Source organism: Lepus europaeus, chromosome 5 (genome assembly GCF_033115175.1).
Source record: "Lepus europaeus isolate LE1 chromosome 5, mLepTim1.pri, whole genome shotgun sequence".
In the NCBI taxonomy this organism is placed as follows: Eukaryota; Metazoa; Chordata; class Mammalia; order Lagomorpha; family Leporidae; genus Lepus; species Lepus europaeus.
This window is the reverse complement of record NC_084831.1, coordinates 96,550,911-96,622,999: the sequence shown is the minus strand read 5'-3', so window position 1 is coordinate 96,622,999 and position 72,089 is coordinate 96,550,911.

The following is a 72,089-nucleotide window of genomic DNA, read 5'->3' as shown; positions in this document are numbered from 1 at the left end:
TTATAAATAGATGCTACAGACCATGAGATCAGATGGCTTAAATGCATATGCAGATTTAAAATCTATCTAAGTAGAAGTAATATTTTCACAAATGTGGTTAAAATTTTTTTCTTTTTTTTATTTTTTGACAGGCAGAGTGGACAGTGAGAGAGAAAAGGTCTTCCTTTTCCATCGGCTCACCCCTCAGTGGCCACTGCGGCCAGCGTGCTGCGGCTGGCACACCGCACTGATCCGAAGCCAGGAGCCAAGTGCCTCTCCTGGTCTCCCATGCAGGTGCAGGGCCCAAGGACTTGGGCCATCTTCCACTGCACTCCCGGGCCATCGCAAAGAGCTAGACAGGAAGAGAAGCAACCGGGACAGAATCTGGCGCCCTGACTGGGACTAGAACCCGGTGTGCTGGCGCCGCAGGCAGAGGATTAGCCTATTGAGCTGTGGCACCGGCCAATATTTTCTTTTCAGAAGAAATTCAAGAGTACTCTAAAAATTGTGGGAAATGGAATGAAAAAAAGTGTATTTTCAATGAATTTTTGAAGTTTCCTAATAGATATATAGTCTAGAACTTAGTGATTTTAGTTATTCTTATCATTATTGCTTTTCAGTTCAGAAAACATGATCTATGATATCTTGCATACATATAATCGTATTCACTAAGCAAGGAAGAGATATAAGGATGTTGATTGATGACGATTGTTCACACATTCTCTACTCAATTCTCTAAAATGGAAGGGTTGCATGCTTAGCTAAGCTTTTATTTGTAACAAAAATAATGAAAACATTTATGTTTCAAAATACATTGTCTTTATTTGAAGCACATCAATATACTAGTGATCCTACTACACCTCACATACTTGAAATTCTCCCATAAAAGTTATTATAAATAATTAGTCCTGAAACATATTTAAACGTATTGTGGGTGATATTTCATTTCAAAAGATAATATATACATGCCTTAATTTAAATATTAAGTGGTATATGAATATATAACATAATTTTTGTTTTCAGTTATAATTTGGCTACTAAATAAATTTTGATTGCAATTAAATGTGAACTTAAAGTACTAAATTACAAGAATAATTTGTCTAGTCTACATTAGAATAGGAGCAAAAATTACTCCTATTCATTATTGCTTTAATTTCAAAGAGAAAAATCAAGATTCTGTGATACATTGTAGTATAACCATTTACTGACGAGAAACAAAAAATGATACCCATTTGAAGATACTGCTTACAGGGACAACCAACTTACATAAAATAACAGGAGCATTGAGATATAAAGTCTTCAATAATAATATTTACTTCTTAATTGGACATTGTAATATCTTCAAGATTAAAAACAAAATACCCATTCAGAAAACATATTGTTTAAAGGGAAAATTATCATTCTATTTCCTAGAAAAAATATTTTCAATGTTTTCACTTTTTGAATAGCATAAGATACTTATTTAGCAACTAAATAAAATATAATAAATAGGAGCACGCATTTGGCCTAGAAATGAAGAGACCTGTTAGGACATTTGTGTCTAGCTTCATGCTAATGTGACTCTGGGAGGCAGGGGTTAAGGCTCAAGTAATTGAGGTGTTGTCACCCAGGTGGAAGCCCTGGATTGAGTTCCTGACCCTGACTTTAGTCTGGTCCATCCCCAGTCTTTGCAGGCATTTGGAAAGTGAACCAGAAGCTGGAAGCCTGCTCTTTGACTCTATGTCTCAAATGAAAATAAATGAGTATAAATAATAATATGTGAATTATGGAAAATATGATTTAACCTGACAATTTATTACATTTTACAGAGTTATGATTATTATTACCAGATATTTATGAGTTTAGTATTCATATTAGTTCTTCATTTTGAAGAACTATGTCAGCATATGTATGGATATTTATTCCTAAAGTAATTTAGTGACAATATGTTTACTCGAACCCATCTTCTGAGGAATTTTATATTACAGAATTTATGATCGACTATTTAAGAAAGAGACTTTGTGACTGGAGCTGCGCCCTTGCTGGTAAAGTGGCTGCCTGTGATGACAGCACTCCCTATCCATGCTGGTTCATGCCCCACTGGCTCCACTTCTGATCCAGCTCCCTGCTAATGGCCTGGGAAAAGTAGCAGAAGATTGCCCAAGTATTTGGGCAACTGCCACCAACATGAGAGATCTGGATAAAGCTCCTGGTCCCTGGCTTTAGCCTGGCCCTAGGATAGATCTCTTGTACAAACTTGTCATTCAATTTAGCTTTTATTCCAGTACTATCATTTAATAGTGTAGAAGTAGTGGTAATAGTAGCCGCAGTAAAATAAAACAAAAAAATTAGTAAACTTCTGATTGGTGCTTTCAGTTTTGGCTATGGTTTCATCTCTCTCTGTGTGTGATATATACACATAAAATTCAACTCTCTCTTTAACATGAGCCTGAACTATAACCAACAAGAAATTATTTGTCTTTTTTTCATCCTTTCCTGATTTCAGCTGATTTATATTACCCTTCAAGGACAAGCAAGTAGGATGTCGATGAAGTTCCCAGGACCCAAGCAGCTGGGGAGAGGACAGGGCTTTCAGGCTTCTGACATGGTAAGTAGAGTAGGATTCAGTGTTGTTGCTCCTGCCATCCTCTTGGTATAGTAATACCGTGCCAAGCCTTTACCTCAGGGATGCACTAAGCTGCTAGGACCCCAGGAGGCAGAGCTGCCGAGATCAGTGCATGTGTGTCAGGCGGGCCAGGTAAAGGCAAGCTAAGCAATCCTGCCTCAGAGAGATGGGCCAGGATATTCATGTGACACAGAGTTATGCTACTTGATGTACAGAATAAATGTGCAATTATTTAAATTTTATCTTATGTCACTAGGTTTTTAATAAACCCTTTTTTCAACAAACCTTTTTTCAATAAATCTTTCAACAGGGGCCAGTGTTGTGACATATTAAGCTGCTGCCTGCAATACTGGCATCTCATAAGGGCGCCGGTTCATGTACTGGCTGCTCCGCTTCTGATCATTACCTGCTAATACTCCTGGGTAAGCAGCAGAAGATGGCCCAAATACTCAGTCCTCGGCACCCATGTAGGAGAGGCAGATGTAGGAGAGGCAGATGAAGGTCCTTGGTGGCAGTTTGTGGAGTGAATGGACAGATGGAAGATACAAATCTATCTGTTCCTCCCTCTCTCTCTCTAACTCTGCCTTTCAAATGAAGTAAAACAATAAAATAAAATAATAAAATAAAACAAACAAAATAAAATAAAATGACTTTTCAACAATGAGCTAAAAATATGAGGTGATAAAATTAAATTTTAGATTATGAGTGTGGGCATTGTGTTGTGGCGGATTAAGCCCCCACTGGTGATGCTGGGATCCCGTATGGTCACTCATTCATGTCCCAGCAGCTGAACTTCTGATGCACCTCCCTGCTAGTGTGCCTGGGATAGCAATGGAGGATGGCCCAGGAGCTTGGGCCCCTTCTATCCATATGGGAGACCTGGATGAGGATCCTGGATCCTGACTTTGGCCTGGTCCAGCCTGGCAGGTGTGGCCATTTGAGGAGTGAACCAGCAGATGGAATATTTCTCTCCCTTTTTCTCTCACTTTCTTCTTTCTCTCTGTATCTCTACCTTTCAAATAATTAAAATAAACCTTGAGAACAGTTTTAGGTTATGATAAATCTGTACCTTATATAAATATTAGTGATATTTATTGTCAGAGATACAGTTTTATCACTGACCATGTGAAGAATGATAGACACAAAACTACCAAGGACATAATCGTATCTGCTTCAAAGGTTGGCACTTTTAAAAAACCTGTGCCTAAATATGCTGATGGGGTAGCAAAAGGTAAATTTACATACCACTGTGTGAAATATAATTATTCATTTGTATCGAAGCTCTCTTCTACATTATTACACTGACTTTTCTTAGGCATGAATAGAAGGTGAAGTATTAGTGTTAAAATATTGGTCTTGTTAATAGTTGAAGAATTTCATAAGCAGTTAAACTATTTGAGTTTTACATCAGTGTTACAAAATGATTGAAATAGAAAATCAGTAATTTCAAGAATATGATTATCTTTCATAAAGTTCATAGAATAAACTAAAATGTAGTCACGTCCATTGCAGATCAATGGCTCTAAGATTGCAAATTTACTGCAAGAAGAAATGACTTGGGAAGGTGGAATTTATTTCAGAAACATAATTTTTTTTGCATTTATATACACTCAACATTTTATTGTCCTCATTCCTTCTACTTTCCCTGCATTTTCACGCTGTTCTCATACCCTTCCACCAGCAGTGTAATCAATTTTTTCACAAATTTATTATATTATTGGTAGCTATAATTATACCATTGTCTTGAATAACATATAAATTTTCTATAACACTTCCTGGATGGCTGATGTTGAAACTTGGCTGTTCCACTTCTGATCCAAGTCCCTGTTAACTTCTCTGGGAAGTCAACAGATGATGGCCCAAGTAATTGGGCCCCTAACACCCATGTAGGAGATCCCTGTGGAGCTGACTTCAGCCTGGATCATCACCAGTTGGTCATTGTGGCCATTTGGGGAATAAACCAGTGGACAGAATCTCTCTCTTTCTGTCTCTCTCTGTCAAACATATACATAAATAAATCTTTAAAAATATGAACACTTCCTGGATTGTAGCAGTGAATGGTTCAACAGTGTAAATATATTTATCCAGTTCTCCTAAATCTGCACATTTTAGATAATAGATTACCATATTTGTCAACAGCTTAATTTAACAAAGATTTCTCATATTCACTTTTTGCCAAGCATAAATAAATAAATATTGTCCATGTCCCTAAGGAGTTACGGTTTAATTATAGTCTACAACTCATATGAAATAATTACAATATATTAAGTGTTCACATGGAAACGGACTGAGGATGGTATGTAAGAACAAATAAGGGTTATGTAATTTGACTTCCTGTTTTCAGGAAGGTATTTTTCATCCAAGTGATTTGAAAGAAAGTATGAATTTCAGATATTTAAATAACGGTGGTTGGGGTGTTCTGGATGTTGGTGTTTGGCCCAGAAGGTTAAGCTGCCACTAATGACCAGAATGTCAGTTTCAGTTGAGGCTGCTCCATTTTCCAATCCAGCTCCCTGTTAATGTACCTGGAAAAGCAGAAGAAAGCGACCCAAGTCTTTGGACCGCTGCACCATTGTGGGAAACCCAGATGGAGTTCCAGGTTCCTGGCTTTAGCCTGGCCCAGCCCCAGCCATTGTGGTTGCTTGGGGAGTAAACTAGCAGATGGAAGATCTATGTCCTTTCTCTCTGTCACTTGTTCTTTATATCATTCTGTATTTCAAATAAATAAAATATATTTTAAAAAATAAGTAAAGTCAAAAGGAAAATGAGTTCAAGGAAATAGCATCAGGTATAAATATCATTCTATATTACAAGCAACCTGATATCTCTCAAAAATAAACTAATTACTATATTGGGCAATGGGATTAGAAAACAAAATAGAAAGCAAATAACTGAGTCTTCATTTCACATTAAAAATGTAGACATTGGGGATGGTGCTGTGGTACAGTGGGTTAAAGCCCTGGCCTGAAGCACCGGCATCTCATATGGGCGCCGGTTCTAGTCCCGGCTGTTCCACTTTCGATCCAGCTCTCTGCTGTGGACTGGGAAAGCAGTGGAAGATGGCCCAAGTACTTGGACCCTTTTACACATGTGGGAGACCCAGAAGAAGCTTCTGGCTCCTGGCTTCGGATCGGTGCAGTCCTGGCCATTGCGGCCATTTGAGGAGTGAACCAGCAGATGGAAGACCTCTCTCTCTCTGTCTTTATCTCTCTATGTGTAACTCTCTTTCAGATAAATAAAAAAAAAGTAGACATTTATCACTTTATGATGGCAAACCCAAATAGCTTTAAGTGGTTTAACAATTGTTATTTAATAAATGCTATTAACAAAGGATCCCAAAGCATAATTCTTTAAAACAACAATTTGTTTTCTGTTAGCTCAGATTCTGAGGCAGAAATTTTGAGTTCAGTTTTGTGGGTTTTTGTGCTGGTTGTGGAGGAGCTTAGTTATGTTTGCATAATCTGCTGCTCTACCAAGCAGCCATACTTCTGTTGGTTGGTTGGCTGTGATGATGGGGGCATTCAGCCAATGACCTAGCATGCCAAGATGACTGGTTTTCATGCTCTGGCATTTTTGCATGAACAGGCGAGGCGGGCATTGTATGGCCTCTTGAATCCTAGCTTCATAATTAGCACACTGTCATCTATTCGTCTAAGCAAGTCCGGGTGGAAATAAGATACGATTTGAGGAGAGGAGAGAAGGTTGAATTTCTTAAAGGGGAAGATACTTGGGTTGTGAGTGATAGCCTCAGTCATACATTGAAACATTGTCTCACCCCTCACTTACTGAATCCGATTATCTGAAGCAGAATCAAGGAAAATGTACTTTACAAAAATGCATCCAAATATATCTAAATTTCAATCTTGTCTAAGAAATGTTACCTTCAATAGATCCCTCTAATGGCAATATCAGGAGACTACTCTTGAGTCAAAGGTTTTACTTTATTTTTTACTATATTTCATTTTTTGTGTCGAACAAGTCAGTTCCTTCTAGATCAAACAAAATACACACTGACTCTATATTGGAATATTTTATATAATCCAAAGATGATTTGAAACTCTATGCCTTGATGAGTATATGAAGAAGACATTTTAAAGAATACAACTGTTAGAATTAATGATTATACATTTCTGATACGTTGTCATTAAACTGATTTAGTTACCAAGTCTTTACTCATAAAATTCAAGTTGATGGGGAAGGAGAATCTGATAGACCAAATCTCCAGTCACATGTCCACTTCTAGACCAGTCATGTGCAGGACCATTAAACAGAAACATGGCAATTTAGAATCCTGTGCAATGGATGAGAGAGAGAGTTGTCTGAGAGAAAAAAAATCTGATTTACCAAGGCTATAACTTTCTATTGCAAATTCCAAAGAGGTAATTAAGAAGATATTGTGGGAGATTACTACAAGAATCCAGTTATATGATGATGAACTAAACTGTGATATGGAGAGAGGAACAACAAAGTCTGCAAACAAAATGTAACTTTTAGAACTATGGATTTTTTTTTTATTCTTCTGAAGTATAAACCATAACCTAGAAAGTCAGATAATTAACTGATATTCATATAATTGGCTTTACGCATTAGGATACTTATCGCATAGATAACATAATCATGCATTGATCTCTTGCCATTGGGAAAAAAAAACTATTCAACCAAGCAGTTTTGTCATTCCAAGGTAATTTTAGTGTTTTTAATCCTTTAATTAATTATATGATGGACACATGAGCAAAATGACTTTATGACTTTAAATACAGGTGTTATAGTAAAAATGTACAACCTTTCATGAAGTGATATGTTACATTAACTTAAATCGATTTTTGATTGATGTAGAAGTTTGAGATTTCTCAGATTCAAGAAAAGAATTCCAATAAAATTTATATTCCTGCTAATATACAATAAAAAGGAAAACCCTTGAACTGTGGTAGATGTTACAGAAACAAATCAGGATGAGACTTCAAGAACATTGCTAACTGTGAATGTATTTTGAAGCATGGAAATTGCAGTTTATTAACCCCCCCCACAGGTCCACATTGAGGCACTAACTATGGAGCTCCTTGGGAGAGTTGTGAAACTTAAGACATGAATATTTTATTTTGACTTTTTTCAGATTTGCATATTTGATGGCTGTACATGATTGGGAGAAATAAAAGCAGACAATGCGGTATTTCAGAATTGTCCAGTACAAAGATATAAAGAGGTCCATAAAAAGCAAAAGGAAAAGTACATTGCCTTGATGTACTGACTTTCATTTTGAAAGATCACATAGCTTTTTACAGATTTAACAACCTGACATACAGAGATCGCTTCAACCTCTGCTGAAATACAATCAGCCTAGGGGTGAAACTCACCTGTTATTAAACTGCCTCTGGCGGCACTACAAAATAGTTTAGTACAAAAGATAAAAAGAGAAGGTCAAACCTCATTAAAACTTCCAGGAGAAGTTACCACAGGGCTTGTGAATCTTGGGGAGAAAGTCGGTTCCAACCAAAGTGAAAGTGCATTCTTTGATAGACGGGATGGTACCGACAAAACGAAATCACTCCGTTTTCTCTGCAATGAGGAAGTGGATGAATAGGAACCAGGTCAGTAAAATGTAAACATACACTCCTGTGTAAATGTGTCCCCCCCTCTCCTTCCCCTTTCAAGTGTTAGTATTTGGTAGAGAGGAGAGGTTGGGAAAAAGGACTCTTCTATCAGAAAAGAATAGATCACAAAGAAGCTGAACAATACTAACAGGTTGAGGGAAGGTAAGATTCCCCCTTTGTGAATCCATGTGCCTCCTCAAGTTTGTCCTGACTTAAATCCTCAAACACGCAAGCCATCCGTGAGAATTTTCTTGAGTGCTGTTTTGCTGACACAATTTCATGTGCTACATTTATCTAAGAGAAAACTGCTCTTTTTGGGAAAAGGAAAATGTATGCACCGCAGGATTCTAGCAATCCACCAGGACCACAAGAAATGGAGACTTGAAGCCAAAGCAGCCTGTGGCGGCAGTGCTTATAAGCAGTCAGTTTGGAAACAGATCCCCTCGCTTGTGGAAAGATTGAGTGAGACACTCTAATGAGGAGTTCGTGATGGCTGCTTGCCAAGAAATCAGTCAAGTGGTCTTTTCAGAGTCTATCACTCACCTCATTAGGCTAGTGAAAAATGGAGCCGAGTCTCTCAACTTCATTCCCCCACAGACTTCTGACCCATTGAACGGCTAATCGGCAAGAACGGTCACTCTGGGTTGACACTGGGTACTTTCAGGCTAGCTTGCAGCCCGCAGCTTTGTTTTCTCTCCAGAGTGAAGTCAACACACAAAAATGTAAACCTAAGAAGTAAAACACTTTCCAGAAAAGCTCCAAGTTGAGACTCTTGTATTGATTTATTTTTCAGACATCTGTTGCATGCCAGTTTAGCTACTGGTGCTCAGATGAACTTCAAAGTAGTTTCTTCTCAAAGATCTGTCTTTGAACACAGCCCCCTCTGTCTGGATTCTCATCCCTTTCTCCGTTTCACTACTGGAGCGCTTCTACTTGACATTCACTCATACTTCTAACCAGATAGCTATGATTCATCTCAAATTGTCTTCATCTCTCTATGTAAATATCACTGTTATATTTTAGATATTTTATTACTGATTACCCTATGTACAGAAAAAGCAATCTATAATTATTGCATCATGAAAACATCTGTATAAATCTGTCCAAATAAATATAATGTTGTCAGCAGTGCAAAAGCATTCGTTTGACCTGTTTCAGTCACTATTGTTTTCTCCATTAGAGTAAAAAATCCTGAAGTTCAACACTGTAGATTAGTTTTCTCTGTACTATGAAATGGAATCATGGATTATAGAGTTCTCTATTTCTAAATTCTTTCATTCCATATTGTTTGTTTGATACATATACTATTACCTACCTTTTTGCTTGATCTTTCTCTTGCTGCACATTTTAATGAAAGGGATACATTCCAATTTATTTCCTATCCTGAACTTTGCAGATTTTTGGTTTCTCTAAATTTTCCCTATTACAACAATGCTCCTATAAATATTCTTTTAAAATATTTACTTACTTGAAAGATAGAGTGACAGGGAGAGAGAAAGAAAGAGAGAGAGAGAGAGAGAGAGAGAGAGAGAGAGAGAGAGAGAGAATTTTCCATCTTGTGATTCAGTCCCCAAATGGGTGCAACAGCAGGGTCTGGACCAGGCCAAAGCTAACAGCGAGGAGCTTTATCCTGACCCCTCATATGTTTGGCAGGGGCCCAATTAATTGGGTCATATTCTGTTGCCTTCCCAGGCACATTAGCAAGAAGTTGGAACAGAAGCAGAGCAGCTGGGACTTGAAGTAGCACTCCCTAATGGGATGCTTGCATGATAAAGAGCTGCCTTAACCTGCTGTGCAACAATGCCAGCCCTACCTATAAATATCATTGCCCATGTTCTATAACTACTTCTGCTGCATTCCATATCAATGAGTGAATTTTTGGGAAATACATTTTATGTATATTCAGTTTTGTAAAAACTAACCAAGCTTTTCCCAAAGTGGTTGATTCATTTTACATTTCCATAGAATTCTATATTTCAGTAGATTCTGAGAATTTCATTTGTTCCATTTCCTTGTCAATTACAAAAATGCATTTTTAGTTTATGTTAATATAAAATGTACATCCAAACATAAAGTGAAATGGCAAAAAGGAGTTTCTAATGAAAGAAAAAGCACTCTATGTCAGTCCTCACTTGTTTTGTTCTTCACCACATGGAACAATTTGTTTTCAGTTTTCTGATTGCCTCTTAAATTTCCTCCAGGAATAACATTTTTTTTTTTCACTTTCAATTCTCTTTATATACAGAAGATCAGTTTAGTATATATTAAGTAAAGATTTCAACAGTTTGCCCCCACATAGCAACACAAAGTGAAAAAATACTGTTGGAGTACTAGTTATAGCATTAAATAACAGTGTACAGCACATTAAAGACAGAGATCCTACATGATATATTGCAAAAAATTAATTAATTTTCTATGCAATTTCCAATTTAACACCAGGGTTTTTTTTTTTCATTTTCAATTATCTTTATATACAGAAGATCGATTCAGAATATGCTAAGTAAAGATCTCATCAGTTTGCACCCACACAGAAACACAAGGTGTAAAAATATTGTTTCAGTACTAGTTATAGCATTACTTCACATTGGACAACCCATTAAGGACAGTTCCCACATGAGACATAAGTACACAGTGACTCCTGTTATTGATTCAACAATTTGACACTCTTGTTTATGGTGTCAGTAATCTCCCTAGGCTCTAGTCATGAGTTGCCAAGGCTATGGAAGCTTTTAGGGTTCGCCAACTTTGATCTTATCAGGAATAACATTTTTAACAAGTCCTGTTGTAAACTCTCCTATTTCTCTAGCTAATTTATCTAGTTAATTTGTAATATAAATGTCAATTACATATTGTCTAAAGTTGTACATAATTGAGAATTAAATACAGTGCCAGCTGGATGGCACAGTGTGGGGCAAACTTATTTATAACTGCCCTTGGTGACTTCACTGATTATCTTAGCAATTCCAAATCACAGGCTGAAGTTGTTTCATGTTCCATGAGGCATAGACAGCATCAATTATCTTCTAATTCTATAGGATGAACACATTAGATTCCTTCATGTCTTCTCCATCTCCCTTCATTAGCTGTCTCTCAGTCTCTGTAACTTTCCCCTGCAGCTTCTATTTTGCCAATATTGGCCATATCGACATTTTGTTATTACCATTGTTAAAATCATGGCTAGTATATAAATAGATTCAGTCTACATGTGTTTCCAATGAAGAAATATATATCACTGTCATAATTCCTTCTCTAGAGAGAAAATATCAGAACCACTCAGAATATTAGAATAGTCACAGCTGAAGGAATTTTACTGTGCTTATTTTACCACTTTTCTTTACCAAAGCCTCACGTTTTATTAAGGAATTATTTGTCCTATTTACTTTTGATAATTGAATAAGAAGTCCTTTCTGAATGTCCTTGGTTTTCATTTTACAATTTGGAACAATTGCACCTTTAGTCACACAAAAACATCATTCTTGGATGTAATGTTACTACTCCTCAGCTAGGTAGATTCATGGATAAAATGGAGATTTCTCTAGATGTCACATCATTTTCTGCCTTTTATTTTATTTTTTGGTGGTTTATATATTCAAGTGACTTTATTTATTTATGTATTTATTCACTTACTTATTCCAGAGACAGAAAGAAGAGAGATAAAGAGAGAGCTCCCATCTGCTGGTTTGCTTTCAACTGTCTGCAACACATAGGGTGTGAGCAAAGCCAGGCACCAACAATACTGTCCAAATCTCCCACATGGTAGGAACCCAATTAATTAAAGGAATACTGTTGCCTCCCAAGTTCTGCATCAGCAGGAACCTGTAGTCAGGAGACAGAAATTAGAATAGACCCAGAAATTACAATGTGGGAAATGGGCATCTTAACCACTAGGTAAAAGTCCACTCATTCAAATGACTTTAAAAGAACTATTATAAATGGATTAAAATTTTAGAATTTATATTACCTAGAATGCATTCATTTGACTCTCAGGAAAATCTGATTTTGTAGCCTTGCTAGGAGTGAAGCTAGGAAATTATTTTGTAATGTCTTGATCATTCATCTTTGTTCCTCACTAATCACTAATGATAAAACTGATTCTTTTTGTGTCTGATCTGTTTCTTCTACGCTTCAGAAAGCTTCAGGGCATTCTCTTATATTTGGTGTTATGAAAGTATGCTAATTATGTTTTTAACCAAGTAATCACTTGGTAAGCATGATTATGCATAGCAGTTTTTCTTGTATCTTTACTGTTTCTTCTCTATATTTCCCTCTTGTCTATATTTCTCTCACATGTATAGTTCTACATGGTGTTTTATTTTGAGTATTGATATTGTCCCTATCATTATTTTCTATCACATTTTCATATTCTTGTGCTTTGTTCAACTCTCTGAAAGACATCTTTAGCTTCCCCGCCCTCCAAACTGTGTTGACATTTCCCTTTACATTGTCAATGATTATCTAATTTATGAGAACTCTTTATTATATTATATCTACTACATAGAATATTATTATTATCTAGGATATTATTTGTAATATTTATATATTTAGCTCAGCTCTCTACTATGTCTTAACTTTTTCAGATTTACATTTGTATTGTTTTTGAGTTTGGAGAAGGCATAGGGAGTCACTTTTCAAAATTGGGAATGGAAAGAAGACTACATGATGAACATTTACAGAAAAATTTAAGAGGTAATTGTTAAATCAGATTCGGATATTTGGAAAGATAAATTTTACTCATTGGTAAATCTATTGGAGAAAATTGAAAGGTTAACAATTGATATACTAAGCCTACGAATCAGATATAACTAATATTTCCATAATAATAGTAAGAATTCTGTGTGATAAATTTAACAGTCTAGTAGCAGAATTGCAGTGTTTTCCTTTTCTACCCAAAATTCTGTAGAAATATTTTATCCTGTGATGCTTTCCCATCATTTGCCTCAGAATATAGAATTTATTTTTTCATCAGTTTTATTGTCATATGATTTATATTCTGTATACATTTATGTACTCTGTGCATAAAGTGTGCAATCTGAAGACATTTACTAGTAATACATGCCTGGGAAAACATGGCCACAGAAAAGGTTTAAAAATTTACTTTTTAAAAAAAGTTTTTTATGTATATAAGGTAAACAAATTTCATACATTTCATATATACAGATTTAAGAGCATAATGATATTTCCCACTCTACCTTCCCTTGTTCCCACATTCCCACTCTCCCACCCTCCCTCGTCCTTCCTTTCTTATTTTTTTAAAAATTTTTACAATGACATACTTTCAGTTCATTTCAATTTATTCACAAGCTTAATCTTCCACTAAATAAAGAAAACTACAGGTAGTAAGTAGAAAATCTGTTCCTCAGGAGGATAGACAAGGGCTATAAAATAATTAAACATCAAAATGTCAATTTTGTTCATATACATTACATTTTTTTCATATTCCCACTCCTGGGAATTTATACAATCAGAAAAAAATTCAGCATGTAAAAGAGTTATCTCAACCTGCATGCTTATTGTAACTCAATTCACAATAGCTAAGATATGGAATCAGCCCATCTTGTACCAGAAGTCTAACATTGAAATTTGATTATCTGTTCACATTGTTTTCTCTTCTGGTGGATTGAATTCTGAAAGATTGCAAATCAAATTTATCTTCATATTATTGAATTTTGATTGTTTACTGAATCTGCTTTGTACTAGCTGTTGAAAGGTATGACTTCTACCACTTTATCTTTTACACCTTGTTTTCCTTCTTAAGTAATTAATAACATTTTATTATCATTACGCACATAAACAAAAAATTTTAAACAAAATTCCTCTCTGAGTGTATATATATATATATATATATATATGATAACCATTCGAAATAGTCTATTTCTTTAAGTCACTATGTAATAGAAACATAAAATAAAGTTTTAATATGAAAGCAACAATGCAAATGATCACATTTCAAATATTTTCCACAAACTTGTGAAATAAACTTATACATATAATTAAAAGCTAAATTGCTTTACAATGATCTACCACTTGATGCACTTGACTTAATTTTGGACATACTCAGAAAAATAATGTTATTTGAAGATTTTTTGTGGCTCTAGTTTTAGTAGATAAACTTTTTTCATAGTGGATCTGAAATTATGGTCTATAGTAATAGACTGGTATTGATAATCATGGTAGTATTGTAAAAGGATATCTCTAATGATAAAATGGAGATATTTTAACTGGAATTTCATTTTAGAACCACAGCTGATGGTTGGAGGTAATTCTGATTTATATCCTAGGAAAGTAGAAAATGTATCAGAAGACAATAGTAAACTTTGAGTACTAGGAAATCTTATGTAACATTATCAGGTAAGAATGAAAACTAACAATATTCTAGGCGATATGTTGTAACCCTCATTACCAGTTTCAGTGACATATTAATGTCCAGATCATGAGATTTTTATTAGTTTGAAAGGCTTAATTTTTATCTAGGTATTATCAGTAAAGGGCTAGACATAATCCAAAGATCATTTTTTATTTTGGCAAGCAAAGGCTTCAGATGAGACTCCTGTGAGTCTTACCAACTTAATGTCAATGTAAATGACACAGTCTAAACTCTATTTCATTCTATGTGCTAGAACCCATTAAGTTTAAGTGGGCAATAAAAGTCTACTTTCAAACTCATCTATTCTGGTGAGTAACGACTATAAAAGACTCCTTTAAAAAAATGCATAGCTGGACATTAAGAAGGATGAATTTCAAAACAATATGTTTTTGGGGAAAAAAAGAAGTTTGAATTCTCTAAGAACCACAATTTTCAAATACTTTTACTTTAACAAAAAATAAGCTGCAGATCTATCTTAAGTATATAATTTTACATCTATAGAATATCTGATAGCTAGTAATTCTACGAATAATACAAAATATTTTAAATTCTTAAATTTTCACCTTGTTTCATTTCTTTATACATACTACTCTGCTTGCTATGCCTCCACCTGTGGTGTGTCATCCCATTTGGGCACAGGTTAGTCCTGGCTGATGCACTTCAGATCCAGCTTTGTTCTATGGCCTGGGAAAGCAGTGGAGGATGGCCCAAGTGCTTGGGCCCCTGTGCCCGTGTCAGAGACTTGAAGGAAGCTCCTGGCTTCTGGCATCTGACTGGCCCAACTCTAGCCATTGCATTCATTTGGAGAGTGGACCAGTAGATGGAAGACCTCACTCTCTCTTTCTTTCTCTGTGCCTCTGCCTCTTTGTAACTCTGTCTTCAAATAAATACTCTTCAAAAAATTGTGTCTCTCTGTGTGTGTATGTACGGGAAGTGATGCTTCAGTTCACCTGTGTCTGTTCATTTCTTACATAAGAATAAGTAGAAGTAACAATTAGAATTTAACAGACATCAAGAGAACATAATAGATTACTTTAACACATTGCTCTAACAGTGCATCAGAGTTTAATTCTATGTCAAAGAGAAATTGAGCTTCCTGTGATCTTTTGCTGTGAGGTTTCCTTCCTTTACCTTCTTTCATATTGGTGACCATGTGTCTGTGTTTCTGTGTGTAACACATCTTTAAGCATCTTTTGCAGGGCAGGATGAGTGGCAACATATTCTTTCAGTTTCTGTTTGCTATGAAAAGTCTTAATTTCACCTTCATTCACAAATGAGAGCTTTGCAGGATATAATATTCTGGGCTGGCAGTTTTTCTCTCTTAGTACCTGGGCTATGTCTCGCCATTCCCTTCTAGCTTGTAGGGTTTCTGATAAGAAGTCTGCTGTGAGTCTAATTGGAGATCCTCTGAGAGTAATCTGACGTTTCTCTCTTGCACCTTTTAGAATCTTTTCTTTATGTTTCACTGTGGTGAGTTTGATTATGACGTGTCGTGGTGAGGATCTCTTTTGGTCATGTTTATTAGGGGTTCTATAAGCTTCCTGTACTAAGATGCCTCTGTCCTTCTCCAAACCTGGGAAATTTTCTGCTAGTATCTCACTGAAAATGCCTTCTAATCCTTTCTCCCTCTCCATGCCTTCAGGAACTCCTAGAACCCGAATGTTAGATTTTTTAATAGTATCCTGTAGATTCCCGACAATATTTTTTAGATTTCTAATTTCTTCTTCTTTTCTTTGGTTTGCCTGTTTCCTTTCCTGTTCTCTGTCTTCTAAGTCTGATATTCTCTCTTCTGCTTCGCCCATTCTGTTTTTAAGGCTCTCTAATGTGTTTGTCATTTGATCTATTGAATTCTTCATTTCATTATGATTTCTCGTCACAATCACCATTTCTTGTTCCACTAGTTGTTTCATTTCATTTTGATTCCTCCTTAATATTTCACTTTCACGAGAGAGATTTTCTATCTTGTCCTTTAAGGATTTCTGTAGTTCAAGAATTTGTTTTTGAGAACTTCTTAATGTTCTTATCAATATTTTGAGATCCGCTTCTTGCATTTCTTCGATCACCTCATCTTCATAATCTTGAGTTGGGGTGTCTTTTCCATTTGGGGGCGTCATAGTGTCTTCCTTGTTCTTGTTAGCTTGGTTTTTGCGTTTGTTGTATGGCATGTTGGAGATATTTGGTTTCTTCACTGTGGTGTTTTTTTATTAAGAGTGGTGAATTTTTATTAAGAGCTATGGGTTATTTAACTATGTGCTTATTTTCAAAGACTTGAATAATCACCTTGTAACAATGATCAAATTTGGACTATGTTATGTCATGATTTTAAGGAATCTTAGTTCAACTAGATATTTTGGATTTTGATATTGGTCTATTATGCTATGTTATATGTGCGTACATATTGTATGTCCACATGGGGAAATTTTATTAAGTTTTATTTTAAATGGCTTTTAGATAAGATTGTCCATAAATTTAAGCTGCTAAAATCAATCAAAGATACATTTTAATTTGTGGGACCTGAATCTGTGTATCATATGTTTTAAACTTGTTGGTAGAAAGAAACTAAAAACATTTTAGATGGTTGTGCTTAAGTTTACTGGCTAAACAAACTACACCATGTTAGATATTTAAGAGGTGTTTTCAAATACATGATTCTTAAAATTTATAGAAGGCATTGGACCTTCTGGTAAATGTTTTATTAAGTGCTTATCTAAGGGTTGAAACGGTTTGCTAAGTATTCATGTAATATTGCTATTTTCAGCAAGTGATCTAGGACTTGCTCCCTCATTTCTCTATTCTAAGCCCAACTTGTTCTTTCATTTCTCTATTCTCTTCAAGGTAGGGAATTAATTCTATTATGAAGGAATCTGTAGGACGCACAATTTAATCTTTAGACCTTATAAGAGATGGCTAACATTTTTCTGTAATAGCATAGCCAAAATAAGAGCTTAAATAATAATCTCATAGCTAGATTCACATCGCCATCAGCGAAGTATACAGTAAGTAGAAAAAAAAAAAAACCTCCCTTTCAGACCAAAGGGAAAGAAAGTTTTAAAGTGAGAATATAATTTTCCTCATGGGCATTGTCTACCTTAGAAAAACTACTACAGAACATGCCTGTGACTATAGACTTGTAGTTCAGGCCACCGAAGATTAGAGATGGGACATGGGCACTCCCTTGACTTGCATCCTCTGGTCTGCTTTAACACAAACCAGGAGGAAAAGAAAGCTAGGCATCAGAAGCAATGGGTGGCAGGCCTATTAATGGCTGATCTGTACGGTGATCTGCCCTCAAGGAGACCCAACAGGCCAGTCCACTGCAGTGGCTTTCAATGTGGTAAGTCTGGGCTTCAGCAGAAGTCAGCTTGTGAAGAGCCCTGGCAACTCTGCCAAGAGTTGGGTCACTGGAAATGGACCTGCCCTGGACTCGAAGGATGCCCAGGTCAGAGCCACAGATCTTATTGGCTCCAAGCTGAAAAGCCCTTCACTCAGCCCAACTTCCAAAGTGACCACTGCAGCTGAGGGGATGGTCAAGTAGGGTCAGCAACATTGCAGGCAGAACTGTAAATTTCTTGTTAGAGATGCCCCCTGCCTTTACCTGGCCAGCTCTCCTCCCAGGCCAGCCAAGTAATGAAAGTCAACAGAGTGCCTTCCCCTAGGAGGTTCACACCTCCCTTAGGATATACCCCATGTGAAGAGATAGATAGGTCTGGGCCTCTTAACTTACAAGGCCTAAAGCCCACCAGATTATTATCAAGCCCCTTCTATCAGGTTCTATTTGCCTCTCAATCAGAAAACTTAATTGTAGCTTAGACAACACCTTTCTTAGCTCCTCTAATAATGACTCTGTCCTTTGTTCTAGACCCTGTCTAGCGCACTTGGGCCTCATTCCTTTGTAATCATAACCTCTACTCTACCACCAATGGCTCTACTCCCAACCTATGTGTACTGATGGTCCTCTTCCCCACTTAATGCTGTATAATTGTTCAGACCTGGTAAATGCCACTCTTAGGATCATTGGTTACTATCCTCACCCTGTCTTTTATGACCTTGTCTAAATATGATCAGAGTCGGGGAACTTGGAAGGCTTCCATAGCCTTGGCAACTCATGACGACAGCCTAGGGTGGTTACTGGTGCCATAAACTAGAGTGTCAATTTGTTGGGTCAACAACAGGAGCCACTGTGCGCTTGCTCCTGATGTGGGATCTCTGTCCTTAATGTACTGTACATTTTGATTTAATGCTATAACTAGTACTCAAACAGTATGTTTCACTTTGTGTTTCTATGTGGGTGCAAACTGTTGAAATCTTTACTTAATATATACTAAATTGATCTTCTTTAAAAAAAAAAAAAGAATAAGTAGAAGTAACATTAAATTCCATAGTTTGATGTGGGTGTTTGGTGTAGCCATTAAGATGCTGCTTGGTATTCATGCATGCGATGTCTGGCTCTGCTCTCAATTCCAGCTTCCTGTCAATGTGCACCATGGATTTCAGTAGGTGGTGATTCAAGTAGTTGGGTCCCAGTCACCTAGATGGGAGACCTGGATTGACTTCTGTGATCCTGACTTTGTCCTGTCCCAGGCTCAGCTATTGCAGGAATTTGGGGGGTGGATTAGTGAGTATTTGATTTCTCTTTCTCTTTCTATGTCTCTCAAATGAATAAAATAGAAATTTAGAAGATTGAATGGATGAGAAAACTCTATGGAAATGACATTTTAGCTGACTGTTTAAGTATTTGAACATAGTGTGATCCATCTTAAGGACAAAAAAGGGCAAGGGTCTAAGAGAAGTAAATATTGGCCATGTAGCTGAAACAGTCAACACATGGAAGGAAGAATGATACATGATGAAGTTGAGTCAATGTCTATAGTTAGTCATTATGTCTTACTGTTCAAATAATAAGTGATGGTGTTACTAATAATTTTAGCCCTCGTTGATCTTTCTTTCCAGTGTATTCACCAATTATCCTCCAATATTTCCAAATTCATTTGACTTGGGGTGTGAATCCCATAATCATATTGCCCCACTGAAATATGAAATTCATTGATTCTCAACACGGTCAATCTCTGACCTTTCACATACTCACTTTCTTTCTCAACTTAGACCTCATGTGATAAAGAATGCAGTGACAACCATGGATTCAGTGTCAACCTTTCACTTGCTTTATCATACTTTTCCCCAACTGTTTGAAGCTCCTCTCTCAGCTTAGCCCGTGCATGTCAGATGTGACTGAAAAACAACACACCATCATTCTAAATGGCCTAAAAAATATGGCAATGAGCCTAAAGGACCCTAATGGCTTCAGACAACCTGACTGCTTTCCCTCACATTTTCTGTTTTCTGAATTTCCACTCACACATTAGACACTGGCCACAAAGAACTATCACTTTATCTTACATATTAATTTTAGCAAATCACATTACTTTTTGTCTACATAATAAAAAAAATAGAAGAAGCATTTGAATGGCTGAGAAAGTAACAGAGTAGGCAGCTCCATGAGTTTGTTCCTTTCCATACAATGTAAAAAATCAAACATATGTGTAAACAGGAGAAAGAAATCTAAAAATGGCAGGAAAACTTGTGACATTTTTGCATGCCATTGCCCCAATCCCTCCAAAGCTCAGCAGCGATATTTGAAAGGGTAGTCTCTTTTCCCAGAGTGGGAAACTGGTCTCTTTTCTGGAGGGAAAAGAACAGACTTGATTAGTAATAAGGATGGTTGTCTGTTTTACTCTGTCTACAAATTGCCTGAAAGACTGAGACAGGTGTTTGCCTTTGTTTTATCTAACTCCGAACTCACTCATGGCAGAAAGGAAAAATTACTCAAAAATGGTGTAAAGTGAAAAAACAAACAAACCAAAAAAATAAAAATAAGCCTAGTAAACAGGGCCAATGGATGACAGTTAAGGCATAAAATAGAGCAATAAAAGCTGAGAGGAAAATAAAAAGTTTGGGGAGAGTGTCTTTGGGAATTTATGTCATTGGAAGATAGCTATTTTTGCTGGGGAATTTAGAAAGACAGTGTATGCCTCAGATAGGCTTCAGTAGCAGAACAGACCTGACAACTCCATAAGCTTCCACTTCTGGTTGTCAACTCACTTTATATTCATCTTCATTTATATATATGCAGGCCTAATAAACAACTCCTCTGAACACGTTGAAACTGACACCCCGATACTTTCACCATGCATAGCAAAGGTTGGAATATTGGTTCCTGTTTCCATTAGAGCAACTCTTTTTTCCTCCATTTTGGTGACAAAATCTCAGGATGATCCTTAATACCTACTTTTGAGAGGCATAGAGACAGAAAGAGAGAGAGATAGCTCTCATGTGCTGGTGCACTCCTCAAATACCTGACTGAGGTAGCTGGTGCTGAATTGGAACACAATCTCAGTCTCCCACTTGGGGGATGGACACTCAATATCTAAAGCCATCACTTCTGCCTCTCAGGTATGCATTGGCAAGAAGCTGGAGTCTGTGGCCTAAACCAAACATTGAATCCAGATACTGCAAGATGGAACACAGGTGTCTAAACTGCTGGACTAAATGCCCATGCCCATCCTGTTTTCAATGTAAAGGAATTAAACTAGCTATATACATGAGCTCTTCAAAAGTTTCACAGAAAATGCCTATTATGAAAAAACTGTGACATAAAACAATGGCATAGAGGGAAATGTTAATTACCCTGAATTGATCATTAGACATTGTATGCATTTATTGAAATGTCACATAATGCCACATTAATTTGTATAGTATTAAGCACTAATAAAAATTTAAAAATAGGTTTAAAGAGTTGGAAATGTTAACTAACCTTATTTATCACATTTTATACATGTATCAAATTATCACAAAGTACTCCATAAAAATGTACAATTAAAATACTATTAAATAAATAAGAAGAAAAAAATATGCATGTATTTATTTCAAAATTCTTCTTCCCTTTTAATTCCACTTCCCATTATCATTTAGAACTACCCTCATTGTATTATTTAATTTTGTATGTCCCATAGTTTTTGCTACACATAGGCAATAGTGTTTTCTATTTTTTTCCAGTGATTTCCCGCAAGTGTCCATAAAAGTAACCAAAACTTAATAAATCTTAAAAATATTCATTGAGGAAATAGGTAAATGAATATGAAAAAATATTTGATTTACAGTATAAAGAAATGTGTTGTCATGTTATCGTTTAATTTGTTTGAAAGGCAGAGTTACAGAGAAGCAGAGAAAGAAAGAGGTCTTCCATCTGCTGGTTCGTTCCCCAAATGGCTGAAACGGCTGGAGCTGAGCTGATCCCGAGCCAGGAGCTTCTTCCAGGTCTCCCACGTGGGTGCAGGGGCCCAAGGATTTGGGCCATTTTCTAGTGCTTTCCCAGGCCATAGCAGAGAGCTGGATAGGAAGTGGAGCAGCTAGGACTTGAACCAGCACCCATATGGGATGCTGGCACTGCTTTATGCCTTGCGGCACAGTGCTGGCCCCAAAAATGTGTTAAGTCTTAAACCTGTTACAACTTCACATAAATAAGAGAAAGAAAATTTGTTCTCTTGGACACAAATAGTTTTTTTCAGGAGGTTATACATGTACTTTTTAACTCTTTCCTTTTTATCACTCAGCTTTCTGCACAATAAGTGGATAGTACCTTAGTAATAATAAAAACTGACAAATGATATTGTATTTGATATTGTATTCAGTATTTATTTGCTGAATAATTTCCAGTTATCTACAGATATCAAATATATAGCATAAAAAGATATGAGATTAGTAAACTACTTTCTTTACAAGATAAAAGTATTTTAGGCTACTGAATTTTCTTTGCTTAAATCTGTCTGAATGTTATTATTTTCTCATTCATTCATCTTTGCATGCAGTAAGCATTTCCTGAGCTCTTATTGTCTAGACCATGTGTCAGGTATTATAGAGAAAATCTTAATAAAATATTGTCTTTACTTAAAGTAACTTTCTTGTAAGAGGAAAATGAGCAAACAAAAGCCTAACTGATTTTGGTGTAGCAGACATCATCATAGAAATGTGCAAGTTTCTGCTGTGTAAGTTCATTGAGTAGATCACTAAGTCAGGCGCTTAGTCTCAAGAGCTGTTTCCTGCTGAAAACTGAAATGTTCTCAGTATGTACAGAGCACTCACAGTAAAGTGTGCTTATTGACTGAGTTTTGGTAACCTCATGCTATTGTTCATGGCGTCAACATTTAGCACAGTGGTTGTAGATAGAGGTGAGAGAAATTAGGCGTAGCCTGGATATTTAACATCCCTTGGGCATTGTCTGAAGCCTGTTTTCTTTTTTTTTTTTTTAACTTTTATTTAATAAATATAAATTTCCAAAGTACAGCTTTTGGATTATAGCGACTTTTTCACCCCATAACTACCCTCCCGCCTGCAACCATCCCATCTCCCACTCCCTCTCCCATCCCATTCTCCAACAAGATTCATCTTCAATTATCTTTATATACACAAGATCAATTTAGTATATACTAAGATTTCAACAGATTGCACCCACACAGAAACACAAAGTATAAAGTACTGTTTGAGTACTAGTTATACCATTAATTCACATAGTACAAAACATTAAGGATACAGATCCTACATGGGGAGTAAGTGCACAGTGATTCCTGTTGTTGATTTAACAACTGACATTCTTATTTATGACGTCAGTAATCACCCAAGGCTCTTGTCTGAGCTGCCAAGGCTATGGAAGCCTCTTGAGTTTGCCAACTCCAATCTTATTTAGACAAGGTCATAGTCAAAGTGGAGTTCTCTCCTCCCTTCAGAGAAAGGTACCTCCTTCTTTGATGACCCGTTCTCTGAGATTTTACTCAAAGAGATCTTTCTTTTAGGTTTTTTGTTGTTGTTGTTGGTTTTTTTTTTTTTTTTTTTTTTTTTTTTTTTTTTTTTTTTTGCCAGAGTATCTTGGCTTTCCATGCCTGAAATACTCTCATGGGCTTTTTAGCCAAATCCAAATGAAAGCCTATTTTCTATAACATTCTATCCTTGATTTAAAATCTTAAAAATTTTTACTTAAGATTTGTAAAGCAAAGCAGAAAGTAGAAATCTCCAGGTAAGTTAAAATTGTAGATGATTGTGTTTCTAAGTTATACAAAATAAGCGTGGGAGTGTGGGTGGGAGGGCAGGTACAGTGGGAATAATCGCTATGACCCTAAAGTTATATTTATGATATGCATGAGGTTTGTATAACTTAAATGAACAATTTCTGGAGAAAAAAAAAACAAAAAAGAAATAAAAGCATTTTAAAATTACTTGACTTTAAAAATACTCACCTATGAATTCTATCTAGAAATATTTTTGTTTTGAAAAGCTTTTAAGTTTTTTCAAAAGCTTTTAGTTTTGAAAGCTATAATTATTTATTAAGACAATTCAATATTTATTAATTTTAAAGGCTCATGTTGCTTTCATTTAGTAGGCATTTTGACTATCATTTTGCACAACCAAGTATTTACAATATAAGAAAAAAATGCTACTCTCTCAGGTAATTCAACCATGTATACTGATCTAGAAATATTACCAAATCATCAAGATCTCCATTTGAAGGTTGTTTAAATATCAATTTTTACAGAACTGTCAGTTCATGAATTACTTTGTGATATATGTGATTATTTGTGGTTTTTCATTTGTGTGTGTACCGTGAGTGCTGACAGATAAAGAGAGCATTTCAAAAGATTTAGATTACTTCTTCCCAGATAAAGGCCCTCTCACCTAAAATATACACAGATGAAGGGCCACTTGGCTCAGTAACAAATTAGAACCTGTGCTTTTGCTGTGAATCCAGTATTGCCTGAAGATTACATCAAATTGAGATTCTGACAAAGAGAGTCCAGTGTGCAGTGTGGAAGCAAACTGTGAGTCATGAACAATGATATAGGACACTATTGGTGTATTCTTCCTCCTTGAGAATTAGGCACAATTCACTAAGTGAGAAAAATAAAAACTGAAAGAGTAACTTTCAATTACCTATTATTGAAACTTTTAAAAATTAAGGAAAATTTGGTACTGCTTCATTTGAAAGTGGATTCCATAATCAGATTTACTTTCTATAAAAGTATGATATATCTAATTTTTAGATATGTCCTAATATTTGCCTATGTACAATCACCTTTTATTCCAATTTATCATTATGTTGTATACTGTAAGTACTCCAAGCTGGGAAGAAAAGCAAGAAATGAAGAAGCTACAGATTATACCCTCGGGAGGTTGACAATCTGGGAAGAAGGATGTGACTATCAAAGTAGCATAGCACGAAATCAAAGTGAGGAGTTACAGCAAGTTTAGAAGGATGTCCATGCATGAGACTTTCATGGCGATTGTAGGAGCGTCCAGTAAAAAAACCACCCCTGTAGCCTCTCTTCTGTTACTATGTACTGTACCATGACCCATGTTTAATTAATGAATTTTAACGATGCATTATACTTTCTTTCATGTTCATCAATTTGTGCACAATGAGATTGTATATTGTTTATGTTACAAAGGTCCTTATATTCAAAATGAGTTCTTATCATCTTAGAATCCTTAAACATACCTTACATGTTCTCTGTTTCTGAAAGTCCACTTTCATGATAAACCTATCCTGTTCCCAAGCCCATATGTACATAATACTCTTGGAACTAATTGTAATTACATTCGCAAAATTCGGTTGTAGACATCTCATCTTCTGGAAAATGCATTTTTCATTCCTCAAGACTGGGTAAGTTAGCACCTAAGCCCACGAAACACTCTGATTTGTTCCTATAATGACAGTGAGCACCACAATTTATTTGTTTATTTATTTGTCTGAAATGTCACTAGGCAGTGAAGCTCATCTGGGCAGACTGTTGTCTGTTCACCAAGGAAATTTTAGTGCAGAGCACAATTCCAGGCTCCTGAACTGCCCAATAAACAGTTGCTGAATTATAGGACTTTTCCCACTTACATGCACATGTGTGTAACACACAGATATAATTTGAATATTTACATTTGTTTATAATGGGTTATATGATATAGCTTACACGTACATTCAAATAATGATGATATCTGTGTCCAGAGACTTGGTAATAAATGAAAGAGATGTACACATTGTTTTTAACATAATGTATTTTTGTTGTTGTGAAGTAGTTTTAAGTTTGAGGTTTATTCTTAAAAATTTCAGAAGTAAAAGTAGTTAAAATACTATTTTTGTGAAAATGCATTTTGAAAAATATTTTGCTTTTGTGAAAAAGGATGTGAAAAACGTGTTGAATGTTAACAGATATCTCTATAGGCTTTAAACATGATTTTCATTTGAGCCAATTAAGGTGCATGAGAAAATCAACAATGTAGCAGCAAGTGAAGGAAAAACCAATAACAGAAGGATCGACTACATGCAAATGCTGGACAGTCTGGATTTCCCAAGCAAATTAAGAAGGGGCATACTGGAAGGACACTGCTCTAATACAAACAGAAGAAATAGTCTTTATAAACATCTCACCAATACCTTAGAACCCTCACTAACAAGAATTTTCTAAAAAGCAAAAAGAAAGTCAAGATTTAGACTGGAGGGCATTTTAAAATCAGAAAGATGTTGAATTATTAATGAGCCAAACTGGTCTTTTTCATTTTCTTTTCTAATCCAAAAATCTGGAGGGTAGCTGTTTGAAGGTTTTTCTTTCCCTCTTCTGCTCTAGGCATTCATAAACATACTTGAAAACACTATCTCAGATACCACCCAATCAAATGATCAAGGTCACTTAGGAGACTAAATTAAACTTCTGATAGACATTCACTATTGTCATTTCAGCACATTTTTGATGAGGCTGTGGCAGGGCTTGCTTTGCATGCCATTCCTACTTTCTGGCTAATGGCTTGCCTGCCTGCTTATTGCACATCCGATTTCAGAGCCCTGCAGAATGAAATGAAGCTGTCTTCCTCACAGTGATTTTCTTTCCTACTGTATTAACTCTTTAAGCCGGCAAATCAGATTTATTTTAATTTATAGAGTAATTAGTGAAGCCCTTGGGTTGCACAGTCAAAATAAAAGTTCATTTCAACTGAACCATTTACTGGAGGGAAAACTCTGACAGGGATTACACCATAGCACTGTCTGTTGACAGAGTATGCAAATTAGGAGACATAGTTGGGTTTAAATGTCTGTAAGAAAAGGAATCAACATCTGTGGAAATGATTTTCAAAACTGCAGTGGCATTGAAATCATTGCAAGTGCTATGTAGTTACAAATAAGAGCCTGGCAGCAGCCCAGAAATATTATTTGTCTCCCAGATAAGATAAGAGTCTAAGTCATTTTCTGGTTTGGAAAGGGACACTAATGAGAGAGTCATTGTTAAAGCTTAAATCTGATCAATTCTAGGTTTCACCTTCTTGTCTTCTTTTCTACTTGCTCCTGAAAAGAGTTAAAATAACAATGAAATAAGAAAGCAACACGCTTTAGGTAGAATATGATGAGATGCAAAATCATAGGAATCTGCAATCAAGATTAAACAAAGGTGATTATAATGTTTTCTGAATTGCTAAGTGTTATTTTTTCAGAAATGACACTCTCCTTAATTGAACCAATTTTCTGAAAGATACATAAACAAACATCTCTTGTAAAACATATACGTTCTGATTTGAGCAGCATTAAATGAGACTTTTAAGCATTAAATATATCAAGTGAATTATAGTTTTAGTCAAGTGATAATAGGATTCTTATTTATCTGTGCAATTTTTACAAATTTATTTGGCCTGAATAAAATTATGATATTGATTACAAAACAAATGCTTCATCCTTGTTTGATATTTTACTTTAATGAAATATTTATATATTATAAAATATGCATAATATACATAAACGACTGTTAAACACTAATGGACAAATCACCCAGTTTAAGAGTTTGGATATTACTAACACTGGTGAAATATTAGCTTTTTTCTTTTGTTTCTATCCATCTTTATTCCCCCAATATGTAACCACTATTCTGAGATTTCATTTGTTTCCTTTGTAGATTTAGTTCATATACATAATGCACTCTCAAATTATATGTTGTTTAATTTTCTAAAGCCTTGAATATTTTATAAATTGTAGGCTACAGATGCATTTTACTGTTATAGCATTTTCTTCTCAAAATTATGATGTTTATATCGTTCATTCATTTTAATTGCTATTGTTGCAATTGTACAAATGTACTATAATTTATTCACTATACATTTAATTATTTGCAATCATTACTTCTTTCCAATAGCAACTTCAAAAGGTAAAAAACATCATCAAAAACCATATTGAAAATGTAATTTTTTTATTTCTCCCTCATATTACTATGGGTGATTCTTGACAGGAGCAAACTCCCACTACTGATCTATGAGAAACATGGATTTTGCTCCCATTTTTGAGTGTCCACTTGAATTTTTTATAAACAACCTAGCTGGGGCCGGCGCCATAGCTCACTTGGTTAATCCTCCACCTGCGGCGCTGACATCCCATATGGGTGCCGGGTTCTAGTCCTGATTGCTCCTCCTCCAGTCCAGCTCTCTGCTGTGGCCTGAGAGGGCAATGGAGGATGGCCCAAGTGCTTGGGCACCTGCACCTGCATGGGAGACCAGGAGGAAGCACCTGGCTCGTGGCTTCAAATCCCGCTGTAGTGGCCATTTGGGGGGTGAACCAACGGAAGGAAGACCTTTCTCTCTGTCTCTCTCTCTCTGTCTATAACTCTACCTGTCAAATTAAAAAAAAAAAGCTTAGCTTCTATTATTAAATATAAAGTCAAATAGTTTAATCAGAAGCCCTAAACATCAGGCCTGACATCATGAAATTGTGAGAAGAAAACCTAGGGGATACATTTCAAAGCATTGGTGTGGAAAATCCCCTTTTTTTTTTTTTTGGATAGGACCCCAAAAGTGCAGGTAACAAATAAACTCTAGACAAGTGAGATTATATCACGCACTCTCTTTTTGCACAGCAAATGAAACAATTTATAGACGAAACATCCAACAGAATGGGAGAAAATACTTGCAGGTTACTTTTCCAACAAAGGATTAATATCCAGAATATATGAGGAACTCAAAAAACTTGACAATAATAAAATAACCAATTCATTTAATAAATGAGCAAAGGGTCTGAATAAACAGTTCTCAAAAGAAGAAATACAATAGGCCAGCAAAAAAAAAAATGCTCAATGCCACCAGTCATCAGGGAAATACACTCAAAACCACAATGATACATCCCTTTATGCCTGTTAGAATAGAGATTATCAGAAAGATAGAAACAAAAGCTGCCAAGAATTTGGTAAAAGGGGAACTCTTATTAAACTGTTGTTGGGGATGCAATTTAGTACACCCAACATGGTAAACAGATGAATAATCTTGGAAAAAACTAAATATTATATAGTAATCCCACTACTACATATATATCCAAAATGCATGAAACCATTGTATCAAAGAGAAACATACTCCACCATGCTTATGGTAACACTTTTCACTGAAGCCAGGACATGGTGTCAAAAAAAGTGTCCATCAACAGATGAATGGATAAAGAAAATTTAAGATACATACACATACAATGGAATACTATTCAGCAATTTTTTAAAAAGAAGAATAAAATGCTGTCATTGCAGCACAATGGATGGAACTGAAAGACATTTTGTAGGTGAAATAAGTCATACACACAAATACATGTTATCCTTAACATGTGGGAATGACAAAAATAATCTCAACCTAAACACAAAATTTTGATGGAGGAGTGGAAAAGATAGAGCTAGTTTGGATAAAGGGGACCAAATCAAAGTTGTAATTAAGGAATAAGTTCCCAACATTATGCTGCATAGTGGGGAGACAAGGGTTCAAAATAATCTAGTACATATTTGTATGAAGAAAGAAGTGCCAAGCCTCTAATAATATGTCAAAGAAGAATAAATGACAATTATCCTGTTTTGATCAGTACTCAATGTATGTTTGTATTGAAATGTCACATTGAAGTTCATAGTATTTGCAAACTATTTATCTGACAAAGAATTAATAAACAGAGTAATAATATTATATATCCAGAATATATCAGCAACTCAAAAAACTCAACAACTATAAAAACAATCCTGTTAAGAAATGACAAAGGAAGTGAATAGACAATTCTTAAATGAAGAAATACAAATGGCCAAGAAGTATACGAAACAAAAAATGCTCAACATTGCACAGTAGCCACCAGGGAAATGCAGATAAAAACCACAAGAGGTATCTCCTGACCTCTGTCAGACTGGCTATTATCCAAAAGACAGAAAGCAACATATGCTGTTGAGGTTCTAGAGAAAAGAGAACTCTTATATAATGCTGATGGAAATGTAAGTTAGTGCAACCACTGTGGAAAACAGTATGGAGCTATTTTTAATAGACTTGCTGTATGATCCCACAATCCCTCCATGAGTATGTACCCTAAAGACATGATCTATTGTGTCAAAGAGATACCTGCTTCACCATATTTTTAGCAGCACTGTTCACATTAGATGAAATATGGAATTAACTAAGGTGTCCATTAACAGATGAATGGATAGAGAAATGTGGTATATATACACAATGGAGCATTATGCAGCTATACACAAGAACAAATTCTATTATTTGCAACATAATAGATGGAACTGGAGGACATCATGTGAGTAAAAGAAGCCAGAAATACACATATTGCATGTTTTCCCTTATATGTGGAAATTAAAAAAAGAAAACAATGAATACAGAATGTTAATTACTAGAGATATGGGGGGTAGGCAGGATTAAAAGAGTTTCATTTAAAAATAAGGGAAAAAAGAAAATGTGCTCATATTTACTACCTAATATAGGGAATATAAATTGAAGAAAGATTATATCCCCTGGAGAATTTTAAACAGTGAAAGAATGTGTAAGTATGTCTTTTAAATAACAGAATATTTACACACCTAAAAACAAAACAAAGCAAATAAAAACAAAGTTTTAAAAAAATCAGTGAAGCATTAATTCAGATACTAATTTTATTAGTTATTATTAATGTTTTTAACTTTTATTTAATAAATATAAATTTCCAAAGTACAGCTTTTGGATTACAGTGGCTTTTCCCCCCCATAACCTCCCTCTCACCTGCAACCACCCTATATTCTAACTTGATTGAATTAGTTCTAAATCATATCCTATTTCTCAGTTCAGTGACCTAAAACTTAAAGTGAGAGGAAAATATTTTACTATTCATTTGTCAAGTATGAAGATATTACTCTGTATTAAATTTCATAAATGGCTGGGGTTTTCTACCATGTATAATTTTCTCAAAATTGTTGCCCCCCTTGGCTGTCACTTTTTTTGCTAGTATTATTTCTCTTTTTAATTTTTACATATTTGAAAAACAGAGAGAGAGAGAGAGAGAGAGAGAGAGAGAGAGAGAGAGAGAGAGAGAATGTCTTTCTTTCGCTAACTCACTTCCCACATGCCTTCAACAACCAGAGCTAGGTAAAGATGAAGTTGGAAACCTGATTGGTGATCAACCCATCACTCCCATATGGGTGGCAAGGACCCAAGTACTTGAGCCATCACCTACTCTTTTCCAGGGCTTTCATGAGCAGAAAGCTGGATTAGAAGCAGAAGAGCAAAGACTGGAACCAGGCACTTAGATAATGATGCCCAGTGAAGTGTCTTGCATGCTGAGCTAAATGCTGCCCCTGTTTTTCTTCTTTTAAAATGCACATTTCCTTGTCTTTTGAAGGAGACAAACAATGCATTTGGTCAATACCAAAGTTCATTTGAGCTTTCAAAATACCTGCTGTAAAAAATAATTTTTAAATATGAGATAATTCAGTGCTTGTGAGGGTTGCTATGTTGTGCCAGGCTGGACTTTTTCTCTTTCTTTTTTTCCTTTTTTCCAGAAACATAAGATTTCCACAGTTGCTCAGTTCTAGGTGCTATTTAGAAATATTAAATAATAAATACAGACTTAGATGGTTACGTTTAAAAGACCAAAGAAACCAAACAGCACTCGAGGCTTCAAGGCTTCGGGAGGAAAGGCACACAATTAATTTATGCATGTGGGCTTGACTAGACTCCCTTGTGTCAGAAGAGTCAAGCCCCAATCTTTTGTCCTTCCCTACTTTTATACCCTAAATTTAACAAGGTGGTAATGAGGCATTTTTGAGGAAGTTTTGAAAAGTTACGGGAGCACTCTGTTATCTTAGGCCCTCAGGAACTCATAAATCACAACAGCAAGGTAAAATAATTTCACCATACAGGAGTGATTGAATTATAACTTAAAGGCAGTTTCGGGAGGCACACAGCTATCTTGTCTTAGGTATGTGACTAGGCCTTTATGGCAGGTGGGAAACCGGTTTCTAAAGTTAGTATTGGGTTTTTATAGACCCACCTGGCCACTTGGTAACAAGCGGGAGGATATAATATATACTATATATATAGCATGTATGCATATGCAGAGATGAATAAAATAAATAGAAATATCAATAATAGCTGCAATAAACTTAGTGGCTGCTGTCTGGCACTGAATTTTTTTTTAAGATTTATTTATTTATTTATTTGATAGGCTGAGTTACAGAGAGAGACAGAGACAGAGAGAGAAATCTTCCATCTGCTAATTCACTCATCAGATGGCCGTAATGGCTGGAGCTAGACCTACCAAAAGCTAGGAGCCAGCAGCTTCCTTCAGGTCTCCTTTGTGGATGCAGGAGACAATATCCATGGGTCATCTACCACTGCTTTATTGGGCACATCAGCAGGGAGCTGGATTGGAAGTGGAGCAGCCTGGACTGGAACCCGTGCACACATGGAATGTCGATGCCACAGGCTGCAGCTGGCACTGATCTTTGAAATTGATTCAACCTGAAATATCTGACATTCTTTTGAATCATAAATAATCAGGAATATCTTAGTTAAAGTCAAGAAAACAGACATTTTTGTATTTTTGATTGACATACACTGAAAATAACAAAATGAAGAAAAATAGAGACAAAATGAAATAGCAATAGAAATGAAAATATAGAAAAATTTATACTCTTCAGTGAAACAAGAAAAGAGCTAAAAGCTGAAAACAGAAGCCAACCAATGTTACACAAAATAATACAAAATCTGTATCCAGAGGGAGACATCTGAGTGAACTTATATTTATATCTAAATTCGAATCTAAATCTATATTGATATGTACATGCACATCTATCTAATCTGTTTATATACATTGTTTCTCCCATTGGTGGAAAAACTGTGCATCATTAATCTAAAATACATATATACACATATAGTTAGATACTATATCTCTATGAATAGAGGTATAGACTATGTAGGGTGATACAGACAGAAATGGAGTTAGAGGTGTATATAAAGATATTACCTTAGAATTCAGTTACAGAGTTATATTCAAGTAGCTTTGGTAGCGCTAAAGGAATTCCTTTTTTAATCAGAGATGTCAAGAGAGTGGGAGCACATCTGGAAACCTGCTCAAACAAAACTTTCAAACACTCACTGGTAGAGCATGTAAAAGCAGGATATGAGCTGTGTCAGAATCTGCAAGTTCACCCTGAGCCTCACGATTTTTCTAGAAGGACTCACAGAAGCCACACACACAAAGCTGTCGCACTCACAGTTGCAGTTACATTTGCAAAATCTTTCCAGGGAATCTCACTGGAGCTGTGGTGCTCAGGGTCAAGTGTGTAGGCATGGATTGCCTGCATGACTGGACTCAACCATTCAGATCCCCAGCCCACGCACACTCTAAAGTGAAAAATGGCATTGACCATAAATTGTATTGTTAGAATAAACTTCTCTGGTTCAACTGACAAAACTTGTGCCTGACCCAAGATCTTAGGCATAACAAAACACTCAGACTGCCAGAATATTCTTAGAGCTCTAGGCAGTCTCAGAAGATGCCAAAAGTCAGTCTTAGAGGCAGATTTTTTTTAAATATGTAAGATTTGTGGCCCATGCTCTGAGTAGTAGGTTAGGCCTCCGCTTGGGGTACCAGCATCCTATATGGTCACCAGTTTGTGTCCTGGCTGCTCCTCTTCAATTCAGCTCTCTGCTAATGGCCTGAAAGGCAAGGGAAGATGGCCCAAGTGCTTGAGCACCTGCTCCCACATGGGAGACCCAGAAGAAGCTCCTGGCTCCTGTCTTTGGATCAGCCGAGTTCCAACTGGTATGGCCATTTGGGAGAGTGAACCAGCAGATGGGAAACCTCACTGTCTCTCCCTCTCTCTCTCTGTAACTCTGCTTCTCGAATAAATGAATAAATCTTAAAAAAAGAAATAAGTAAGATTTGAGCAACATTGACTTACTGAATAAGCCCTTCCCTGCCCAGTTTATCCTCCTGGCCCATGACCTATATTCTCATAGAGAAAAGTCTGTATGTCTGAATTTCAGTATGTTGTTTAGTGTTTAGGTAACAGATACAGCTATAATGTCAGAATTAATGTCCTTAAAATTGGGGAAAACTCCAGTGTAGAGTAAATGAATCAACAAATTCACCCTATTAAGCCACCGTGTGTGTTTTTAATACTTTATTTTCTCAATTGATCTACTGTTGCAGGGAATCTGTAATAAATATGGCAGAACTACTTAGTATAGAATTTGGCTGTTGGCTAGATAATCTTAATTCTTCCACAGACTAGTCATTTTCTATTGGTAATACATCTCTAGGAGGATTGACCTATGTTTTTTAATATCATCTGACCAACTATATTATCAGGACTTACTTACATATTAGTTAAATCTAAACAGTGCTACAGTTAAATCACATGACACTTTGGTCGAGACACACTACAATCTCCTTATAGAACAAATCAGCTAGAATCACCAAAATGTTTGCTATACCTTCTCACAGAATTGACCCATGCCAAATACTGTATATTTTTATGAGTAAGATCAATTGCAAATTGCCATGATTTGGTTATTTCTGGGTTCAGTTATGGACAAAACCAGTCACCCTCTCTTGGTTTGCAAGCTTATTCTGTGACTGCACCCATCCTGTACTGGACTCATCTTCCTGTGGGAAGATATATTTGCTTCTTCCTAACTTTGCAATATAGACAATATGTTTTATTCTGATCTGTCTTTCAGGTACAGCAGTCATAGTGCATCAATGTAAACTACAAGTACCTCCAGAGAAATTCCATCAGTGTGGCAGTGCATACAATCTCCACAAATGTTCCTCCTTGGTCCTCCGCAGCAGTGATAGACAGCCACTGGTCTCTGTATGATAAGTGAAGAGAGTCTGTCGAGTTGGAACACAAGTGCTAGCCCAAAGCTGCATTTAGCATTATCAATCAGTATTTCTTGAGGCTGCCTCACTCACTTCACTACATTCCCATCATTTTTTCAATTCCTATTTCTTGCCTGCCTTTTGGAGGAGAATTCACTCTAATCTGCGAATTTCCAGTTAATAAATCCTTTCTCTTTGAATGTCATTTCTCACTAAAAGAAAATTCAGCCTGCTGCATAAAGGCTTGATCAGTCCCTATCTCTTCCAAAGTCATTTCCAGTCTTGGATTACTGTTTAATCTACTCTGCGTATTGTTCCCATCGTGTATCTGTGGCCTGACAGCATGTATAATTTATGTTTTGTGTCCAAAATGTTGTACCCCCCATGCAATAGATAGGTGAGTGATTAGTCATACTCAGATTTGACTGCATATACTGTAAGACTCCCATGCTATGGTTTGAATATGATTCAGCTTCCAAATTCAAGGAAGCATTTAGCTCCCAAAGTCATAAATTTATAATAAATGTGGAAACTTAATCAATTATGATGTTTTCAGAGGTGGCTCTAGTGTGTGGTCCTTAGGTAACTGGGTACATGCTTTTGGAAAGTAATTCTTGTGAAAGGATTTGTCACAAAGACCGAGTAAGGCCCAGGCTCTCTGCTTCATGGCTTATGGTGTGGCACTCTTGCATGGGCTCTCCCATTGCCATCACTCCCTTCACTAGATGTCAAGTCAATAGGATCTCCTGACTGTGGATCTGAGTCTCCAAAACCATTAGCTGAATAAATCTATTTCTTTCATAAGTAGCCAATGTCAGGTATGCAGAAATAGTAATGTAAAGCTGAATAATACAGTCCCATAAGTGTCATAATTGCAAGATAGGGGTATTTCTCAGGGGGAATCCAATTCACTATGTGATACCTGTTGCTCTAGCCTCATGAGAAATGCATTGTCTTCATTTTTTATTTTGTTATTTATAATCTGTTTAAGAACTTTCCATCTTCAAAAATAAGAGTGATATGTATTTGTGTAGAGTCCATTGTGTCAAGTCGGGAATATTACTGCTATATTTTATTCATCATGACCAGAGACCTTTTGGAGCACTTGGTCATTGGTATTTAAAGTTACACAGTAATCAGCCTTCTGGGAACTATATACTTCATATTTCAATAGACAAGTAGAGTATGTCCCTGCAAATCTCTTGCCAAATGACATCTTTTGTAGTGGATATAAGCTGAAAAATGAGAGACAAAGCATAACAGGATATCATTAAAGTTCTACTCGTTCACTAGCAATTGGTCCAATTAATTCATCATCATATCATGTGAAAAAAAATGTCTCCAAGGCCATTCATGTTTGTAGATTCCCATTTGAACTTGTCAGTTTCCAAGAGTTCTTGTTAAATGTGTGACTTAATCCTATCATCTGTGTGACATAACTTTACTATGAGACAGGATCATTATAATCTTCAGTTGCCAGACCTTAATTTTTGACTTCCATGACATCACTTCCCTCTTATCACTTGCACATTGTCAAACTATTTCATTCAATTTAGTGCGTTTTTTTTCTCAGTCTCCAGTTTATATTCCTTGCTGTTTACAGACATTTTTTTAAAAAATCTTGTTAAAAATGTGGGTTTTATTATTATTTTTTTTACTTTGTAAAAGTTCAACAACTTGGTCTATAAGTGTAGTTTTTACAGGAACATTGGTGTTATTTTATTTTTGTTTCTAAATTACACAAACCTAAATGACAAAAACATATTTCTGGATTTTATTCTTTGTTAATAATATGAGGAGTTCTTTGTTAAACCTGATAAGAGTTTCCAAGTCCTGAGAAAATGTTTTGTTGGTACTTCTTAGAGTACAAAGCCACAGTCACTACATGCATTTTAAGATTAATGGGCAATATAATATTTTTCCAATAATTTCTAAAGTTTACAGAAAAAATGAACAAAATAATACAATGAGCTTTGATTTGTAACATTTGTTAATTCTGTGATGTAAATTCTTTATGGCCTGTTTTAAGTCATTTTCATGATGTTATGGAACTTAGAGCACATTACTGAATGGCATCTTCATAATAAGGCACAGTAGATTAAAATAACATCAAGATTGAGGCCGGCCCTATGACATAGCAGGTGAGACAGCCACCTGCAGTGCCAGCATCCAAAATGGGGGCCAGTTTGAGTTCCAGCTGCTCTACTCCCGCTGTAGCTCTCTGCTATGGCCTGAGAAAGCACTGCAGGATGACCCAAGTCCTTGGGCCCCTGCACCTGCTGGTAGTCCTGGAGGAAGCTCCTGGCTCCTGGCTTCAGATTGGCCCAGCTCCAGCTGGTGCGGCCATCTGGGGAGTGACCTAACGGATGGAAGACCTCTCTATCTCTCCGCCTCTGCCTCTCTGTTATACTGCCTTTCAAATGAATAAATAAATCTTTTTAAAAAAAGTAACATCAAGGGCCGGCGCCGTGGATTAATAGGCTAATGCTCCGTCTTGCGGCGCCGGTACACCGGGTTCTAGTCCCTGTCGGGGCTACGGATTCTATCCCGGTTGCCCCTCTTCCAGGCCAGCTCTCTGCTATGGCCCGGGAAGGCAGTGGAGGATGGCCCAAGTGCTTGGGCCCTGCAAACGCATGGGAGACCAGAAGAAGCCCCTGGCTCCTGCCATCGGATCAGCACGATACGCTGGCCACAGCGGCCATTGGAGGGTGAACCAACGGCAAAAAGGAAGACCTTTTCTCTCTTTCACTATCCACTCTGCCTGTCAAAAAAAAAAAAAAAAAGTAACATCAAGATCACATAAACTTTAACAGATATTAAAATAATTAAAAACTGACAAATTTTAATTATTTCTATTTGTTTTAATACAATTTTAACCTAGTTCATCTAATTATAGGTACATCATTTAATTTTGACTAATGGCTCTAATTATAAACAAGCTCATATGATTCTCCCAAATCTAATAATCATCTCTCAGTAGCCAATGCAATTCAGCTACCAAAAAAAATCATTACTTTTATTTTTTTGAATTACTCTATTTTTCTCTTTTACTACTTCCCTGAGTATTATAAAAATACCCTTAGTTCTAATATTTTTAATATTTTCATAAAGAACTTTATTATGCTCCATTGCCTGTATTTTCATTGGTTGCCTTCTCTTTTTGGCATATATTCTTTTTTTTGTTGTTCTTGTTTTTGACAGGCAGAGTAGACAGTGAGAGAGAGAGACAGAGAGACAGAGAGACAGAGAGAAAGGTCTTCCTTTACCGTTGGTTCACCCCCCCAATGGCTGCTGCAGCCGGCACGCTGTGGCCAGCGCACCGCACTGATCCGAAGCCAGGAGCCAGGTGCTTCTCCTGGGCTCCCATGCGGGTACAGGGCCCAAAGACTTGGGCCATCCTCCACTGCATTCCCAGGCCACAGCAGAGAGCAGGCCTGTAAGAGGGGCAACCGGGACAGAATCCGGCGCCCCAACCGGGACTAGAACCCGGTGTGCTGGCGCTGCAGGAGGAGGATTAGCCTATTGAGCAGTGGCACCAGCCGGCATATATTCTTAATCTGCTGTTTGCAGATGCACTTTTGTGTGGAAATGTAAAGCATAATAAACAGGCATTTCATTCCTAGCATAAGGAGACTCCTCAACGTTTACCCCTTTGTACTTTTTGAATTTCAGGTCATATAAAGTATATTACCTCTTCAAGCATGAACTAAGCTTAGACAAACATGCATATTATTTTGTTATTTATATAGCCTTCTCTTTGTGATTATATGTCTCTGATTGTTTTAATCTGATAATTATTTAGGAAGCATTTCTTATGTGCTAAGTCCTCCTATAAGGAATCAGGCTTCAGCCTGAATTAAAAAAAGAAAAAAAAATGTATAGTTCCTCCTGATAAGACAAACAATAAGCAGCAAAAAACAAGGAAAACACACTGTACTCTAAGGACAATAAAAGAAGATGACAGAAAATGATAGTAAAACTAATCATCATTATTTATGGATTCTGTATTTCTAAATTTGCTTATTCCATTAAATGTATTTTTAACTCCAAAATCAATATGTTTTTTAAGAGTCAATAATAGGCAGAGTGGCAAAATTTTGTCACCTGAAATACACTCTATGCTGAAGTGGAATAAATCGGTACTATATATGTGTGTGTGTGTGTGTGTGTTTGAAGTCCATTTATTACCATGTTTCTGAGTTTCTTAGACTTTTTAGTATGGTGATTTCATGGTGTAAAGCATCCCCCAACTGCAGTGTTGAGCTGTTTAGATTTTCTAAGCATAAGAAAGCTAAGATGAACCAATGAATTGATAACAAATATTGAGCTGATGTACAACTGAAATCACAAAAGTCAGAATTATACTTAAATCAGTTGAAAAAACTGGTACAGTGAATTAATCCCTTGCCTGCAAAGCTGGAATCCATGTCAGAGTGCCAGCTTTTCGACTTACCACCCATCTTCTGACTAATGTGACAGCAACACAGCATAAAATGGACCAACCACTTGGGTCCCTGCAAGCCTGTGAGTAACTAAGATGGACTTTCTGGCTCCTGACTTCCACCTGACTCAGACTTGGTTGTTGTGGCCAATCAGAAAGGAAAACAAGATGAAAATTTTCTGCCTCTCCCTCTCTCTGTTTGCTCTGCCTTTTAGAAAAATAAATATTATATATATATATATATATATATATATATATATATATATATATATATATTTTAAATGTTGTGACCAGAAGTTTCTGGGAACATAAGCTTCTACTCCTTCATTCAGTTATGGTTTGATTTTCTCTAATTCAATTTTCCTGGTGATTTTATAGAACATAACTAATATGAATAATGAATATTATCTGTAGTGCATTGGTCATCCATTGTCAGATTCTGAATACATTTCAGTGGTAGAATCAACAGTATATGTTGAAAAACTGGAGTCAAAGTGTGTGGGAAAGAGTGAATTCTTTAGGTTGGAGGAACTGGAAGGGTGATTTTCCCCTTCATTAAATTGAGAAAGCTTAGGAAAAGAACAGGCTTATGGAAAGATCATCAGTGACTATTCAGACATATCCATTACAGATGCATATAAAAATACAAATGTAGATGTTGCATAGCCACTTACATTTATAATCTGGAGCTCAGTTTGTAGATGACTTAAAACCACGAGATTACATAAATTCAACAAGAATGTGAGTTAGAGATGTCCAGGGACAGAATTCTGAAGGCTTTCAATACTTAGAAGTTAGAAATAAGAAAGGAGCAATGCAGGAACTTAAAATTATGTAAGGGAAAATAAGAATAATGTGATTATTCACCTGTTAAATAAATGGCTTTCCAGAGAATGTAACAAAAAAGCTATTACAGACTAGTCACTACAAACCAATAAAGTTCTTTGTCTATGCAATTGTTTCCATTACGGCCTCCCAATTTTTCTCTTTTTTAATTGCATGGATCATATTAGCATAAATCATGTTAAATGATCTCCCTTTTTCAATTGAACATTTTTTGTTATGACATGCTTTCAGTTAACATTCTCAAAGAGCGTTTTATGCTTCTCTATTTCTCATCTCCCACTTTCTTCCAAGTCCAGGCCAATTTGACCTTTGTTCCCACCACTTCACCAAAATAGTTCTTTCAAGAGTCCCTGGAAATCTGCAGGCTGCAAAATCCAGTGATTAGTTCTCAGTACCCATCTTATGCGAAGTTCATAATTGCATTTGTTATAATTGATAGTAACTTTCTTGAAACACTTTCTTCACTTGGCTTGCTGGACAACATACATTTTTAGTATTCTACATTGTTAAAAATTTTTCATTTTCTTTTGCTGGCACATCTTCTTCCAGACCTGTAAATTTCTGTGTGCCACCAATTCATTCTTGAATTTCTTCACTTATCTAAATTTGTCTATGGCATGATTTCATGCAAGGTTTTGAATGGTAGGATATACTAATGATTCTTCAAAGTATATCCATAACCATCATTGATTTCTGAGTTTGCCTTACAAATCCAAATATGGTCTTCACATGTGGACTGTGACCCATACTGTCAGGAAGGTGGAATGACAGCATTCTTTGACAAGAAGCACCAGAGACAGTTTTGGTGAACATGTCTATTTATTAACAGTCCAGCACAAGCTTTTATAGAACAGCAAAGAGCTTTTCAGGACTAGCTAGCTCAGGGTAGCAGCACTAATTCTATAGTGTAAAGCCGATACTGGGATACTGGCTCCTCTATGCTTCTCCAATCAGCTTGAAGGTCATGTAGCCTACATAGCCTTAAAGTGATCTTTATGGGTCTGGGCCACACCCAGGAGCTATTTACCTGATTGACAATTACAAGGCCTCCCAACAGGAAGTAGGGGTGGGGGAAAATGTGCCTGGGACCTCTGTCACCTTCCAGCAGTCAGGTTATGGGTGGATCTCAGTGTGCGGAGCCCCTGACCAGAGTCCTTCTCAGGAGGCATGGTGTGTCATGTCCTCTTAACCTCCTGCATGGGCTAGGCAGGCAGTCTCTCAGCCAGACACAGGAACACCCACATTCAGATATTCTTCTTGAATGTGAAATGAGCACCATATACAGTGTCAGTCCTCATCTAAATTTATCTTCTGACCTCCAAACCAAACTCTTTCCCTAGTGTGTTTCAACTCAGTAAATTATACTGTTACCTAGAGTTACTCAGGGTAAAAGTCTCTATATTTATCCTTGACTTCTCTCCTTAAACTACACTGCAAACAAAAAATACTTTAAACATTACTTTGAAAATAACCCCCAAATCCAATCATTTTTCACTATCCCCATTTTACCAGATTAAGTTAAGCTACCATCTCCTTTCATCTGGACCACTCCAGTGGTTCATTAATTGTTTCTCTTGTTATCCAATTTGTCTTTTCTCCTCAAATCAATTTTTTTTTCCAAAGAAAAGTGACATTCTGAAAATATAAACCTGGTTGTGTTGCTCCTATTTAGGCATCGGGTATTCACTGCTGAAAAGTTTTCTAGGAGTGTAATCCAAAGCATTCGCCAAGATAACCAGACCCTATGTGTTCTGGCTTGCACTACAGTTCAACTCCCCTTTGCTCATCATGTAGTATTCACAATAGCTTCCTTCCAAATGTTGGAAAATGCCAACCATATACCTGGCAGGTAATTTGCTGCCTAAAGTATTCTTTCTCCAAATGTCTTTGACACTTACATCTTTGTGTATCTCAGGTCTTTGATCAAATATCCCCTTTTACAAAGTTTTCCCCCCAAAAAACTACATATTTTTGTTTCTATGTTATCCAAGTAAATATAAGCTGTAAAAGTGAAGACTTCTTTTTTTTTAGTTTTCCACTGTATCTGCAATAAGAATAGTGTTTTATATAAATACATAAATTATATAATACAGGGGTTTAGATCAGTGGTAGGGCATTTGACTGCATAAACCATACAATTATATAACATAATTATAATAATTATATATAATGTAATTATATTATATAATTAATATTTTGTATTCCATTTTTTATAGAATAAACTTTATATTTTTACATATTAACATCAAATCTCATTTACCTTTTTTATGTATCTGGCTTATGTTTAATGTGTGTTCCCCGTTTATCACTGGGGACAGCACTTGTTGAATACGACCCAGAGATTTCTTAATAGTAACACCACCATGTAATTTCATTTACTCAACAACATTTGTTACTTTTCAACTATTCTTTAATACCTGGGACTAGACAAAGGACCTTCCTGGAGATAATATCCTAGCAGCTACTGTTTGCCAAAAACAAAATTCTTTTCATATTTTCAAAGCATGTGTAGAAGATATAGCAAACTTTTAGTTGTCTCCAGCTGATACCTGCTCTAGAACTGGTACAAATTCAAACCATCATGGATCATTTTGTGAGAAGAAACAAGAGTCACATTTCATTTTGTTCATTAACATCTTTCATCATCATAATTATCTAACCCTGAGAATACACTGAGTTCTGTGATTTCCAGTGTTTACAGGACTCGGCAGGATGAATCCCGCTCCCTCTGGCATGTGGTTAGTATGTCCTGACACATAAGTGGTCCAAATAGGCACAGAGGGCAAAGTGATGATCAAATTGTTACTCCGACTGGGAGGTTACAAAGTGGGAGTTTTTTATCCTCTCGGTATACACTTGCCTACCAGTTTACTATATTATAGCATTACTTACACATACAAGCAATTTTGGTGACTTACTCTTCAGTATTTTTCATATGTTTTTGTGAAGACACAGGGGCTGGCTTTGCGGAGCGATACTTTTATGCCATTTTCTAGCATATCAGTCTCTATTAAACCGGTAATTCCATAATTCAATCAGACCACATAGAAAATTGGGAATAGTTTTGTCCATTTCCATAAAGATTTTCCATTTCTGATAGGGACCTTTGATTTCAAAGTACAATATAATTGAATGTCAATCAATAAATTCCTTAGGGAACATAGGTTTTACATTATTTTAATGGTTGGCCTCATGTCTTTGTCTTGCTCATGTTAGAGAAGGGGATCTGTACCAATTTTGGCTTCTACTTTTTTTTTTTTTTAAAGAAGGGATGAAGTTGGAGTGGGGAAAAGAGAGAAAAAGAAAGCCAGGGCTGGGCCAGACCAAAGCCAGAAGTCAGAAGCCTGAAGCCTGGAAATCAATGTTGGTTTCTGAAGTACTTGAGCCATCACCTCTTGTCTTCCAGGATGAGCATTAGCAACATTTTGGAACTGGAGGCAGAGCCAGAAATCCGACTAGGCACTTCTCTAACATCTTAACTGCTGTACCACAAGCACATACCTAGCTTTATTTTAAATTAGACTTTCTGTGTTTTCCAGAGAACATTTGTTGACTGCTTTGAAGATTTCATTTACTCAGATCCAGTACCGGTCCACCATATCGTTTCTTTATTCCTGCCACATAAACATTGATGTCATGTAATTTTGTGGCTAATGGAGAATTGTCCCTATCTGTATAAGGCAAGGCAATTCTGTATAGTTACAATGATACCTATTTGATCACTTAATATTGAATTCAGCCAAATATGTGAATGAATACACAAACCAGAATTACTCAAAACCTGAAGTTAACCCCTTCATGAGATGATATTCCACTTTGTGACCTCATTTTCTGTCTGTAGCATAAATCTATCTTACACACTTCCACAAGTAGAATCAACTAGAGTATGTAATAATTGTTTCATGTGTAAAATTGTCATTATAATGTCACTATCTCAAAAAAAAAAAAACAAGGAAAAGAAAGAACGTATTATTGGCAGGTCAAATTGAAGTGGAACGTTTTAGCTTGTGGCTTTGGCATTCTCGGGGATTGAATTACTCTAACAGTTCCACAGGTGTGCTTGATCTTAGTGTTTTATTTCTTTCCATCCAAAAAAAAGTCTCTTTCCAAGTGTCTCATATTAGCAGAGAAACTCTTTTCTTTGGATGAAGGTGATCAAGTTTTCTTTTTAAATAATTTCCTAGTTTTAGAGCAATTTCTAGTGTTTCACTTCACATAATTTCATTCATTGTGGATACAGTGTTTCAAAATAGGGGAAAAAAGCTTGTTTCTCCCAAAAGGAAGATAGGAATAAGCCACAGCAAATTTTACTTTGTGTGGTAAAAACATCACATTCCCATCTCATGTGGAACATGTGGCCCATGGACAATTTTAATATGTCATCTACATTATTCCCTGAAATGAGCTGTGGGGTTTTCTGTGTCCTCAGTCCATAGTCATTCCTTTTATGCATTTTATCCAAAGGTATGCGAACCAAAGCAAAATTTAAGGCTTTAAAAATGTATAAAATGTACACTACGTTCCTATGCTTGTTTCAGATGTCACAAAACACAAGTATATGTATTCATAGTCTAAAAAGAGTGAGTTTTTCTTTCTGAAATAGAAGAACATAACTTTCAACCAAGTGAGTAAGTACATTTAATGCATGTATTAACTCTCAGTTTCTTTAGATCTGTAGTCTGTTTATTTATTTTAAAATCTGGTGAAGCTCTAATCAGTTTAACATCTCTAGAAAGATGGATTTCAGTTGTGTCTCTGTGGGAAATTACTTAAAGATTGTTTGAAAATGCCTTCAGAGTCTTGTCACGCTGCTGGTTTACTCTTCCCTGCTATTTATAGCCACATGTTTTAAAAAATTAACTCTGAGAATGCTGCAGGACTTCTCATTCCTAAACAAGTCTCCAAGGAGCAATGCAACATTATATAGGAGATGCAAAATCCATTACTGGGCATACTAAATCAATCCTGCATCTTCTGCTGCACAAGTTGAGACAAGACAAAGCTCCAAACTAAGCACATGCAATAATTCACTAAGAGAGTTTTTTTTTTTTAATGTCTGTATATTTCACTTATCTTTTTCAATAACAAAGCACTCAAAGATGAGGTGGCTTAAAACAGCGATAATTTCATGTTTTTATAAAGCTTTGGATCCTTAATCTTGGCTGGGCAATTCTTCCACTCCGTTTAGACTACATGATGTCTCATGCAGCATCATTCAGCATTCAGAGAGAAGCTCCCTGGGAACTGGGATATCCAAGATGACCTGTCTTCCTATAGGATTTCTAGCTCTATATCTCTCTTTTGATAGTCTCTCCCACTTACCGATGGGCTTTGAACTTTTTAAAACATTTTTATAACTTCTTGGTTTGCTTCCAGATAGAGCTTTCCAAGATAGTAAGCTTCAATGTGTGTTTATTATCAAATGCTCCTTTCATCACTTGCTAATGACTTATTGACCAAATGCATCTTTTGGCCAGGCCCAAGATCAATATGACAGAACCGCACAAAGAAGGGAACACCTGTAGGTCTGGTTGTTGTGGTTCACAAATGTTAAGTCTCTACTCCTTATAAATGTTCATGTGTACAAATGATTGTGTTTAAAATTTACCAATTATGTTGTAAGATAATTGATTTATCTGTAATTATTAATTTTCTCAAACACATACACTACTAATGTTACAGTTGATTTCCTCATTTAGTTTATTAGGTGTCCTTCAATTTGTTCATGCTAATTGTGTTAATTTAATACCTAGCATCCTCACACTTGCAATTTCCTTGTTGTCTAAATGGAATTTTGCAGTAATTAAATAATATACAGAAGGATGCTGCAGATGATTTTTCAGACAGTGGACTGCAAAAAGTGCTGCCCTTTAGGAGTACAACTTGGTATAAATTTACATTGTCTAAATACCATTAACATGATTTCTGGACTTACGACAAGATGTTTCCACAGATAAGACTCTATATTTGCTTACAAAATCAATATATTGAAATAGTTTTATGAAACAGAAAAAATGTGTTGTCATTGTTATTTTAGGATTATTGAGCAAATGAGTTTAGTAATAAGAATTCCTTTATTAAATTAATCTCAAGGGGGCCAGCACTGTGGTGCAGCGGGTTAAAGCCCTGGCCTGAAGCACTGGCATCCCATATGGGCGCCGATTCTAGTCCCAGCTGCTCCTCTTCTGATCCAGCTCTCTGCTATGGCCTGGGAAAGCAGTAGAAGATGGGCCAGGTCCTTGGGCTCCTGTACCCATGCAGGAGACCTGGAAGAAGCTCCTGGCTTAGTATAGGCTCAGCTCCGGTTGTTGTGGCCATCTGGGGAGTGAACCAGCAAATGGAAGACTTCTCTCTCTCTCTGTCTCTACCTCTCTCTGTTACTCTGTCTTTCGGATAAATAAAAAATAAACCTTTAAAAAAATTCATCTCAAGTAAGGAAAGAACTACTTTTAAATGTAGCAACCTTTCATCACATTTGTGCACTGAATAAATTTGTCATAATATATTTGCATATCATTTTGACTTTCGATTTAACTCTTCTGGAATGATATAGTTCATTTTCTACTTTCAATATATAAAAATTTAAATATGGTACTATGTATTTAGTTTATATACATAAGCTTATATATATATATTAGCTTATAGATAGATACACTGAACAATTCATGAAAAATGAAGAAATTAAGATTTCTATGCAATTATTGGCTAAATATGTCAGACTAATTGTTCAGTATTTGTGGTTTTACAACTAAATACCTTAATTTTTATAATTTAAATGTTATATATATAAAAGGTATAATTCTAATATATTGGTTTACGTATTTCTCCTACATGGTAGAAAAGGTAGATTACCAGTAACAGAAAATAGAAAATAAGAAAACATTAAAGATAAAAAAGAAAATAGTATTCATTTTTAGCATAATGTTTTTTAGAGAAAATTATAAAATTGAGGAAATCACAAGTAAAAATTCAGTTTTATTTGTTTTCACACAATTTTACAGTTAAGGAACAGGTAAAGAATTTAATTTTTGTTTTCAAGTAGCCAAAATGGAATTCCTTTACCAAAACACTGAATAAGAAAAACAAACACATGGGAGTTAGTGTAAGCAATTGTAATTCATAACAATCAAACTTTGTCTTATAATTTGTGTATTAAACAACAAAGTCTTTTTAAAACTGTCCATTTTCAACTTCCAAAAGAATATAATAAATGGAAAATTGCATAAAATTTATTTATTTAGCAATATTTAAAAATACTAACAAAGATAGATGTGAACTATCCCTCTGTTAGCAAGTTAACTTTTTTTCTACGTCACAAATGGCTGGGAATAGAAAATATAAATGAAGAGTACCAGAGATAACATAAGAAAGCATTTGCCACATGTCCATAGTCAATATAAAGAAAGTAAAAGGCTATGAAGTACTGGTGGTGTGGCATAGCAGGTAAAACCACCACTTGCAGTGCCATTTTTGGGAGCCTGTTCGGGTCCTGGCTGCTCCACTTCTGATCCAGTTCTCTGCTCTGGCCTGGGAGAGCAACAAAGGATGGCCCAATTGCTTGGATCTTTGCACCATGTAGGAGACTTGGAAGAAACTCCAGGCTCCTGGCTTCAGATTGGCGCTGCTCCAGCTGCCGGCTGTTGCAACCACTTAGGGAGTGACCAGCAGGTGGAAGACTCTCTCTCTCTCTCTACCTCTACCTCTGCCTTTCTGTAAGTCTGCCTTTCGAAAAATAAATCAACAAATCTTAAAAGGGGCTGTGATGTCAATGATATTTCAATAGAAAATTGATATATAAATGTAAAATATACATCATTTTAATACTACAGAATAAAGTTTTGCATGAAATTGGTAAAAATATAGTTAGATTTAATTGAATTAACACTATTACTAGTTATAATTGTTGGTGAGGTGGATGAAACACTACTGCCATAGAAATTGATATACTGGTTCAAAAATATTAAAGCAGTTATAAAATTTCATTTTATGAAAGCAAAATAGTAAACAATATATTATTAAAAATTTGTTATTAGATATTCTGATTAAAATTTAAATTTTCTATCATTTTATGGTTAGTAAGTTAATTTTATAATATATAGATAACAAGCTTATGTATCATCTATTAAAATGGAGAAATAAATTAATTTGCATTTTAATATTTTTTCTTGAAGAAGGGCATCAGTTTTTAATTTGCACACAAGTGGTTGTGAGTTATTGGGGTAGTGATAAAAAAGAACATACATTTAGACTTCAATATCTGATGGTGATTAGTTTCAGCTTCCTTCAGATTCCAAAATTCTTGCAGCATTAAGAATTTGCATGCAACTAATGCCCAACTTCCCGTACACTTTACATCATCTCTAGATTACTTATCATACCTACGAATGTAAATGCTATAATATAAATTGTTGTTATCTTGTATTATTTAGAGAATAATGACCAAAAAAAAAAAAAACATGTTGAGAATTTCAGTACAAATGCAAGTTTTTTTCCCAACATCTTCTGTCTGTGGTGGCTTGATGGCATCTATGGATTCAGAGGGATGACTGTATTATTTGTGTCCTTAGTGTCAAGCAGGGCAAGTACATGAAGTAACATAATTATAATCATGCACATCTCCACTAGCTGACTCAAGAATCACCTACCAACCCAAGAATCCACATATTTTTCAGTGCTCATCAAATAGTTCACATGGTCTCCTAGCATATTACATGCATACTATAGAAAATAATGAAAAAGTTTCAATCATAAGAAAATAACATCTCCCCTTGCACAATCATACATTTATGGTATGGCAAGCTCAGCAAAATGATTCAAGAAGGAACAGGAACTTGCACTGGCCAATGGAACCATGGCAAAGGCATTATACAGTGGTGTAGCTCCAGAGTAGCTTTGCTCTTACATTGCTTTGAGGATAATTAATTGAGGGGAAAAAAGGTGTAAGAAAAGACATTTGTATTGCATCCACCGTATCCCACAATAGGTGCTTTTATAGTTTCCCAAGTAGCATTTGTTTTGCCCAAATCTTGCGGATTTCTTCAATGAATGACCTCTTTATTTTTTGTCCCTTAAATTTTACTTGCATGCCTTTAAATTGAATCAGAAATGAAAGCTTAAAGGAGCCAGCATTGGGGCATTAGCAGGTTAAGCCACTGCCATGCGATGCCAGCATCTCAAGTGAGCTCCAGTTCCAGACTGTGCTGCTCCAAGTCCAGTTCCCTGCTAATGCACCTAGGAAATTAGTGAGGGAAGACCCTAGTGCTTGGGCCCTTGCACCCACATGGGAGACCCAGAAGCAGCTTTGGGCTCCTGGCTTTGGCCTGGCACAGCCCCTGCTACTGCAGTCTTTTGGGGAGTGAACCAGCTGATGGAAGATCTCTTTCTCACTCTGTGTCACTCTCCCTCTCTCTGCAACTCTGCCTATCAAATAAACTTTAAAGAATCTTAAAAAAAATACAATAAAAAGAAAAAAAATAAAAAGAAGAAAATTGTATGAATGAGGTCTTAGGCTTTGCTCAAAATTATTCCTGCCTTCTAATGATTTTTTATGTGTTTTCTAACTCAAAAGCTACTCCAAATTACCTCCCCCTGTTCTTATTATAAAGAAAAATAAGGGACCAGTGCTGTAGGTCAAAGGCACCACCTGCAGTTCCAGCATCCCATATGGGCGCTGGTTCTAGTCCCATCTGCTGGCTGCTCCAGTTCCAATACAGATCTCTGCTATGGCCTGGGAAAGCAGCAGAAGATGACCCAAGTCCTCGGGTCCCTGCACCCATGTGGGTCATCTCTATATGTGTTTATATACACACAGATTCACACACACACACACACACACGAGAATCTACGTATCTATCATCTCTCTGTATATATATATAATGCATATTAATAATACATATAATATACGCATAATAATATATGCTTATTCTTGGTAGCTTAACAATGCTTAAAAGATATTGCAAAAGAAATGTACTCGAAGTTTCCACAGAGTACATACAGATTTTGCAGCATGAGCAAAGGAACAAAAACAATTTTAAGAGCAATCCCACTCCTGGGATTTACTCAAACAAAATGAAATCAGCATATGAAAAGTTATCTGTACCTCTGTGCTCATTGCAGCTCAATTCACAATAGCTAAGATAGGGAATCAACTCAGATGCCCATCAACTGATGACTAGATAAAGAAATTATGGTATATATACACTATGGAATACTACTCACTGGTAACAAAAAATCCAGTCTTCTGCAACAAAATGGATGTAACTGGAAAGCATTACACTTAATGAAAAATCTAGTTCCCAAAAACGAGAAACCATATGATTTTCCTTATCTGTGGTTACTAATAGAAAACCTAAAATGAAATGTATTGGAGTGAAATTGACATTTTGAGATTCAATATTTATGTAGCCCTTATCTCTACTGTTGAGGTATTATGTTTTTTATGCTATTTTTTGATCTCTTTACTTAGTGTAGGGTTAATCTTATGAGTATAAAATAAACTAAAAATAGATCTTTGTAAAAATTAAGAGTGGGAATAAGAGAGGGAAGGGGCAGAAGGTTTGGAGTGTGGGTTGGTAGGAGGGTATGGTGGGAAGTATCACTATGTTCCAAGATCTGCATATATGAAATACATGAAATTTGTGTGTCTTAAATAAAATTTTAAAAGAATGCCATAAAAATACAATGTTGTAATATTTTGGACAAAACAGAAATTCTTTACTAGATCGAAATGTTATTTCATTTGTTTCACAATAAAATTATAACTTGTCTTTTCAAAAAAAAGAGCAAATTTGATATTATTACCTTGGCAGTAGATATAAAAACAAAAATAAGCTTAATAAATATAATCTAGGTAATGGTTAAATATTCAGGAAATCCCTAAGGACCAAAAATAGATAAGTAACCCACCAGCCTTTGAAAATTTGAAAGATGTGTGAAGGTTATGTGCAAATTCTATACCATGTTGTTACAAAAGACTTTAGCATACTCCAATTTTACAAACCTCAGAAGTCCTTGAACCAATCACTGAAGGTTAACAGCCTGTATTTATTTTACCAATATCTGCTTCATAGCAGGTTGATGGAAACAGAACTTCCTTTATTTCCAGGTTGTAATGGCAAAATAATTCTATTGGCACAGAGCCTTAGAGTAAAGACTGTTTGTTCAAGAAAAGATAACTGAAGTATCTTTCTCTATCAAAGATGAAAAGAAAAAAAAAACATCTCTGAAAGAATCATAAATTAATTACCCCCATCAATGACTGGAAAGATTCAGGGTTGGTGAGTCTTATCAAATCCCCATTAAGTTGCCAGTTTTGCAATTACTGAAGATAGATTGATTTAGCACAATGACAATGAATTATTGAAACCTTAATCAGGTGGTGATTCCTATTACAGCTGCTCTTCTAGGATTGGCTCTCTTTAGGAAAGCAAACGAGTGCAGCCTCTGGCATTAAGAATGCAACTATTGAACTGGTAAATTCTATTTTTCTGTAAGTCAATAAACAGAAAAGGCCAGTACTTTGTTCTTTGTTCCATTAAGCAAGAACATTATACTTTTTCAGTCTTGTCTCATGGTTGAGACAGCTCACTGGATCTGTATGAAAATTGAGCCATAGAGACTTTGATTTTTCACCATCTCAGAATCCATCATGCTGGTCCACAACAAGGATGACACAGCACTGACAGAAGATATTTCAAATCACTTTGCAGATCAAAGCATGTCAAAGATTAGGAGGAGGAGCTCGTGCAATTATGGTGGCACAGAAAAATGTTCTTTAATTTAGCGAGACTATAACTTCATGTCAAGGGTCTATTAGGTATACAAATTACTTTAAATAACAAATTTGATTATATATAGCAACAAAGTTTCTCAAAAACTTGCTTTTTTTTTTCCACTGTATAAGTGCAATGCTCAGAAACAGAGAAACAGAGACAGACAGACAGAGCTTTCATTCACAGGTTCACTCCCTAAAAGAGTACAAGAACCAAGGCTTGGCCCGATGAAGCCTAGGAATCCAGAATTTAAACCAGGTCTCCCAAATTGGTAACAGAAATCCAAGTACTTGAGCTGTCTCCCAGGGTGTACATTAGCAAGGAAGTAGGAATCAGCAGAAAAACCAAGACCTGAACCCTGGCCTTCCAAGACGGGATGCAAGTGTGTCCCAAACAGTTCCTTAAGTGTTGCACCAAATGTCTGTTTCCAAGTTATTTTGTTCTTAACTTTTGTTTATTTCTTTGTTTTACTTGTTTGGAAGGGAGGGGTTATAAAGACACATACACAAACACACACACACACACACAAAGAATATCTTCCATGGCCAGCGCCGCGGCTCACTAGGCTAATACTCCGCCTGCGGCGCCAGCACACCAGGTTCTAGTCCCGGTCGGGGCATCGGATTCTGTCCCGGTTGCTCCTCTTCCAGGCCAGCTCTCTGCTGTGGCCCGGGAGTGCAGTGGAGGATGGCCCAAGTGCAGCACCAGCTGCAGCGGCCATTGGAGGGTGAACTAACGGTAAAGGAAGATGTTTCTCTCTCTCTCTCTCTCTCTCTCTTTCTCTCACTGTCCACTCTGCCTGTCAAAACAAAAAACAAAAAAAAAAGAAAGAAAAAAAAAGAATATCTTCCATACATTGCTTCACTCCCAAAATGCCCCACAACAGCCAGGAACAAGCCAGGCCAAAAATCAGATAACAGAACTGAATGCAGGTCTCCCATGTGAGTAGCAGGGACCCAAGCACTTGGGCCATCAGCTGCTTTTCTCATGTTGCATTAGCAGGAAGCTGAAATTCAATGTGGAGCTGTTACCAGAACACAGTAACTCGAACAGGGATTGTGAGTATCCCCTGTGTCATCTTAGCTTCTGTACCAAATGACTGCACATTATCTAAACTGTTTTATATAATTTTATATAGTTATGATATTCAACTTGATGTTTTGATACATGCATACATTTTTGGATGATTATATCAAGTTGATTAACATATTTACATTATAAACTACTTATTCTTATACAATGAGAACCTATAACACTTATTTTTAGCAACTTTAAAATATAAAGTACTTTATTATTAACTTTTTAAAAAAAGATTTATTTATTTATTTGAGAGGCATAGTAACAGACAGAGAGAGGGAGAAACAGAGAAAAATGTCTTCCATCTGCTGGTTCACTCCCCAAATAGCTGCAATGGCTGGAGCTGAGTCAATCTGAAGCCAGGAGCAAGGAGCTTCTTCCAAATCTCCCACGTGGGTGCAGGGGCCCAAGCACTTGGGCCATCTTCCACTGCTTTCTGAGGTCATAGCACAGAGCTGGATTGAAAGAGAAGCACCCAGGACTAGAACCAGCATGTATAAGGGATGCCAGCACCTCAGGCAGAAGCTTAGGCCACTATGCCACAGTGCCAGCCCCTTATTAACTTTTGTCATCCACAATTGTTCTCCAGAATTTAACCTTCATGCCTAAATGAAACAATGCATCTTTTGACCAATTGGTACAATTTGTATTTTCTGACCATTCTCCACTATCAGAATCTCTGGTAACCACCATCCTACTCTTCACTTTCATGGATTAGACTTTTAAAAATTCTATTTTTAAATATTTTTATTATTTATTTGAGGGACAGAGTTACAGACAGGAGGAGAGACAGAGAGAAAAGTCTTCCATCTGATGGTTCACTCCCTAAATGGCCTCAATGGCCGGAGCTGGGCCAATCTGAAGCCAGGAGCCAGGAGCCAGGAGCTTCCTCTGTGTCTTCCACGTGGGTGCAGACCCAAGGACTTGGGCCGTCTTTTACTGCTTTCCCAGACCATCATAGAGAGCTGGAAGGGAAGAGAATCAGCTGGGACTCGAACCAGTACCCATATGGGATGCCAGCATTGCAGGTGGAGGCTTAGCTCACTATGCCACAGTGTAGGCCTCTAAAAATTCTACATTTAAGTGAGATCATGCAATATTTTATTTCTGTGCTTGGCTTATCTCCTTAGCATAATATTCTCTAGATTCCTCCATGTTGATGCAAATAGCAGGATTTTGTTCTTTTAAGGCTGTTGTTCCATTCTGCATATATTGCACATTTTCTTTATCTTCTGTTCACCAGCTGATACACACTTAGGTTAACTGTGTATCTGGATTATTATTAATAGTGTTATAACAAACACAAGCAGACAGATATATCTTTTGATATATCTTTGACATAATATATCTTTGATATACTGATTTCATTTCATGATGATTGCTGGTGAAGTGTTCATTTAATCATTCATATTTCTGTTTTCCTTTCTTATTGACATACAAGTCTTTTATTATACAACTCTGATAAAATAAATTATTCTCACATTAAATAACAGAAAACAATTTTAACATCTCTCAGTTGTTCTGTTCTATTTTCCTTTCTATTTTTAGTGTGTTTTTGATTGTTTTTTCATTTCTGTTTTAGAAGAGAAATCACACCAGTAACTGAAATTTATAAGTTGTATTTCTGTTTATATATTAATATTAAATTTATAACATTTTATTTTCACTCCATATCAAAGCTATTTTTGACATAGTATTCAGAACTGCCACATATGTTTGTTTGGATTTATATAAAGATAATGTTTTCATCAAAGTCACAACTCAATGCATTTTGTTTTGGTCAACATGAGCTTAAGGGGAGAAGGTTTTGCTCCAATAACTTCTCTAATACTTTTACAGACCTCCAGCAGTAACTTACAAAATAAATGTATAGTTGATAGACAAGTCCTGCTTTTACCATTTCATAGTTGGAGAATTACTAGCCATGTGCTAGTGGACTACAAATGTAGGGGAACAAGAGAAGAAAGAATGTTTTCACAGTCCAGCACCTTGGCAACTTGATGAGTATGGCAAAAACAAGAAAATCACCCCTCTCTAAGATATGATTTATATCTGTGCATATTAAGGAAGAAAAGGGACTCCACATCTATAATCATTAGGACAAGCCTTCTTTATATTTGAATTCCCAAAGATGAAAATAAAGGTTATAAAATTAGCTTACAATAGGCCAGGATGAAACCTTATAGCAAAGTCTACTTAGGTTCAATGCAATTCCTATAAAAATGTCAATGACATTCTTCACAGAATTATAAAGAGCAACCGTAAAACTCATAAGGTACCCAAAAAGTCCTAGAATAACCAGAGATATTCCGAGGGAAAAATTCAAGCTGGAGGCATCATGATGTCTGATTTCAATAAGTACAGTTATAGTAATTAACTCAGCATGCTATTAGCATAAAAACCAACACATAGCACAATCTAATGTAAGAGACCCTAGAAATTAATTTTTGTACATACAGGCAATGGAATTTTGAAGGAGGTGCCAAGAATATTCATTGAGAAAAATAGTAGCTTTTTGATAAGAGGTGCTGGTAAAACTGGACATGCATATGTAGCAGAATGAAATCAGATTCTTTCCCCTCATTTATACAAAAATCAACTGACGATGGATCAAAGATTTAAATGTAGAATTTGAAGTTATAAAATTACTAGAAAAACATAAGGGAAACATTTATTTTTAAAAATATTTGTTTTTATGTATTTAAAAGGCAGAGAGGAAGTGATATTAAGAGAGACAGATTTTCCATCTACTGGCTCACTCCATAAACACCTGCAACAAGCAAGGCTGGGGCATACCAAAGCTAGGAGCCCAAAATAATCTGGGTCTTCCATAGGGTGGTAGGGACTCAAATATTTGATCCATCTCTTGCTTCCTCCTGGGATGCACATTAGCAGAAAGCTAGAATTGGAAGCAGAGCCAATACACAAACTCAGGTACTCAGATATGGGATTCAGGCATCTGAACTTGTGTTTGAATTGCTGCACACAGCACCCACCCTTCTCTTTCCAAACTTGACTCTGGCTGATAAATACCTAGAAACAGGTTTATTTTAAACTAAAATAAAAACTGTTAAAATGTTTATTAATTAACCATAAAGTATGAAACATAAGGATACTTCAAAATATAGGAAATGGAATTGAAAATAGGCTTATTTTAGTGCAGTAAATTTTGAAATCTGTGCTGATGAGGGATCTTCAAAAACTTACGGAGATGCATAGTATGAAAAGAGCTATAAACCAATTTCAAAAATTATTTGCATCAAGTAAGTTTGACTAAGCTCCATTTCTGCCCTAATTATTAAAGTGCATTTTTATATGAACAACTAAATTTCTTTACATCAACAACATTATTATTTAGAATGATTCTTTGTCAAATTTACTTGGATGAAAGTTGATGAAAAGACACTATTAAGTATAAAACTGTAGAGCAGGTACATAAATGTGACACCTTCAGCAAAGTTATTTTGAAATAAGCAAATCTTAAGAAGTCCCGGACTTTTATTGTATTTAAACAAGTGTGTCATGGAAATTTTCTGTTTATGCAGAACTAACTTCAGTAAAAATTCTACAAAACTTCTTTATATACGAAGCAAATATTGATGAGGACATATCACCAAATTGTCCTGGCTGCTAGTATTAGCTCTCATTTGAAAACTGCTGTGATGGATTGAATTTTTTTAAGGACTAAATGTTAAAGACTGAATGTTATGGATTGAAGGTAAGAAAGTATATTTCTATTGTTTAAGTCACATGATCTCTGGTATTTTGTTATGTCCAACTAAGAAGAATAATGAGTATTTTAGTATTGCAAAGTAGTGCTATTGTAACAAACTCTAACTGTGCAGATTGCAGCTTTGGAACTAGGTAATGGGCAAGAATCTGGAAGAATTTTGAGATAAATTTTAGGAAAAGAAAGTCTATGTATCCCCGAAATGACTGTTGGTTGAAATACAGGTGAAAAGGGTGATTATGGTGAGGTCTCTGTTGGAAATAAGGAACAGATAATTGGAAAATGAAGGAAAGACAATCTTTGTTGCAAACCAGCAAAGAACTTGATTTATTTTTGTTCTAGTATTTTGGGGAAGATAGAACTTGTGACAAATTAAATTGGGTATTTCATTGAAGATAATTTTAAGCAAAGTATTGAAGGAGTGGCTTAGTTTCTGTTCCATGCTTACAGTAAAATGTGAACAAAATAAATTAAATTGATTGGTAAAAAAAAAGAATTAGAGCATGACTATTTGTCAAATTCTCAATCTATACATATTGAAAATGATGAAAATCTATGTTTTAGAGAAATTGCCACAATTGTGGTTGAATGATTATTTGATAAACAGATTGAGTGTGAACCACAAGTCCAATAACAATGTCCATAAGAAGCAGTCATAGAAATAGAATTACACCAGCAAAACACTGCCAGCTGTGATTAGATGAAACAGATAATATTGGGCAGATTAAGGGAGGCTGCAAACATGCATCATCCTTTAAGAAAATGTAAGAATAAGGTGATTCAGAGGTCATCAGAGATGCCAGTTCCACTGCAGGCCAAGGGGGTTAAGATAGTGGAGCCATCTCACTGGTTTCAGAAGATCATGTAATCATTATGGAAAATTGTATGTGTGGAGCTGCCCCAGACAACCATTAGGGAAGAGGCCATCCTGAAGAATCATTAAACTGATGTTTCCATTCCAGTGGGGCAGGGGGGTCACAATATTTAACCAGAAATTCTTCTCAAACTTCAATTTCTAATACATTTTTCCTTATTTTTTTTATTTGCTTAGGATCTTTCACTCCTTTTTTTTTCTTCCAACATCTTCCTCTGGAAATGGATATGTCTATTCTATGCTAATGTCACCACTGCATTTTTGATATACATTAGCTTTTCTCTTTCAGGATGGATTTTATCTTAGAGCTTGCCCATATCTGCTCTAGATTAGATGTTATAGATGTTGCTATGTGTTAAGACTTTAGAGATGCTGAGACAGAAAAAACGAACAAAAAAAACATGCTTTGCTTGTGAGGAGGACATGAATTTTGTGAAGCCAGAGACAGAATGTTATAAACATAATTTTTGTCCCCCAAAAATCCATATGATGAAATGCTAACTCCTAATATGGCTGTGTGTAAAGATAAGCCTTCAAAGAAGTAATTAGAGGTAAATGAAGTCGTAATGGCAGTGCCCTGATCCAATAAAACTAGATCCCCTTTAACAGGAGCTCTCACTCTCTGTACATGCATGCACCAAGGAAGGACCATAGGGCAAACAACACGAAGGCCACCATCTGCAATCCGTGAAGAGATCCTGTGCTGGAAACCAAATTGGTCAAACCCTTGATTACAGACTTCAGGCTTCTAATACTGTGAGGAAATAAAAATCTGTTTTAAGCACCTACTCTATGGCATTTATTCTGGTGTCCTGAGCAGACTAATACACACTTTTAGAATGTACTTTCTAATAAATGTATTATATTAAAATAGTTTTACAATAATCTTGAGAAATCAGGACTAAGTTCACATTTGGTTTAAGAATAAATTGATTTACAAAACCTACTTATGTAATGGCAAGGATCCCTATATAGTAGAAAGGGAATTTCATAAAACAAAAAGAATCAGTCAGAGGTGGCAAGTTTGTAGAGAAAAAAATTTGAATAAAATTGGCTCTCAATACAAACAAAGTGCCAATTCATTCCCACAGGTTTTACAGTGGATTTTCAGGCTCATTGGGAGCTTAGTGGTGGTCATGAAAGAGTCAGGGGAATTTAGAGCTGGCAGAGTTATTTCATCTCACTTCTTCAGAATTGTGTAAGCTGAATCTACACATTCTAGTTTTCGGTTTGGGCAATATATTAAAAAATAAAAATAAAAATAAATAAGGAGAAAGGAAATATGAGTGCTATCAATACTAACCATTAAGACACTTTTAAACCTTATGTAAGCCGGCACCGCGGCTCAATAGGCTAATCCTCTGCCTTGCGGCGCCTGCATACCGGGTTCTAGTCCCGGTCGGGGTCCGGATTCTGTCCCGGTTGCCCCTCTTCCAGGCCAGCTCTCTGCTGTGGCCCGGGAAGGCAGTGGAGGATGGCCCAAGTACTTGGGCCCTGCACCCCATGGGAGACCAGGAGAAACACCTGGCTCCTGCCATCGGATCAGCGCGGTGTGCCGGCCGCAGCGCGCCAGCCGCAGTGGCCATTGGAGGGTGAACCAACGGCAAAGGAAGACCTTTCTCTCTGTCTCTCTCTCTCTCACTGTCCACTCTGCCTGTCAAAAATAAAAAAAAAAAAAAAGTAAAAAATAAAATAAAATTTTAAAAAAAACCTTATGTAAATGTTTATTTAATTATTTTATAGTAAATCCTTGATAGTATATTAAAAATTTTATATTATTTAGTAATTCTATGGATATTTATAGATATTTGTATATATTCATTCATAAATATATTTGTTTTGCACACAAACACACCCATAAAGGGTCTTCAAAACATTATTGAAAAGTGCATTTCAAAAAAATTCCAAGGAAGTGAATTTACTTTTTTTTTATTTGACAGAGTTATAGACAGTAAGAGAGAGAGACAGAAAGGTTTTCTTTCACTCCCAAATGGCCGCCATGGACGGCGCTGCACCGATCCCAAGCCAGGAGCCAGGTGCTTCTTCCTGGTCTCCTCTGCGGATGCAGGGGCCCAAACACTTGGGCCATCCTCCTCTGCCCTCCCAGGCCACAGCAGAGAGCTGGACTGGAAGAGGAGCAACCGAGACTAGAACCCGGTGCCCATATGAGATGCCGGCGCTGTAAGCAGAGGATTAACCAAGTGAGTACGGCGCTGGCCCGTGAATGTACTTTTTTTTAATTAAATAATTAATTTATTTATTTATTTTGACAGGCAGAGTGGACAGTGAGAGAGAGAGAGAGAGAAAGGTCTTCCTTTGCCGTTGGTTCACCCTCCAATGGCTGCTGAGGCTGGCGCGCTGCGGCCAGCACACCACACTGATCCGAAGCTGGGAGCCACGTGCTTCTCCTGGTCTCCCATGCAGGTGCAGGACCCAAGCACTTGGGCCATCCTCCACTGCCCTCCCAGGCCACAGCAGAGAGCTGGCCTAGAAGAGGGGAAACCGGGACAGAATCTGGCGCCCCGACCAGGACTAGAACCTGGGGTGCTGGCACCGCAAGGCGGAGGATTTGCCTATTGAGCCGTGGCACCGGCCTGAATTTACTTTTTTAAAAATAGTTATTTATGTGAAAGGCATTGTTACAGAGAGAGAGGGAGACACACATGCACACATGCAGAGAGAGAGAGAGAGAGAGAGATACAGATTCAGATACAGACATAAAGTTATCTTCCATTTATTGGTTCACTCCCCAGAAGGCCACTAAGGCTAAGATTGGATCAGAACAAGGTCGAGATCCCGGAACTTCATAGTCTCCCACATAGGTGGTAAGGGCCCATTGACTTGGGTCATATTCTACTGTTTTCCCAGGTAAGTTAGTAGAGTACTAGTTCATGTGTGGAGCAGCTGGGACTCAAGCCAGAGCCCATTTGGGAGGCAGATGTTATAAACTGAAGATTAAACCACTGCACCACAACACTGGCCTCTAATTTTTAATTCCATATTTTCTTGAAATTTTTGAAGTACCCTTCTGTATATGTGAACAAAACTTGTTCAAAATGTTTTGCCTAATATTGCATTAAACAGTAATATTTAGAAAGAATTACAATTGGAAATAAAAGAAACTCAACAACAACAAAATAGGAAATCAGGTTAAGAAATGGGCTAATGACATGAACAGGTATTTTTCATAGGATGAAATACAAATAGCTAACAGACACATTAAAAAATGCTCAGTATCATTAACCACCAAGGAAATGCAAATGAAAACAACAATGCGTTTTCACCTCACCACAGTTAGAATGTCTATCATCCAAAAATCAAAAAATAACAAATGCTAATGAGGAGATGGATAACAGGATACCCTAATACATTGTTGGTGGGAATGTGAACTTCTATAACCATTACCGAGGATAGTATAGAGATTCTTCAGAAATCTGAAAGTAGATCTACCATATTACTTAACCACTCTATTCCTGGGAATTTACTCAAAGGATATGAATTCAGAATATTAAAGAGTTATTTGTATTTCCATGTTTATTACAGCTCAATTCCGAATAACTAAGAAATGACGTAAACCCAAATGTCCATCAACTGTTAACTAGATAAAGAAATTGCAGTATATATACATGATGGAATACTACTCAGCCATAAAAAATGAATTAAATACTGTCTTTCACAGCAACATGCATGCAATTGGAGACCATTAAGCTTAGTGATATAAGCCAGTCCCCAAAAGACAAATATCATGCTTTTCTTAACTCCAATAAAAGCCTGTGAATTAATTGATTTGTCTGCCTGGGAAGATTTGTTACGCACTGGACAGCTTGCACAGAGTATAAAAAATCTAATGTGTATTAGTAAAATGGATATTTTGAGATGATTATTGTTTATAGTCGTTACTAATATATATTTTTTAAATTAATTTATTTATTTGACAGGCAGAGAGGACAGTGAGAGAGAGAGACAGAGAGAAAGGTCTTCCTTTGCAGTTGGTTCACCCTCCAATGGCCTCCGCGGCAGGCGCGTTGCAGCAGGCGCACCGCGCTGATCTGAAGCCAGGAGCCAGGTGCTTCTCCTGGTCTCCCATGCAGGTGCAGGGTCCAAGCACTTGGGCCATCCTCCACTGCACTCCCGGGCCACAGCAGAGAGCTGGCCTGGAAGAGAAGCAACCAGGACAGAATCCAGTGTCCCGGCCGGGACTAGAACCCGGTGTGCAGGCGCTGCAAGGCAGAGGATTAGCCTATTGAGCCGCGGCACTGGCACCAATACTCTTGAAGAATACATTTCCGAATTACTATTTGTTGAATTCTTTAGTTAATGGGTGATTTTGCTTGTGATTATAAAATAAATTGAAATTCTGAGGAGGGAGGGCTGGAGGAAGGAGGGAGCGTGGGGAGGGCAGGAAGTGTCATTAGACTCTTAAATCTATATATATGAATTACATGAAACTTGTTTCATTTATAAAATAAAAAGTAATTAAAATAAGATAATGAAAAATAATTAAGAGTAGACAAAATGATGTCAAGGGTAGTCCTTTTTTAAAAAAGATTTATTTATTTATTTTGAAAATCAGAGTTATATGTAAAGAGAAGAAGAGACAAAGACAAATCTTCCATTTGCTGTTTCACTCCCTAGATGTGGCAATGCCCAGTGCTGGGCCAGGTCGAAGCCAGGAGATGGATTAATCTGTGTCTGCCATGTGGATGGTAGGGGCCCAAACACTTTGTCCATGCTTTGCTGCCTACTCCAGCAGTGAGCTGGATGGGAAGTGGAGCACCTGGGACACAAACTGACACCCATATTTGATGCAGGCGTCACAGGCAGCCTTACTGCTACATCACGCCAGCCCACATGGGATGACACCCATATGGGATGCATGTGGGATCACAGGCAGTCTTACTGCTACATCATGCCAGCCCCAAAAATGGTTTAAAAGATTAAAAGTTATTTTATAAATTGAGTGCCAAAATCATATTCAAATGATTGTTACAATATATATTTATGCTAAAATACTAATGTATATTTGTATGTAAAAAAATCTTAACAAAACGTTGTGAATGAAACCAATTTAAAATTTGAAAATGATATGCATTAATTTTTATGTATTAAATTTTATATATTTTATGGTTGCTTTTCATAAACTGTTGGGAATATTACAATATATTGATGTTCTAAACTGGCTTTGAAATTTAAATATGTTAAAGAAATTATTGCATAGGAAAAGTTGAATTTTGGATAGTAATATGGACACTTTCTAATATTCCACATCTGAGAATAAAATAGAAAAGGAAGGGATCTTGTACTAGAACCAGTATTTGGCAGAGGAATCTATGCCCTCAATTTGTCAACCATGTAAGTACTCTGCTATCTACATGTACACTCACCGGTAACCTACACTTCATCTGTACCAGATGACACTTTAACGTTTGGATAGAAAAATCTGCTACATGCCACATGCTTCTACTTTCCTCTACGACGGTTCTCTGTAAGACAACATTTTAGTCTCCATATTCCATCATTAAACCTACAAACAGTTTAATTGTACACAAATAATTTTCTAAATATTTATTCATTTATTTGAAAGAATTATAGACAGAAAGGAAGAGAGAGAAAGAGAGAGAGAGAGAGAGAGATCTGCAGGGTCACTCCTCAAGTGGCTGCAATGGAGCCAGGAGCTTCATCCAGGTCACCCATGTGGGTGGATGCAGGGTCCCAAGCATTTCAACAATTTTCTGCTGCTTTTCCCAGGCCATTTGTAGGGAGCTGGACCAGAAGTTGAGATGCTGGGATAAGAAACCGGTGCCCATGTGGGATCATGGCATTGCAGGCAGCGGCTTTACCTGCAAAGTCACAATATAAATCCTAATGCTTCCTATTTTGTAAAGAAGGAAAACAAAGCTTGCATTACAGAGAAAGTAAATCACAAAAATAGCTCAAATTTCATTCCAAATCCCATGCTATACCCTTTGTAAACATTTTTAAAAAGCAAATAATGTAGTAATAAATCTCCATAACGCAAAGGAAAATGCAATTGTCTTTGTATTTCCTTGGTTTAAGGATTTGTGAGACTATTTCTGGTATTCCTATGAACCAGTTTTACAGAATCTAAACAGATCAACTCTGAGGAAAAGGATGTAAATAAAGGGTTTTTTGTTTTGTTTTCCTATAAATCTCTAGCATCTAATTAAATTCAGTTCCCTATTCATACATGATCACTTCTCTGCTCCTAAGAAACCTGTGTTGTTGTTTAGTTCTTGTAATTCTCTTTTTCTTTTAAAAATTTTCATTTATTTGAAAGTCATATTACAGAAAGAGAGGGAGAGAGAGAGAGAGAGTCTTCCACTCCCCAAGGGAGGGACAGGGCTGAGCCAAACAGGAACCAGGATCCAGAGGCTTCATCCAGGTCTCCCAAGTGAGTGGCAAGGCCCCAAGCAGCTGGAACATTTTCTGCTGCTTTTCCCAGGCTATTAGGAGGGAGCTGGGTTGGAAGTGGAGCAGCAAAGACACGTACAGCAGTCCATACTGAATGCCTGCATGGCAGGAGGAGATTGTATCTGCTATGCCACAACTCCAGCCCTCTCATTCTCTTTTTCTTGTCCAACCATATTCTCAATTCAAGAGCTAAAAATCAATATTGGACAATAAAAATGACTGATATAAACTTATGTTACTAATTTTGCAAGAAATATTTACATTTGGAAGGTTCAAAGACATAGGATAAGTTTTGAATTTATAGGGTAATCACTTATTAAACTTTGGGTAGAAAAATTATTTTGGCATGGGTATTAGTAGTCCCCACAGGCATTGCAGAAAGACTCAATTCAATACAGCTGTCAGCTTTTCTGCCTAAATTAAAACAATCAGTTAAAACTAGGTTACCTCTTTGGGTGCTTCAATATTCTGGTAGAATCATGTCAGCTAGGATGAAAGTGTTTCAATCCAAAATAGGTAGCTTATTTAAAAATCAATGTGAAATAAGCCAGCCCTAAAATAATAACTAACTTGAGCACCTTAGGGACATATTGATAGGTTTCATCATATTATGTTCATTTTAGCATCAGCAAATATATGGCATATATTCTTATTAACAACAGTTCAATATAGTACAGAGTAATATAATATAATATAATATAATATAATATAATATAATATAATATAACCTGTAATGGAAGAAGAGAGAAAAAATGTAAGCTGAGTATAATGTAAACAAAACACTAAGAGCATACAGGGTCCTTTAAGTTATTCTGTCAGTACAAAGGATGTTAGACGTCTTGATCACAAGTGTAGATAGGAGGCAGCATGAGAGAGTGATACAATGACTATGTAAAAGAGGCTTCATTATCCAAATGAACAAAATGATTAAAGATAAACACTAGCAGGACAAAGATATAAAATTCATGGGTAAACGTGTTGTTATTAATTATGAGAATAGTGTATGTAAATATATTGAATTAATTTATAATTTGTGATTAATTTAGTGGTGTTTTAAAAGAATTGATTGTTTAGAGGTAAAGAAATATAGTAGTTCTCTTTTTTTTGTTATTTCTCCATCAATTCTGTTTTCCTATAGTTAATTAACTCCTCTCACACTAATTTCACTAATTGAGCCAGACAACTCTTTTACCATATCTCAGTGAACCCCAGTATTGTGAGAAGCAGCTCCAAACAATAATTTTTTTCGTGGTCAGTTTTATGTTTTTTAGATCTGCTACATATCATACCAGACACTTGGCATTTAATTGAATACAATAGCTAATTCTACAGTTAGTTACGACCAACAAAATCTTTTCTGTACAGCTCATCTGGCCTTTTATTTGAAGAGAGCAATATGAAGTCAAAATGTTCCACTGCTGTTAATTACTATATGTTTACATACTCTCTTGATTCTAAAAAATAGTGTTAGGTAGCCATAGGAATAACTGTGACTTCCTAAAATGTCAAATAGCAATAGGAATCACAGTTGCCTTCACATTATGCTGGGCCTCTCTATTGAGTGGCTCTGATGACATAGTAATGAGGCTGAATCCCAGCTAACTCCAGTTTTCTGAAGTATATGCAAATATTTCTCAGTCTGATCATTTACAGCAAAACAGCAACAGGGAGATTATAAGAATGTTGCTGTATGCTGTCTAAGCAGTAATTAAACCTCCTTTAAAAATAAATAGTGCATTTTTAATAGTTTTTTTGAGCTTTCATGAACAACATATGTTATTTTAAACAAGAGCTCATCTTTCATCAATACCTAAATTCATACGAAGGCTCAATGGTTTTTTTTTTTTTTTTTTCAGTTGGGTGCTTGCACATTATATCATCCATCATCCTGGCATAGCAGCAGTAGTGGAACAGAGTCATTAACCTGTCACGGTGTGATTCAGGAAGGAATGTGGTTTTCAAAGGAGCTTCAGTTTGGTTACCAGATCAAAGCTATAAAGAGTGTGGGATTTGATATGTACATATATACAAATACATGCCAAACAGTGCCTTGAAATTCACAATAACAAAAAGTCTCAGACTATCTGAGACAAAACAAAACAACAGCCTGGAGTAGACAGTTTAATATGAATATTTAAGTAACTTCAAGTTTTACTAGAAAAGATCATTCCTTATATTGTATTCTACGCTTCTCTTTCTTAAAACACTTCTATACATCATGAATCCCGGTGCTAATTTTTAGGTTTACACACAGACAAATAATAAGTGTTCAACAGATGAAAGTTATCCTAATTGTGTATGCCACACACAAAGCCACCTCAGGAACATGCAGCAATATCTATTGTTAATTCACTGAAGTTATAGTGCACTTTTATTCTATAACAATCTGAGTGTGTAGTGAACTGAATAAGGTTATTAAGGGATACAGTTTGACATGCTTAAAACCTTTTCTTAGTTAACTTATGTGGGAAGCAGAGAAACAGAAATATATATATATATATATATATATACACACACATATATGAACAATGCACACACATGTATGTATGAGAGAGAGATCACAGTTGTCAGCTTATCCCCCAAATGCCCACAACAGCTCTAACTGGGCTAGGCCATGGTGGAGAGCTAGGAATTCTATCCAGTTTCCCAGTGATTGGAATTAAAGCCATCACTGCTTGCCTTGCAGGTGGATGTTAGTTGGATCTTGGCATCAGAAACGGAAGCTGATGTTGAACCCAGTTACTTCAACAGGGATTGCTGGCATCCTAGTCGGCATATTAACCACTAGGTCAAATACTTGCCTCAGTGCATTTTTTATGTAATACAATAGTTATATAGAATTCTGTGAATTATTTCTTTGAGAGATGAAAATGATCCATATAGAAATATTTTAGGGGCGGATGATGCGGTGTAGCTAGTTAAGCTGCCACCTGCAGTGCTGGTGTCCTGTATGGGCGCCGGTTCAAGTCCCAGCTGCTCCACTTCTGATTCAGTTCTCTGCTGTGGTCTGGCAGAGCAGTGGAAGATGGCCCAAGTCCTTGGGCCCCTGTGTCCATGTGGGAGACCCAGGGGAGGCTCCTGGATCCTGGCTTTGGATCAGCCCAGCTCCAGCCGTTGTGGCTACCTGGGGAGTGAGCCAGCAGATGGAAAACCTCTCTCTCTGCCTCTGCCTCTCTGTAACTCTGCATTTCAAATGAATAAATAAATCTTTAAAAATTATTTTAATTAAAATCCTATCCATATCTTTTCTTAGTATGTTGCCTTAAACAATTTACTGAAGATCTCTATGCCTCTAGTTCTCCCTCTCTAAATCAATAATGATATGACAGACTACCTCACAGAGTTATTGAGAAGGCTAAATAGCTTCCTTCCTTGGTAAGACATCCACCAAGCTCAAGATCATCAGAGGAAACTAAAAAAATAGCTTCCATATGTTATTTGTGTAATAGTAAAGGCCAATTATTTTCTGTTCCTGGTCATTAGACTCTTTCTGTATCTCTGACTTTCAAATAAATAAATCCTTAAAATTATGTATATATGTACACACAATTTTAATATATAATACTAAAATAGTGACTAATATTAACACATTTTGAGTTGTTTATATGCTATATTTCTATGTTTTTATGTAGGCGCTTATTGCTATCAACTTTCCCCTTACTGCAGCTTTTGCTATATCTCCTAAATCTTAGCAGATGAGATTTCAATTTTGTTTCCAAAAAGTTTTAAATTTCCATTTTGATTTCCTCTATGATCCATTGTTCACTCAGCATGAGCATTCAACTGAGCATATTGTTCAGTCTCCATGTGGTTGAATAATTCCTAGTGTTGTTGATTTCCATTGTTCTAAAGAAAAGAATGTGTATTTTGAGCTCTTGCATAAAATGTTCTATAATTTAGTTGAAGGTCTATTTTGTCCATTGTAGAATATAACTAAAATGTTTCCAAATGTTTCCTCTTTGATGTGTTGTCTGTCTGCATGATCAGTCCATTGACCAAAGCATGATGTAGAGGTCCCCTACGAGGGGCCGGTGCTGTGGCATGGTGGGTAAAGCTGCCGCCTACAGTGCCACCATCTAATATGGGCTCTGGTTTGAGACCCGGATGTTCCACTTCCTATCTAGATCTCTGCTGTGGCCTAGGAAAGCACTGAAAGATGGTCCAAGTCCTTGGTCCCCTGCACCCGCATGGGAGACCAGGAAGAAGCTCCAAGCTCCTGACTTCAGATCCGTTCAGCTTCTGTCCTTGCAGTCATCTGGGGAGTGAACCAGTGGATGGAATACCTCTCTCTTTCTCTCTCTCTCTCTTTCTGTCCTTCCTCTTTGTAGCTCTGCTTTTCAAATAAATAAATAAATCTTTAAAAAAAACCAAGTCACCATGATTATTGTGTTAAGGCTTATCTATGTAATCATCTTTGTTTTAAAAAATTGGATGCTCCAACATTATGTTCATTTACATTTACAATCATAATATCTTGTTGAATTGAAGACTTCATCATTGTACAGTGACTTTCTTTGTCTCTGTATATAATTTTGTCTAAAAATCCATTTTGTTCGGTCCAAATGTAGTTGTTCATGCCTAATTTTGGTTTTAATATGCATGGAATATCATTTTATTTTTTTTAACTTTTATTTAATGAAATTTCCAGTGTACAGCTTATGGATTACAATGGCTTCCCCCTCCCATAACTTCCCTCCCATCTGCAACCCTCCCCTCTCCCGCTCCCTCTCCCCTTCCATTCGCATCAAGATTCATTTTCAATTCTCTTTATATACAGAAGATCAATTTAGTATAAAGGTTTCAACAGTTTGCACCCACATAGAAACACAAAGTGAAACATACTGTTTGAGTACTAGTTATAGCATTAAATCACAATGTACAGCACATTAAGGACAGAGATCCCACATGAGGAGCAAGTGCACAGTGACTCCTGTTGTTGACCCAACAAATTGACACTCTAGTTTATGGCGTCAGTAACCACCCTAGGCTGTTGTCATGAGTTGCCAAGGCTATGGAAGCCTTCCAAGTTTGCTGACTCTGATCATATTTAGACAAGGTCATAAAAGATAGAGTGAGGATAGTAACCAATGAAAGTAAACAATGACTTAAAAGGTTAGAAAATGATATTCCAATGCCACTCTTAGGATCATTGGAATATCATTTTCTAACCTTTTAAGTCATTGTTTGTCTTTACTGGTAAAGTTAATTTATTTTAGTCAGAATATCATTGGGTCTTTTGTTTTAAAGATCAATTTAGTTAGTCCTCATTTATTCAATAGTGGATTTAGACCTTGGTACTATTGTTTAAATTGATCTGTTCTGTTTATTTTTTATTTTTAATTTTTTTAGATTTATTTTATTTATTCAAGGACACAGTTGCAAAGAGAGGTAGAGACAGAGAGAGGTCTTCCATCCACTAGTTCACTCTCCAAATACACAATGATCAGAGCTGTGCTGATCCAAATCCAAGAGTCAGGAGCTTCCCCTGGGTCTCTCACACTGGTGCAGGAGCCCAGGGACTTGGGCCATCTTCTATTGCTTTCCCAGGCCATAGCAGAGAGCTGGATCAGAAGTGGAGCAGGCCGGCGCCGTGGCTCAATAGGCTAATCCTCCACCTTGCGGCACCAGCACACCGGATTTTGTCCCGGTTGCCCCTCTTCCAGGCAAGCTCTCTGCTGTGGCCCGGGAGTGCAGTGGAGGATGGCCCAAGTTCTTGGGCCCTGACCCCATGGGAGACCAGGAGAAGCACCTGGCTCCTGCCTTCAGATCAGCGCGGCCGCAGCGTGGCGGCCATTGGAGGGTGAACCAACGGCAAAGGAAGACCTTTCTCTCTGTCTCTCTCTCTCTCACTATCCACTCTGCCTGTCAAAAAATAAAAATAAAAATAAAAATAAAAATAAAAATAAAGAGAGAGAGAGAGAGAGAGAAAGGAAGGAAGGAAGGAAGGAAGGAAGGAAGGAAGGAAGGAAGGAAGGAAGGAAGGAAGAAAGAAAGAAAGAAAGAAAGAAAGAAAGAAAGAAAGAAAGAAAGAAAGAAAGAAAGAAAGAAAGAAAGAAAGAAAGAAAGAAAGAGGAGCAGCCAGGACTAAAACCGGCACCCATATGAGATGCTGGCATTGAAGTCAGGGGCTTTAATCCACTGAATCACAGCAACAGTCTCTGTTCTGTTTATTTTGAATATTATTTGTCCTGTTTCTGTGATTTTACATTATCACAGGTCCTCACTATGCTAGTTATTCTTTTGCTTCTGTACATTGTACTCCCTTAAACATCTTTCGTAAAGCTGATCTGGTGATAATGAACTACCTGCTTTTGGTTTTCTTGGGTAGTATTTCCCCTTATTTTATGAAGGACAGCTTTTAGATGTATAACTTTCTTGATAAGTAGCATTTTTTTTCTCTAAAAATTGAGAATATAACATCCGTTCCCACCAAGGCTGCAAAGCTTCTGCTGAGAAATATAGTGTTGGTCCAATGGGAGCTCCCTTACTTGTTACTTGAAATTTTTCTTGCAGATTTAAGATTTCTATTTGTGCCATACATTTGAGAATTTGACAATAATATGTTGTGTTGAGGATCTTTTCTGGCAATGTCTATTTGGAGTCCTATGGGCCTCCTGTGCTTGGATAGCTAAATCATTGCCAAGATTGAAGAAGTTTTAGACTATTACTACATGGAATAGGTTTTCTATGCAAATAATCCTCTCTTCACCCTCAGAAACCAACTTGATTTGAATATTTGTTCATTTAATATTGTCCCCAATGTCTTAGAGTATGTTTTCTCTCCCTCTCTCTCACTCTCTCTTTCTCTTGGTCTTATTGTGATGTTCTGAAATACCTGACCATATATTGTTTCTTCTGCTTGATGTAGTTTGTTGGGGTTTTTAAATGTTGTTTTTTGAATGGACTTATTTATTTATTTCTAAGATATCTATTTGGTTTGGTATTCTATTCTCTACAGATTTGCTGAAATTCTCATTAAGAACATGTATTATTTTCCTGGTTTCATACAATTGTATATTCTCTTGTATCTTGAGCATAATATAGTCATTCTTTTGAAATTTTTAATCAGGTATTGAATTAATCATTTTTTCTTTAGAGTTTTTTACTAAAGCATTAAAGTGTTCCTTTGGGGACATCATATTGTCTTTATTTTTTATACTTCTTTTGTCCCTAGGCTTATATTTTTGTATCTGGCAGGTTAATTGTTTCTGTCACTTTTAATGAGTGACTTTCATGGTAAAAGGCTTTTCCCAAAAGCTTTTTCCCAAAAGTTTTGTAGACTATTTTGGCTTTAATTTCAGTTGGATGATATGGTATAGTCAGTCTCCCTATATCATCTTCCTCAGCAATCAATGGCAGCAAGAATGAGAGTGTGGGGCACTCCTTTCAGTTTCAGCTGTGAGTCTAAGTAGTGTTCCTGCTATGGGGTTCAAGTGTGCTGCCCCAATCAAATGCAAACGTGCATTCTACTGTGTCTGGGCTTATGGGATTACCAGTCTGAAGTCTTGGAGGGGTTTTTGGTGCCTTCATTGTCAGGGATATGGCTGGGATCATGATAGCCTGAGCTTGGATCATGATAACCTGAGCCCAAAATCTACCAGAAGCACAGGGCCCTTTGTGGTTTCAGCCCCAAGTTTCTCTGCAATTTCTTGTCATTCAACTACATTTTTGTACACTGAGAAGGCAAATACACTATGCACATTTTGCTACCTGGATTTAGGAAAAACAGTGGAGTGAGTGTGTGATGGAAACCTATGCTGCAATGCAAAATCAGGTCCTACCAAACCAATACAGCATGAGGTAGGATCAAGGTCCATTTTGCTATGGGTTCCTGTTATTGAGGTGGACCTGTGGCCCAAGACTACTGCAACCAACACCAATTAGTTTTGGCTAGGATATAAGTCCAATTTACTGGACTACAGGTCTCCACTTAGAACTTAGGCAAGTCCAGAGTCTATCTGTAGTCATTGGCCTTGGGAAAGGGGCTATTAATGTCTGTCCACTGATAATTTTATAAATTATAACATGTGGTTCTATGATCGTATTTGTATCTTCATGACCAGTAAGTAGCTGGGGTCTTGCTCCTCATTGTCTGCCTTTGGTTGAGGGAAGAGTCATGAAGGTAGACCTTTAACTTTCCAGGCTTTAACCTATTTGGGTTGCACCTAAGTGTCACAGTCACAAGGACCTGCACTAACTTTTGTATGGA